Here is a 70,002-nt window from a genome sequence, read left to right as displayed (position 1 = left end):
TCGGGTCAAAATTTTCGATTTCAAAAACCGGTTTAAACCGGTTTGGAGGTTCGGTAGGAGGCAGAAACCGGTCAGAACCGGTTTGAAACTGGAATATTCCCGCGAAAACCCACCGAAAACCGGATTTTTCTTCGATTTTTCGACCCCCAAAAATCGAAAAAACGGAAAGGCTTTCGCCTTAGGGTTTTTTCAAAAATCGGGTCAAAATTTTCGATTTCAAAAACCGGTTTAAACCGGTTTGGAGGTTCGGTAGGAGGCAGAAACCGGTCAGAACCGGTTTGAAACTGGAATATTCCCGCGAAAACCAACCGAAAACCGGATTTTTCTTCGATTTTTTGACCCCCAAAAATCGAAAAAACGGAAAGGCTATAGCCTTAGGGTTTTTTCAAAAATCGGGTCAAAATTTTCGATTTCAAAAACCGGTTTAAACCGGTTTGGAGGTTCGGTAGGAGGCAGAAACCGGTCAGAACCGGTTTGAAACTGGAATATTCCCGCGAAAACCCACCGAAAACCGGATTTTTCTTCGATTTTTCGACCCCCAAAAATCGAAAAAACGGAAAGGCTATAGCCTTAGGGTTTTTTCAAAAATCGGGTCAAAATTTTCGATTTCAATAACCGGTTTAAACCGGTTTGGAGGTTCGGTAGGAGGCAGAAACCGGTCAGAACCGGTTTGAAACTGGAATATTCCCGCGAAAACGCACCGAAAACCGGATTTTTCTTCGATTTTTTGACCCCCAAAAATCGAAAAAACGGAAAGGCTATAGCCTTAGGGTTTTTTCAAAAATCGGGTCCAAATTTTCGATTTCAAAAACCGGTTTAAACCGGTTTGGAGGTTCGGTAGGAGGCAGAAACCGGTCAGAACCGGTTTGAAACTGGAATATTCCCGCGAAAACCCACCGAAAACCGGATTTTTCTTCGATTTTTTGACCCCCAAAAATCGAAAAAACGGAAAGGCTATAGCCTTAGGGTTTTTTCAAAAATCGGGTCAAAATTTTCGATTTCAAAAACCGGTTTGGAGGTTCGGTAGGAGGCAGAAACCGGTCAGAACCGGTTTGAAACTGGAATATTCCCGCGAAAACCCACCGAAAACCGGATTTTTCTTCGATTTTTTGACCCCCAAAAATCGAAAAAACGGAAAGGCTATAGCCTTAGGGTTTTTTCAAAAATCGGGTCAAAATTTTCGATTTCAATAACCGGTTTAAACCGGTTTGGAGGTTCGGTAGGAGGCAGAAACCGGTCAGAACCGGTTTGAAACTGGAATATTCCCGCGAAAACGCACCGAAAACCGGATTTTTCTTCGATTTTTTGACCCCCAAAAATAGAAAAAACGGAAAGGCTATAGCCTTAGGGTTTTTTCAAAAATCGGGTCAAAATTTTCGATTTCAAAAACCGGTTTAAACCGGTTTGGAGGTTCGGTAGGAGGCAGAAACCGGTCAGAACCGGTTTGAAACTGGAATATTCCCGCGAAAACGCACCGAAAACCGGATTTTTCTTCGATTTTTCGACCCCCAAAAATCGAAAAAACGGAAAGGCTATAGCCTTAGGGTTTTTTCAAAAATCGGGTCAAAATTTTCGATTTCAAAATCCGGTTTAAACCGGTTTGGAGGTTCGGTAGCAGGCAGAAACCGGTCAGAACCGGTTTGAAACTGGAATATTCCCGCCAAAACCCACCGAAAACCGGATTTTTCTTCGATTTTTCGACCCCCAAAAATCGAAAAAACGGAAAGGCTATAGCCTTAGGGTTTTTTCAAAAATCGGGTCCAAATTTTCGATTTCAAAAACCGGTTTAAACCGGTTTGGAGGTTCGGTAGGAGGCAGAAACCGGTCAGAACCGGTTTGAAACTGGAATATTCCCGCGAAAACCCACCGAAAACCGGATTTTTCTTCGATTTTTCGACCCCCAAAAATCGAAAAAACGGAAAGGCTATAGCCTTAGGGTTTTTTCAAAAATCGGGTCAAAATTTTCGATTTCAAAAACCGGTTTAAACCGGTTTGGAGGTTCGGTAGGAGGCAGAAACCGGTCAGAACCGGTTTGAAACTGGAATATTCCCGCGAAAACGCACCGAAAACCGGATTTTTCTTCGATTTTTCGACCCCCAAAAATCGAAAAAATGGAAAGGCTATAGCCTTAGGGTTTTTTCAAAAATCGGGTCAAAATTTTCGATTTCAAAAACCGGTTTAAACCGGTTTGGAGGTTCGGTAGGAGGCAGAAACCGGTCAGAACCGGTTTGAAACTGGAATATTCCCGCCAAAACCCACCGAAAACCGGATTTTTCTTCGATTTTTCGACCCCCAAAAATCGAAAAAACGGAAAGGCTATAGCCTTAGGGTTTTTTCAAAAATCGGGTCAAAATTTTCGATTTCAAAAACCGGTTTAAACCGGTTTGGAGGTTCGGTAGGAGGCAGAAACCGGTCAGAACCGGTTTGAAACTGGAATATTCCCGCGAAAACGCACCGAAAACCGGATTTTTCTTCGATTTTTCGACCCCCAAAAATCGAAAAAACGGAAAGGCTATAGCCTTAGGGTTTTTTCAAAAATCGGGTCAAAATTTTCGATTTCAAAAACCGGTTTAAACCGGTTTGGAGGTTCGGTAGGAGGCAGAAACCGGTCAGAACCGGTTTGAAACTAGAATATTCCCGCGAAAACCCACCGAAAACCGGATTTTTCTTCGATTTTTTGACCCCCAAAAATCGAAAAAACGGAAAGGCTATAGCCTTAGGGTTTTTTCAAAAATCGGGTCAAAATTTTCGATTTCAAAATCCGGTTTAAACCGGTTTGAAGGTTCGGTAGGAGGCAGAAACCGGTCAGAACCGGTTTGAAACTGGAATATTCCCGCGAAAACCCACCGAAAACCGGATTTTTCTTCGATTTTTCGACCCCCAAAAATCGAAAAAACGGAAAGGCTATAGCCTTAGGGTTTTTTCAAAAATCGGGTCAAAATTTTCGATTTCAAAAACCGGTTTAAACCGGTTTGGAGGTTCGGTAGCAGGCAGAAACCGGTCAGAACCGGTTTGAAACTGGAATATTCCCGCCAAAACCCACCGAAAACCGGATTTTTCTTCGATTTTCTGACCCCCAAAAATCGAAAAAACGGAAAGGCTATAGCCTTAGGGTTTTTTCAAAAATCGGGTCCAAATTTTCGATTTCAAAAACCGGTTTAAACCGGTTTGGATGTTCGGTAGGAGGCAGAAACCGGTCAGAACCGGTTTGAAACTGGAATATTCCCGCGAAAACCCACCGAAAACCGGATTTTTCTTCGATTTTTTGACCCCCAAAAATCGAAAAAACGGAAAGGCTATAGCCTTAGGGTTTTTTCAAAAATCGGGTCCAAATTTTCGATTTCAAAAACCGGTTTGAACCGGTTTGGAGGTTCGGTAGGAGGCAGAAACCGGTCAGAACCGGTTTGAAACTGGAATATTCCCGCGAAAACCCACCGAAAACCGGATTTTTCTTCGATTTTTTGACCCCCAAAAATCGAAAAAACGGAAAGGCTATAGCCTTAGGGTTTTTTCAAAAATCGGGTCCAAATTTTCGATTTCAAAAACCGGTTTAAACCGGTTTGGAGGTTCGGTAGGAGGCAGAAACCGGTCAGAACCGGTTTGAAACTGGAATATTCCCGCGAAAACCCACCGAAAACCGGATTTTTCTTCGATTTTTTGACCCCCAAAAATCGAAAAAACGGAAAGGCTATAGCCTTAGGGTTTTTTCAAAAATCGGGTCCAAATTTTCGATTTCAAAAACCGGTTTAAACCGGTTTGGAGGTTCGGTAGGAGGCAGAAACCGGTCAGAACCGGTTTGAAACTGGAATATTCCCGCGAAAACCCACCGAAAACCGGATTTTTCTTCGATTTTTCGACCCCCAAAAATCGAAAAAACGGAAAGGCTATAGCCTTAGGGTTTTTTCAAAAATCGGGTCAAAATTTTCGATTTCAAAAACCGGTTTAAACCGGTTTGGAGGTTCGGTAGGAGGCAGAAACCGGTCAGAACCGGTTTGAAACTGGAATATTCCCGCGAAAACCCACCGAAAACCGGATTTTTCTTCGATTTTTCGACCCCCAAAAATCGAAAAAACGGAAAGGCTATAGCCTTAGGGTTTTTTCAAAAATCGGGTCCAAATTTTCGATTTCAAAAACCGGTTTAAACCGGTTTGGAGGTTCGGTAGGAGGCAGAAACCGGTCAGAACCGGTTTGAAACTGGAATATTCCCGCGAAAACCCACCGAAAACCGGATTTTTCTTCGATTTTTCGACCCCCAAAAATCGAAAAAACGGAAAGGCTATAGCCTTAGGGTTTTTTCAAAAATCGGGTCAAAATTTTCGATTTCAAAAACCGGTTTAAACCGGTTTGGAGGTTCGGTAGGAGGCAGAAACCGGTCAGAACCGGTTTGAAACTGGAATATTCCCGCGAAAACCCACCGAAAACCGGATTTTTCTTCGATTTTTCGACCCCCAAAAATCGAAAAAACGGAAAGGCTATAGCCTTAGGGTTTTTTCAAAAATCGGGTCCAAATTTTCGATTTCAAAAACCGGTTTAAACCGGTTTGGAGGTTCGGTAGGAGGCAGAAACCGGTCAGAACCGGTTTGAAACTGGAATATTCCCGCGAAAACCCACCGAAAACCGGATTTTTCTTCGATTTTTCGACCCCCAAAAATCGAAAAAACGGAAAGGCTATAGCCTTAGGTTTTTTTCAAAAATCGGGTTCAAATTTTCGATTTCAAAAACCGGTTTAAACCGGTTTGGAGGTTCGGTAGGAGGCAGAAACCGGTCAGAACCGGTTTGAAACTGGAATATTCCCGCGAAAACCCACCGAAAACCGGATTTTTCTTCGATTTTTCGACCCCCAAAAATCGAAAAAACGGAAAGGCTATAGCCTTAGGGTTTTTTCAAAAATCGGGTCCAAATTTTCGATTTCAAAAACCGGTTTAAACCGGTTTGGAGGTTCGGTAGGAGGCAGAAACCGGTCAGAACCGGTTTGAAACTGGAATATTCCCGCGAAAACCCACCGAAAACCGGATTTTTCTTCGATTTTTCGACCCCCAAAAATCGAAAAAACGGAAAGGCTATAGCCTTAGGTTTTTTTCAAAAATCGGGTTCAAATTTTCGATTTCAAAAACCGGTTTAAACCGGTTTGGAGGTTCGGTAGGAGGCAGAAACCGGTCAGAACCGGTTTGAAACTGGAATATTCCCGCGAAAACCCACCGAAAACCGGATTTTTCTTCGATTTTTCCACCCCCAAAAATCGAAAAAACGGAAAGGCTATAGCCTTAGGGTTTTTTCAAAAATCGGGTCAAAATTTTCGATTTCAAAAACCGGTTTAAACCGGTTTGGAGGTTCGGTAGGAGGCAGAAACCGGTCAGAACCGGTTTGAAACTGGAATATTCCCGCGAAAACCCACCGAAAACCGGATTTTACTTCGATTTTTTGACCCCCAAAAATCGAAAAAACGGAAAGGCTATAGCCTTAGGGTTTTTTCAAAAATCGGGTCAAAATTTTCGATTTCAAAATCCGGTTTAAACCGGTTTGAAGGTTCGGTAGGAGGCAGAAACCGGTCAGAACCGGTTTGAAACTGGAATATTCCCGCGAAAACCCACCGAAAACCGGATTTTTCTTCGATTTTTCGACCCCCAAAAATCGAAAAAACGGAAAGGCTATAGCCTTAGGGTTTTTTCAAAAATCGGGTCAAAATTTTCGATTTCAAAAACCGGTTTAAACCGGTTTGGAGGTTCGGTAGGAGGCAGAAACCGGTCAGAACCGGTTTGAAACTGGAATATTCCCGCGAAAACCCACCGAAAACCGGATTTTTCTTCGATTTTTCGACCCCCAAAAATCGAAAAAACGGAAAGGCTATAGCCTTAGGGTTTTTTCAAAAATCGGGTCAAAATTTTCGATTTCAAAAACCGGTTTAAACCGGTTTGGAGGTTCGGTAGGAGGCAGAAACCGGTCAGAACCGGTTTGAAACTGGAATATTCCCGCGAAAACCCACCGAAAACCGGATTTTTCTTCGATTTTTTGACCCCCAAAAATCGAAAAAACGGAAAGGCTATAGCCTTAGGGTTTTTTCAAAAATCGGGTCAAAATTTTCGATTTCAAAATCCGGTTTAAACCGGTTTGAAGGTTCGGTAGGAGGCAGAAACCGGTCAGAACCGGTTTGAAACTGGAATATTCCCGCGAAAACCCACCGAAAACCGGATTTTTCTTCGATTTTTCGACCCCCAAAAATCGAAAAAACGGAAAGGCTATAGCCTTAGGGTTTTTTCAAAAATCGGGTCCAAATTTTCGATTTCAAAAACCGGTTTAAACCGGTTTGGAGGTTCGGTAGGAGGCAGAAACCGGTCAGAACCGGTTTGAAACTGGAATATTCCCGCGAAAACCCACCGAAAACCGGATTTTTCTTCGATTTTTCGACCCTCAAAAATCGAAAAAACGGAAAGGCTATAGCCTTAGGGTTTTTTCAAAAATCGGGTCCAAATTTTCGATTTCAAAAACCGGTTTAAACCGGTTTGGAGGTTCGGTAGGAGGCAGAAACCGGTCAGAACCGGTTTGAAACTGGAATATTCCCGCGAAAACCCACCGAAAACCGGATTTTTCTTCGATTTTTCGACCCCCAAAAATCATAAAAACGGAAAGGCTATAGCCTTAGGTTTTTTTCAAAAATCGGGTTCAAATTTTCGATTTCAAAAACCGGTTTAAACCGGTTTGGAGGTTCGGTAGGAGGCAGAAACCGGTCAGAACCGGTTTGAAACTGGAATATTCCCGCGAAAACCCACCGAAAACCGGATTTTTCTTCGATTTTTCGACCCCCAAAAATCGAAAAAACGGAAAGGCTATAGCCTTAGGTTTTTTTCAAAAATCGGGTTCAAATTTTCGATTTCAAAAACCGGTTTAAACCGGTTTGGAGGTTCGGTAGGAGGCAGAAACCGGTCAGAACCGGTTTGAAACTGGAATATTCCCGCGAAAACCCACCGAAAACCGGATTTTTCTTCGATTTTTCGACCCCCAAAAATCGAAAAAACGGAAAGGCTATAGCCTTAGGGTTTTTTCAAAAATCGGGTCCAAATTTTCGATTTCAAAAACCGGTTTAAACCGGTTTGGAGGTTCGGTAGGAGGCAGAAACCGGTCAGAACCGGTTTGAAACTGGAATATTCCCGCGAAAACCCACCGAAAACCGGATTTTTCTTCGATTTTTCGACCCCCAAAAATCGAAAAAACGGAAAGGCTATAGCCTTAGGTTTTTTTCAAAAATCGGGTTCAAATTTTCGATTTCAAAAACCGGTTTAAACCGGTTTGGAGGTTCGGTAGGAGGCAGAAACCGGTCAGAACCGGTTTGAAACTGGAATATTCCCGCGAAAACCCACCGAAAACCGGATTTTTCTTCGATTTTTCCACCCCCAAAAATCGAAAAAACGGAAAGGCTATAGCCTTAGGGTTTTTTCAAAAATCGGGTCAAAATTTTCGATTTCAAAAACCGGTTTAAACCGGTTTGGAGGTTCGGTAGGAGGCAGAAACCGGTCAGAACCGGTTTGAAACTGGAATATTCCCGCGAAAACCCACCGAAAACCGGATTTTTCTTCGATTTTTTGACCCCCAAAAATCGAAAAAACGGAAAGGCTATAGCCTTAGGGTTTTTTCAAAAATCGGGTCAAAATTTTCGATTTCAAAAACCGGTTTAAACCGGTTTGGAGGTTCGGTAGGAGGCAGAAACCGGTCAGAACCGGTTTGAAACTGGAATATTCCCGCGAAAACCCACCGAAAACCGGATTTTTCTTCGATTTTTTGACCCCCAAAAATCGAAAAAACGGAAAGGCTATAGCCTTAGGGTTTTTTCAAAAATCGGGTCAAAATTTTCGATTTCAAAATCCGGTTTAAACCGGTTTGAAGGTTCGGTAGGAGGCAGAAACCGGTCAGAACCGGTTTGAAACTGGAATATTCCCGCGAAAACCCACCGAAAACCGGATTTTTCTTCGATTTTTCGACCCCCAAAAATCGAAAAAACGGAAAGGCTATAGCCTTAGGGTTTTTTCAAAAATCGGGTCAAAATTTTCGATTTCAAAAACCGGTTTAAACCGGTTTGGAGGTTCGGTAGGAGGCAGAAACCGGTCAGAACCGGTTTGAAACTGGAATATTCCCGCGAAAACGCACCGAAAACCGGATTTTTCTTCGATTTTTTGACCCCCAAAAATCGAAAAAACGGAAAGGCTATAGCCTTAGGGTTTTTTCAAAAATCGGGTCAAAATTTTCGATTTCAAAAACCGGTTTAAACCGGTTTGGAGGTTCGGTAGGAGGCAGAAACCGGTCAGAACCGGTTTGAAACTGGAATATTCCCGCGAAAACGCACCGAAAACCGGATTTTTCTTCGATTTTTCGACCCCCAAAAATCGAAAAAACGGAAAGGCTATAGCCTTAGGGTTTTTTCAAAAATCGGGTCAAAATTTTCGATTTCAAAATCCGGTTTAAACCGGTTTGGAGGTTCGGTAGCAGGCAGAAACCGGTCAGAACCGGTTTGAAACTGGAATATTCCCGCCAAAACCCACCGAAAACCGGATTTTTCTTCGATTTTTCGACCCCCAAAAATCGAAAAAACGGAAAGGCTATAGCCTTAGGGTTTTTTCAAAAATCGGGTCCAAATTTTCGATTTCAAAAACCGGTTTAAACCGGTTTGGAGGTTCGGTAGGAGGCAGAAACCGGTCAGAACCGGTTTGAAACTGGAATATTCCCGCGAAAACCCACCGAAAACCGGATTTTTCTTCGATTTTTCGACCCCCAAAAATCGAAAAAACGGAAAGGCTATAGCCTTAGGGTTTTTTCAAAAATCGGGTCAAAATTTTCGATTTCAAAAACCGGTTTAAACCGGTTTGGAGGTTCGGTAGGAGGCAGAAACCGGTCAGAACCGGTTTGAAACTGGAATATTCCCGCGAAAACGCACCGAAAACCGGATTTTTCTTCGATTTTTCGACCCCCAAAAATCGAAAAAATGGAAAGGCTATAGCCTTAGGGTTTTTTCAAAAATCGGGTCAAAATTTTCGATTTCAAAAACCGGTTTAAACCGGTTTGGAGGTTCGGTAGGAGGCAGAAACCGGTCAGAACCGGTTTGAAACTGGAATATTCCCGCCAAAACCCACCGAAAACCGGATTTTTCTTCGATTTTTCGACCCCCAAAAATCGAAAAAACGGAAAGGCTATAGCCTTAGGGTTTTTTCAAAAATCGGGTCAAAATTTTCGATTTCAAAAACCGGTTTAAACCGGTTTGGAGGTTCGGTAGGAGGCAGAAACCGGTCAGAACCGGTTTGAAACTGGAATATTCCCGCGAAAACGCACCGAAAACCGGATTTTTCTTCGATTTTTCGACCCCCAAAAATCGAAAAAACGGAAAGGCTATAGCCTTAGGGTTTTTTCAAAAATCGGGTCAAAATTTTCGATTTCAAAAACCGGTTTAAACCGGTTTGGAGGTTCGGTAGGAGGCAGAAACCGGTCAGAACCGGTTTGAAACTAGAATATTCCCGCGAAAACCCACCGAAAACCGGATTTTTCTTCGATTTTTTGACCCCCAAAAATCGAAAAAACGGAAAGGCTATAGCCTTAGGGTTTTTTCAAAAATCGGGTCAAAATTTTCGATTTCAAAATCCGGTTTAAACCGGTTTGAAGGTTCGGTAGGAGGCAGAAACCGGTCAGAACCGGTTTGAAACTGGAATATTCCCGCGAAAACCCACCGAAAACCGGATTTTTCTTCGATTTTTCGACCCCCAAAAATCGAAAAAACGGAAAGGCTATAGCCTTAGGGTTTTTTCAAAAATCGGGTCAAAATTTTCGATTTCAAAAACCGGTTTAAACCGGTTTGGAGGTTCGGTAGCAGGCAGAAACCGGTCAGAACCGGTTTGAAACTGGAATATTCCCGCCAAAACCCACCGAAAACCGGATTTTTCTTCGATTTTCTGACCCCCAAAAATCGAAAAAACGGAAAGGCTATAGCCTTAGGGTTTTTTCAAAAATCGGGTCCAAATTTTCGATTTCAAAAACCGGTTTAAACCGGTTTGGATGTTCGGTAGGAGGCAGAAACCGGTCAGAACCGGTTTGAAACTGGAATATTCCCGCGAAAACCCACCGAAAACCGGATTTTTCTTCGATTTTTTGACCCCCAAAAATCGAAAAAACGGAAAGGCTATAAGCCTTAGGGTTTTTTCAAAAATCGGGTCCAAATTTTCGATTTCAAAAACCGGTTTGAACCGGTTTGGAGGTTCGGTAGGAGGCAGAAACCGGTCAGAACCGGTTTGAAACTGGAATATTCCCGCGAAAACCCACCGAAAACCGGATTTTTCTTCGATTTTTTGACCCCCAAAAATCGAAAAAACGGAAAGGCTATAGCCTTAGGGTTTTTTCAAAAATCGGGTCCAAATTTTCGATTTCAAAAACCGGTTTAAACCGGTTTGGAGGTTCGGTAGGAGGCAGAAACCGGTCAGAACCGGTTTGAAACTGGAATATTCCCGCGAAAACCCACCGAAAACCGGATTTTTCTTCGATTTTTTGACCCCCAAAAATCGAAAAAACGGAAAGGCTATAGCCTTAGGGTTTTTTCAAAAATCGGGTCCAAATTTTCGATTTCAAAAACCGGTTTAAACCGGTTTGGAGGTTCGGTAGGAGGCAGAAACCGGTCAGAACCGGTTTGAAACTGGAATATTCCCGCGAAAACCCACCGAAAACCGGATTTTTCTTCGATTTTTCGACCCCCAAAAATCGAAAAAACGGAAAGGCTATAGCCTTAGGGTTTTTTCAAAAATCGGGTCAAAATTTTCGATTTCAAAAACCGGTTTAAACCGGTTTGGAGGTTCGGTAGGAGGCAGAAACCGGTCAGAACCGGTTTGAAACTGGAATATTCCCGCGAAAACCCACCGAAAACCGGATTTTTCTTCGATTTTTCGACCCCCAAAAATCGAAAAAACGGAAAGGCTATAGCCTTAGGGTTTTTTCAAAAATCGGGTCCAAATTTTCGATTTCAAAAACCGGTTTAAACCGGTTTGGAGGTTCGGTAGGAGGCAGAAACCGGTCAGAACCGGTTTGAAACTGGAATATTCCCGCGAAAACCCACCGAAAACCGGATTTTTCTTCGATTTTTCGACCCCCAAAAATCGAAAAAACGGAAAGGCTATAGCCTTAGGGTTTTTTCAAAAATCGGGTCAAAATTTTCGATTTCAAAAACCGGTTTAAACCGGTTTGGAGGTTCGGTAGGAGGCAGAAACCGGTCAGAACCGGTTTGAAACTGGAATATTCCCGCGAAAACCCACCGAAAACCGGATTTTTCTTCGATTTTTCGACCCCCAAAAATCGAAAAAACGGAAAGGCTATAGCCTTAGGGTTTTTTCAAAAATCGGGTCCAAATTTTCGATTTCAAAAACCGGTTTAAACCGGTTTGGAGGTTCGGTAGGAGGCAGAAACCGGTCAGAACCGGTTTGAAACTGGAATATTCCCGCGAAAACCCACCGAAAACCGGATTTTTCTTCGATTTTTCGACCCCCAAAAATCGAAAAAACGGAAAGGCTATAGCCTTAGGTTTTTTTCAAAAATCGGGTTCAAATTTTCGATTTCAAAAACCGGTTTAAACCGGTTTGGAGGTTCGGTAGGAGGCAGAAACCGGTCAGAACCGGTTTGAAACTGGAATATTCCCGCGAAAACCCACCGAAAACCGGATTTTTCTTCGATTTTTCGACCCCCAAAAATCGAAAAAACGGAAAGGCTATAGCCTTAGGGTTTTTTCAAAAATCGGGTCCAAATTTTCGATTTCAAAAACCGGTTTAAACCGGTTTGGAGGTTCGGTAGGAGGCAGAAACCGGTCAGAACCGGTTTGAAACTGGAATATTCCCGCGAAAACCCACCGAAAACCGGATTTTTCTTCGATTTTTCGACCCCCAAAAATCGAAAAAACGGAAAGGCTATAGCCTTAGGTTTTTTTCAAAAATCGGGTTCAAATTTTCGATTTCAAAAACCGGTTTAAACCGGTTTGGAGGTTCGGTAGGAGGCAGAAACCGGTCAGAACCGGTTTGAAACTGGAATATTCCCGCGAAAACCCACCGAAAACCGGATTTTTCTTCGATTTTTCCACCCCCAAAAATCGAAAAAACGGAAAGGCTATAGCCTTAGGGTTTTTTCAAAAATCGGGTCCAAATTTTCGATTTCAAAAACCGGTTTAAACCGGTTTGGAGGTTCGGTAGGAGGCAGAAACCGGTCAGAACCGGTTTGAAACTGGAATATTCCCGCGAAAACCCACCGAAAACCGGATTTTACTTCGATTTTTTGACCCCCAAAAATCGAAAAAACGGAAAGGCTATAGCCTTAGGGTTTTTTCAAAAATCGGGTCAAAATTTTCGATTTCAAAATCCGGTTTAAACCGGTTTGAAGGTTCGGTAGGAGGCAGAAACCGGTCAGAACCGGTTTGAAACTGGAATATTCCCGCGAAAACCCACCGAAAACCGGATTTTTCTTCGATTTTTCGACCCCCAAAAATCGAAAAAACGGAAAGGCTATAGCCTTAGGGTTTTTTCAAAAATCGGGTCAAAATTTTCGATTTCAAAAACCGGTTTAAACCGGTTTGGAGGTTCGGTAGGAGGCAGAAACCGGTCAGAACCGGTTTGAAACTGGAATATTCCCGCGAAAACCCACCGAAAACCGGATTTTTCTTCGATTTTTCGACCCCCAAAAATCGAAAAAACGGAAAGGCTATAGCCTTAGGGTTTTTTCAAAAATCGGGTCAAAATTTTCGATTTCAAAAACCGGTTTAAACCGGTTTGGAGGTTCGGTAGGAGGCAGAAACCGGTCAGAACCGGTTTGAAACTGGAATATTCCCGCGAAAACCCACCGAAAACCGGATTTTTCTTCGATTTTTTGACCCCCAAAAATCGAAAAAACGGAAAGGCTATAGCCTTAGGGTTTTTTCAAAAATCGGGTCAAAATTTTCGATTTCAAAATCCGGTTTAAACCGGTTTGAAGGTTCGGTAGGAGGCAGAAACCGGTCAGAACCGGTTTGAAACTGGAATATTCCCGCGAAAACCCACCGAAAACCGGATTTTTCTTCGATTTTTCGACCCCCAAAAATCGAAAAAACGGAAAGGCTATAGCCTTAGGGTTTTTTCAAAAATCGGGTCCAAATTTTCGATTTCAAAAACCGGTTTAAACCGGTTTGGAGGTTCGGTAGGAGGCAGAAACCGGTCAGAACCGGTTTGAAACTGGAATATTCCCGCGAAAACCCACCGAAAACCGGATTTTTCTTCGATTTTTCGACCCTCAAAAATCGAAAAAACGGAAAGGCTATAGCCTTAGGGTTTTTTCAAAAATCGGGTCCAAATTTTCGATTTCAAAAACCGGTTTAAACCGGTTTGGAGGTTCGGTAGGAGGCAGAAACCGGTCAGAACCGGTTTGAAACTGGAATATTCCCGCGAAAACCCACCGAAAACCGGATTTTTCTTCGATTTTTCGACCCCCAAAAATCGAAAAAACGGAAAGGCTATAGCCTTAGGTTTTTTTCAAAAATCGGGTTCAAATTTTCGATTTCAAAAACCGGTTTAAACCGGTTTGGAGGTTCGGTAGGAGGCAGAAACCGGTCAGAACCGGTTTGAAACTGGAATATTCCCGCGAAAACCCACCGAAAACCGGATTTTTCTTCGATTTTTCGACCCCCAAAAATCGAAAAAACGGAAAGGCTATAGCCTTAGGTTTTTTTCAAAAATCGGGTTCAAATTTTCGATTTCAAAAACCGGTTTAAACCGGTTTGGAGGTTCGGTAGGAGGCAGAAACCGGTCAGAACCGGTTTGAAACTGGAATATTCCCGCGAAAACCCACCGAAAACCGGATTTTTCTTCGATTTTTCGACCCCCAAAAATCGAAAAAACGGAAAGGCTATAGCCTTAGGGTTTTTTCAAAAATCGGGTCCAAATTTTCGATTTCAAAAACCGGTTTAAACCGGTTTGGAGGTTCGGTAGGAGGCAGAAACCGGTCAGAACCGGTTTGAAACTGGAATATTCCCGCGAAAACCCACCGAAAACCGGATTTTTCTTCGATTTTTCGACCCCCAAAAATCGAAAAAACGGAAAGGCTATAGCCTTAGGTTTTTTTCAAAAATCGGGTTCAAATTTTCGATTTCAAAAACCGGTTTAAACCGGTTTGGAGGTTCGGTAGGAGGCAGAAACCGGTCAGAACCGGTTTGAAACTGGAATATTCCCGCGAAAACCCACCGAAAACCGGATTTTTCTTCGATTTTTCCACCCCCAAAAATCGAAAAAACGGAAAGGCTATAGCCTTAGGGTTTTTTCAAAAATCGGGTCAAAATTTTCGATTTCAAAAACCGGTTTAAACCGGTTTGGAGGTTCGGTAGGAGGCAGAAACCGGTCAGAACCGGTTTGAAACTGGAATATTCCCGCGAAAACCCACCGAAAACCGGATTTTTCTTCGATTTTTTGACCCCCAAAAATCGAAAAAACGGAAAGGCTATAGCCTTAGGGTTTTTTCAAAAATCGGGTCAAAATTTTCGATTTCAAAATCCGGTTTAAACCGGTTTGAAGGTTCGGTAGGAGGCAGAAACCGGTCAGAACCGGTTTGAAACTGGAATATTCCCGCGAAAACCCACCGAAAACCGGATTTTTCTTCGATTTTTCGACCCCCAAAAATCGAAAAAACGGAAAGGCTATAGCCTTAGGGTTTTTTCAAAAATCGGGTCAAAATTTTCGATTTCAAAAACCGGTTTAAACCGGTTTGGAGGTTCGGTAGGAGGCAGAAACCGGTCAGAACCGGTTTGAAACTGGAATATTCCCGCGAAAACCCACCGAAAACCGGATTTTTCTTCGATTTTTCGACCCCCAAAAATCGAAAAAACGGAAAGGCTATAGCCTTAGGGTTTTTTCAAAAATCGGGTCAAAATTTTCGATTTCAAAAACCGGTTTAAACCGGTTTGGAGGTTCGGTAGGAGGCAGAAACCGGTCAGAACCGGTTTGAAACTGGAATATTCCCGCGAAAACCCACCGAAAACCGGATTTTTCTTCGATTTTTTGACCCCCAAAAATCGAAAAAACGGAAAGGCTATAGCCTTAGGGTTTTTTCAAAAATCGGGTCAAAATTTTCGATTTCAAAATCCGGTTTAAACCGGTTTGAAGGTTCGGTAGGAGGCAGAAACCGGTCAGAACCGGTTTGAAACTGGAATATTCCCGCGAAAACCCACCGAAAACCGGATTTTTCTTCGATTTTTCGACCCCCAAAAATCGAAAAAACGGAAAGGCTATAGCCTTAGGGTTTTTTCAAAAATCGGGTCAAAATTTTCGATTTCAAAAACCGGTTTAAACCGGTTTGGAGGTTCGGTAGGAGGCAGAAACCGGTCAGAACCGGTTTGAAACTGGAATATTCCCGCGAAAACCCACCGAAAACCGGATTTTTCTTCGATTTTTCGACCCTCAAAAATCGAAAAAACGGAAAGGCTATAGCCTTAGGGTTTTTTCAAAAATCGGGTCAAAATTTTCGATTTCAAAAACCGGTTTAAACCGGTTTGGAGGTTCGGTAGGAGGCAGAAACCGGTCAGAACCGGTTTGAAACTGGAATATTCCCGCGAAAACCCACCGAAAACCGGATTTTTCTTCGATTTTTCGACCCCCAAAAATCGAAAAAACGGAAAGGCTATAGCCTTAGGGTTTTTTCAAAAATCGGGTCAAAATTTTCGATTTCAAAAACCGGTTTAAACCGGTTTGGAGGTTCGGTAGGAGGCAGAAACCGGTCAGAACCGGTTTGAAACTGGAATATTCCCGCGAAAACCCACCGAAAACCGGATTTTTCTTCGATTTTTCGACCCCCAAAAATCGAAAAAACGGAAAGGCTATAGCCTTAGGGTTTTTTCAAAAATCGGGTCAAAATTTTCGATTTCAAAAACCGGTTTAAACCGGTTTGGAGGTTCGGTAGGAGGCAGAAACCGGTCAGAACCGGTTTGAAACTGGAATATTCCCGCGAAAACCCACCGAAAACCGGATTTTTCTTCGATTTTTTGACCCCCAAAAATCGAAAAAACGGAAAGGCTATAGCCTTAGGGTTTTTTCAAAAATCGGGTCAAAATTTTCGATTTCAAAAACCGGTTTAAACCGGTTTGGAGGTTCGGTAGGAGGCAGAAACCGGTCAGAACCGGTTTGAAACTGAAATATTCCCGCGAAAACCCACCGAAAACCGGATTTTTCTTCGATTTTTCGACCCCCAAAAATCGAAAAAACGGAAAGGCTATAGCCTTAGGGTTTTTTCAAAAATCGGGTCAAAATTTTCGATTTCAAAAACCAGTTTACACCGGTTTGGAGGTTCGGTAGGAGGCAGAAACCGGTCAGAACCGGTTTGAAACTGGAATATTCCCGCCAAAACCCACCGAAAACCGGATTTTTCTTCGATTTTTTGACCCCCAAAAATCGAAAAAACGGAAAGGCTATAGCCTTAGGGTTTTTTCAAAAATCGGGTCAAAATTTTCGATTTCAAAAACCGGTTTGGAGGTTCGGTAGGAGGCAGAAACCGGTCAGAACCGGTTTGAAACTGGAATATTCCCGCGAAAACCCACCGAAAACCGGATTTTTCTTCGATTTTTTGACCCCCAAAAATCGAAAAAACGGAAAGGCTATAGCCTTAGGGTTTTTTCAAAAATCGGGTCAAAATTTTCGATTTCAAAAACCGGTTTAAACCGGTTTGGAGGTTCGGTAGGAGGCAGAAACCGGTCAGAACCGGTTTGAAACTGGAATATTCCCGCGAAAACGCACCGAAAACCGGATTTTTCTTCGATTTTTCGACCCCCAAAAATCGAAAAAACGGAAAGGCTATAGCCTTAGGGTTTTTTCAAAAATCGGGTCAAAATTTTCGATTTCAAAAACCGGTTTAAACCGGTTTGGAGGTTCGGTAGGAGGCAGAAACCGGTCAGAACCGGTTTGAAACTGGAATATTCCCGCGAAAACCCACCGAAAACCGGATTTTTCTTCGATTTTTTGACCCCCAAAAATCGAAAAAACGGAAAGGCTATAGCCTTAGGGTTTTTTCAAAAATCGGGTCAAAATTTTCGATTTCAAAAACCGGTTTAAACCGGTTTGGAGGTTCGGTAGGAGGCAGAAACCGGTCAGAACCGGTTTGAAACTGGAATATTCCCGCCAAAACCCACCGAAAACCGGATTTTTCTTCGATTTTTTGACCCCCAAAAATCGAAAAAACGGAAAGGCTATAGCCTTAGGGTTTTTTCAAAAATCGGGTCAAAATTTTCGATTTCAATAACCGGTTTAAACCGGTTTGGAGGTTCGGTAGGAGGCAGAAACCGGTCAGAACCGGTTTGAAACTGGAATATTCCCGCGAAAACGCACCGAAAACCGGATTTTTCTTCGATTTTTTGACCCCCAAAAATCGAAAAAACGGAAAGGCTATAGCCTTAGGGTTTTTTCAAAAATCGGGTCAAAATTTTCGATTTCAAAAACCGGTTTAAACCGGTTTGGAGGTTCGGTAGGAGGCAGAAACCGGTCAGAACCGGTTTGAAACTGGAATATTCCCGCGAAAACGCACCGAAAACCGGATTTTTCTTCGATTTTTTGACCCCCAAAAATCGAAAAAACGGAAAGGCTATAGCCTTAGGGTTTTTTCAAAAATCGGGTCAAAATTTTCGATTTCAAAAACCGGTTTAAACCGGTTTGGAGGTTCGGTAGGAGGCAGAAACCGGTCAGAACCGGTTTGAAACTGGAATATTCCCGCGAAAACCCACCGAAAACCGGATTTTTCTTCGATTTTTTGCCCCCGAAAAATCGAAAAAACGGAAAGGCTATAGCCTTAGGGTTTTTTCAAAAATCGGGTCAAAATTTTCGATTTCAAAAACCGGTTTAAACCGGTTTGGAGGTTCGGTAGGAGGCAGAAACCGGTCAGAACCGGTTTGAAACTGGAATATTTCCGCGAAAACCCACCGAAAACCGGATTTTTCTTCGATTTTTCGACCCCCAAAAATCGAAAAAACGGAAAGGCTATAGCCTTAGGGTTTTTTCAAAAATCGGGTCAAAATTTTCGATTTCAAAAACCGGTTTAAACCGGTTTGGAGGTTCGGTAGGAGGCAGAAACCGGTCAGAACCGGTTTGAAACTGGAATATTCCCGCGAAAACCCACCGAAAACCGGATTTTTCTTCGATTTTTCGACCCCCAAAAATCGAAAAAACGGAAAGGCTATAGCCTTAGGGTTTTTTCAAAAATCGGGTCAAAATTTTCGATTTCAATAACCGGTTTAAACCGGTTTGGAGGTTCGGTAGGAGGCAGAAACCGGTCAGAACCGGTTTGAAACTGGAATATTCCCGCCAAAACCCACCGAAAACCGGATTTTTCTTCGATTTTTTGCCCCCGAAAAATCGAAAAAACGGAAAGGCTATAGCCTTAGGGTTTTTTCAAAAATCGGGTCAAAATTTTCGATTTCAAAAACCGGTTTAAACCGGTTTGGAGGTTCGGTAGGAGGCAGAAACCGGTCAGAACCGGTTTGAAACTGGAATATTCCCGCGAAAACCCACCGAAAACCGGATTTTTCTTCGATTTTTCGACCCCCAAAAATCGAAAAAACGGAAAGGCTATAGCCTTAGGGTTTTTTCAAAAATCGGGTCAAAATTTTCGATTTCAAAAACCGGTTTAAACCGGTTTGGAGGTTCGGTAGGAGGCAGAAACCGGTCAGAACCGGTTTGAAACTGGAATATTCCCGCGAAAACCCACCGAAAACCGGATTTTTCTTCGATTTTTCGACCCCCAAAAATCGAAAAAACGGAAAGGCTATAGCCTTAGGGTTTTTTCAAAAATCGGGTCAAAATTTTCGATTTCAATAACCGGTTTAAACCGGTTTGGAGGTTCGGTAGGAGGCAGAAACCGGTCAGAACCGGTTTGAAACTGGAATATTCCCGCCAAAACCCACCGAAAACCGGATTTTTCTTCGATTTTTCGACCCCCAAAAATCGAAAAAACGGAAAGGCTATAAGCCTTAGGGTTTTTTCAAAAATCGGGTCAAAATTTTCGATTTCAAAATCCGGTTTAAACCGGTTTGGAGGTTCGGTAGCAGGCAGAAACCGGTCAGAACCGGTTTGAAACTGGAATATTCCCGCCAAAACCCACCGAAAACCGGATTTTTCTTCGATTTTTCGACCCCCAAAAATCGAAAAAACGGAAAGGCTATAGCCTTAGGGTTTTTTCAAAAATCGGGTCCAAATTTTCGATTTCAAAAACCGGTTTAAACCGGTTTGGAGGTTCGGTAGGAGGCAGAAACCGGTCAGAACCGGTTTGAAACTGGAATATTCCCGCGAAAACCCACCGAAAACCGGATTTTTCTTCGATTTTTCGACCCCCAAAAATCGAAAAAACGGAAAGGCTATAGCCTTAGGGTTTTTTCAAAAATCGGGTCAAAATTTTCGATTTCAAAAACCGGTTTAAACCGGTTTGGAGGTTCGGTAGGAGGCAGAAACCGGTCAGAACCGGTTTGAAACTGGAATATTCCCGCGAAAACGCACCGAAAACCGGATTTTTCTTCGATTTTTTGACCCCCAAAAATCGAAAAAACGGAAAGGCTATAGCCTTAGGGTTTTTTCAAAAATCGGGTCAAAATTTTCGATTTCAAAAACCGGTTTAAACCGGTTTGGAGGTTCGGTAGGAGGCAGAAACCGGTCAGAACCGGTTTGAAACTGGAATATTCCCGCGAAAACCCACCGAAAACCGGATTTTTCTTCGATTTTTCGACCCCCAAAAATCGAAAAAACGGAAAGGCTATAGCCTTAGGGTTTTTTCAAAAATCGGGTCAAAATTTTCGATTTCAAAAACCGGTTTAAACCGGTTTGGAGGTTCGGTAGGAGGCAGAAACCGGTCAGAACCGGTTTGAAACTGGAATATTCCCGCGAAAACGCACCGAAAACCGGATTTTTCTTCGATTTTTCGACCCCCAAAAATCGAAAAAACGGAAAGGCTATAGCCTTAGGGTTTTTTCAAAAATCGGGTCAAAATTTTCGATTTCAAAAACCGGTTTAAACCGGTTTGGAGGTTCGGTAGGAGGCAGAAACCGGTCAGAACCGGTTTGAAACTGGAATATTCCCGCGAAAACCCACCGAAAACCGGATTTTTCTTCGATTTTTCGACCCCCAAAAATCGAAAAAACGGAAAGGCTATAGCCTTAGGGTTTTTTCAAAAATCGGGTCAAAATTTTCGATTTCAAAAACCGGTTTAAACCGGTTTGGAGGTTCGGTAGGAGGCAGAAACCGGTCAGAACCGGTTTGAAACTGGAATATTCCCGCGAAAACGCACCGAAAACCGGATTTTTCTTCGATTTTTTGACCCCCAAAAATCGAAAAAACGGAAAGGCTATAGCCTTAGGGTTTTTTCAAAAATCGGGTCAAAATTTTCGATTTCAAAAACCGGTTTAAACCGGTTTGGAGGTTCGGTAGGAGGCAGAAACCGGTCAGAACCGGTTTGAAACTGGAATATTCCCGCGAAAACCCACCGAAAACCGGATTTTTCTTCGATTTTTCGACCCCCAAAAATCGAAAAAACGGAAAGGCTATAGCCTTAGGGTTTTTTCAAAAATCGGGTCAAAATTTTCGATTTCAAAAACCGGTTTAAACCGGTTTGGAGGTTCGGTAGGAGGCAGAAACCGGTCAGAACCGGTTTGAAACTGGAATATTCCCGCGAAAACGCACCGAAAACCGGATTTTTCTTCGATTTTTCGACCCCCAAAAATCGAAAAAACGGAAAGGCTATAGCCTTAGGGTTTTTTCAAAAATCGGGTCAAAATTTTCGATTTCAAAAACCGGTTTAAACCGGTTTGGAGGTTCGGTAGGAGGCAGAAACCGGTCAGAACCGGTTTGAAACTAGAATATTCCCGCGAAAACCCACCGAAAACCGGATTTTTCTTCGATTTTTTGACCCCCAAAAATCGAAAAAACGGAAAGGCTATAGCCTTAGGGTTTTTTCAAAAATCGGGTCAAAATTTTCGATTTCAAAATCCGGTTTAAACCGGTTTGAAGGTTCGGTAGGAGGCAGAAACCGGTCAGAACCGGTTTGAAACTGGAATATTCCCGCGAAAACCCACCGAAAACCGGATTTTTCTTCGATTTTTCGACCCCCAAAAATCGAAAAAACGGAAAGGCTATAGCCTTAGGGTTTTTTCAAAAATCGGGTCAAAATTTTCGATTTCAAAAACCGGTTTAAACCGGTTTGGAGGTTCGGTAGCAGGCAGAAACCGGTCAGAACCGGTTTGAAACTGGAATATTCCCGCCAAAACCCACCGAAAACCGGATTTTTCTTCGATTTTCTGACCCCCAAAAATCGAAAAAACGGAAAGGCTATAGCCTTAGGGTTTTTTCAAAAATCGGGTCCAAATTTTCGATTTCAAAAACCGGTTTAAACCGGTTTGGATGTTCGGTAGGAGGCAGAAACCGGTCAGAACCGGTTTGAAACTGGAATATTCCCGCGAAAACCCACCGAAAACCGGATTTTTCTTCGATTTTTTGACCCCCAAAAATCGAAAAAACGGAAAGGCTATAGCCTTAGGGTTTTTTCAAAAATCGGGTCAAAATTTTCGATTTCAAAAACCGGTTTGAACCGGTTTGGAGGTTCGGTAGGAGGCAGAAACCGGTCAGAACCGGTTTGAAACTGGAATATTCCCGCGAAAACCCACCGAAAACCGGATTTTTCTTCGATTTTTTGACCCCCAAAAATCGAAAAAACGGAAAGGCTATAGCCTTAGGGTTTTTTCAAAAATCGGGTCCAAATTTTCGATTTCAAAAACCGGTTTAAACCGGTTTGGAGGTTCGGTAGGAGGCAGAAACCGGTCAGAACCGGTTTGAAACTGGAATATTCCCGCGAAAACCCACCGAAAACCGGATTTTTCTTCGATTTTTCGACCCCCAAAAATCGAAAAAACGGAAAGGCTATAGCCTTAGGGTTTTTTCAAAAATCGGGTCCAAATTTTCGATTTCAAAAACCGGTTTAAACCGGTTTGGAGGTTCGGTAGGAGGCAGAAACCGGTCAGAACCGGTTTGAAACTGGAATATTCCCGCGAAAACCCACCGAAAACCGGATTTTTCTTCGATTTTTCGACCCCCAAAAATCGAAAAAACGGAAAGGCTATAGCCTTAGGGTTTTTTCAAAAATCGGGTCAAAATTTTCGATTTCAAAAACCGGTTTAAACCGGTTTGGAGGTTCGGTAGGAGGCAGAAACCGGTCAGAACCGGTTTGAAACTGGAATATTCCCGCGAAAACCCACCGAAAACCGGATTTTTCTTCGATTTTTCGACCCCCAAAAATCGAAAAAACGGAAAGGCTATAGCCTTAGGGTTTTTTCAAAAATCGGGTCCAAATTTTCGATTTCAAAAACCGGTTTAAACCGGTTTGGAGGTTCGGTAGGAGGCAGAAACCGGTCAGAACCGGTTTGAAACTGGAATATTCCCGCGAAAACCCACCGAAAACCGGATTTTTCTTCGATTTTTCGACCCCCAAAAATCGAAAAAACGGAAAGGCTATAGCCTTAGGGTTTTTTCAAAAATCGGGTCCAAATTTTCGATTTCAAAAACCGGTTTAAACCGGTTTGGAGGTTCGGTAGGAGGCAGAAACCGGTCAGAACCGGTTTGAAACTGGAATATTCCCGCGAAAACCCACCGAAAACCGGATTTTTCTTCGATTTTTCGACCCCCAAAAATCGAAAAAACGGAAAGGCTATATTTGCCTTAGGTTTTTTTCAAAAATCGGGTTCAAAATTTTCGATTTCAAAAACCGGTTTAAACCGGTTTGGAGGTTCGGTAGGAGGCAGAAACCGGTCAGAACCGGTTTGAAACTGGAATATTCCCGCGAAAACCCACCGAAAACCGGATTTTTCTTCGATTTTTCGACCCCCAAAAATCGAAAAAACTCTGCGTTGAAACATGCTATAGCCTTGATCGCAGGGTTTTTTCAAAAATCGGGTCAAAATTTTCGATTTCAAAAACCGGTTTAAACCGGTTTGGAGGTTCGGTAGGAGGCAGAAACCGGTCAGAACCGGTTTGAAACTGGAATATTCCCGCGAAAACCCACCGAAAACCGGATTTTTCTTCGATTTTTCGACCCCCAAAAATCGAAACCTTAGGGTTTTTTCAAAATCGGGTCAAAATTTTCGATTTCAAAATCCGGTTTAAACCGGTTTGAAGGTTCGGTAGGAGGCAGAAACCGGTCAGAACCGGTTTGAAACTGGAATATTCCCGCGAAAACCCACCGAAAACCGGATTTTTCTTCGATTTTTCGACCCCCAAAAATCGAAAAAACGGAAAGGCTATAGCCTTAGGGTTTTTTCAAAAATCGGGTCAAAATTTTCGATTTCAAAAACCGGTTTAAACCGGTTTGGAGGTTCGGTAGGAGGCAGAAACCGGTCAGAACCGGTTTGAAACTGGAATATTCCCGCGAAAACCCACCGAAAACCGGATTTTTCTTCGATTTTTCGACCCCCAAAAATCGAAAAAACGGAAAGGCTATAGCCTTAGGGTTTTTTCAAAAATCGGGTCAAAATTTTCGATTTCAAAAACCGGTTTAAACCGGTTTGGAGGTTCGGTAGGAGGCAGAAACCGGTCAGAACCGGTTTGAAACTGGAATATTCCCGCGAAAACCCACCGAAAACCGGATTTTTCTTCGATTTTTCGACCCCCAAAAATCGAAAAAACGGAAAGGCTATAGCCTTAGGGTTTTTTCAAAAATCGGGTCAAAATTTTCGATTTCAAAAACCGGTTTAAACCGGTTTGGAGGTTCGGTAGGAGGCAGAAACCGGTCAGAACCGGTTTGAAACTGGAATATTCCCGCGAAAACCCACCGAAAACCGGATTTTTCTTCGATTTTTCGACCCCCAAAAATCGAAAAAACGGAAAGGCTATAGCCTTAGGGTTTTTTCAAAAATCGGGTCAAAATTTTCGATTTCAAAAACCGGTTTAAACCGGTTTGGAGGTTCGGTAGGAGGCAGAAACCGGTCAGAACCGGTTTGAAACTGGAATATTCCCGCGAAAACCCACCGAAAACCGGATTTTTCTTCGATTTTTCGACCCCCAAAAATCGAAAAAACGGAAAGGCTATAGCCTTAGGGTTTTTTCAAAAATCGGGTCAAAATTTTCGATTTCAAAAACCGGTTTAAACCGGTTTGGAGGTTCGGTAGGAGGCAGAAACCGGTCAGAACCGGTTTGAAACTGGAATATTCCCGCGAAAACCCACCGAAAACCGGATTTTTCTTCGAGTACTTGCGTTGATCCCTGCTTATACTCGTGATCGAAAACGGAAAGCAAAATCGGGTCAAAATTTTCGATTTCAAAAACCGGTTTAACCGGTTTGGAGGTTCGGTAGGAGGCAGAAACCGGTCAGAACCGGTTTGAAACTGGAATATTCCCGCGAAAACCCACCGAAAACCGATTTTTCTTCGGGATTTTTCTTCGATTTTTCGACCCCCAAAAATCGAAAAAACGGAAAGGCTATAGCCTTAGGGTTTTTTCAAAAATCGGGTCAAAATTTTCGCTTTTAAAAACCGGTTTAAACCGGTTTGGAGGTTCGGTAGGAGGCAGAAACCGGTCAGAACCGGTTTGAAACTGGAATATTCCCGCGAAAACCCACCGAAAACCGGATATTTCTTCGATTTTTTGACCCCCAAAAATCGAAAAAAACGGAAAGGCTATGGCCTTAGGTTTCTTTCAAAAATCGGGTAAAAATTTTCGATTTCAAAAACCGGTTTGAACCGGTTTGGAGGTTCGGTAGGAGGCAGAAACCGGTCAGAACCGGTTTGAAACTGGAATATTCCCGCGAAATCCCACCGAACCCGGATTTTTCTTCGATTTTTCGACCCCCAAAAATCGAAAAAACGGAAAGGCTATAGCTTCCCTTGCAAGTGCCAGCCGATTTCCGAGTGTGACGCTGGAAACTTGCCGAGGTTTGGAAGTCGTTGCGCTCGGGGGGAAACTCTCCCATCACTTGCACCTCCATTGATGCAGGGACTCGGGTCAGTTCCGCTAGAAAGACTTCCTTTTCTTCAGGAATAAAAGACTGGTTCAGCAACGGCACTCTTGCTTTCCCGGCGGTCATTAGTGCGGCTGGCACGTTTTCGGGCACAATCTCAATAAACCGAGGTAACACTTGCTTCGGGCGCACGGTCCGATAGTCGGGGAGTCGTTCGCTAGTCATCATCGTTTTTGTAGGGACCACTCTAGAGGTTGATTTAAGGGTCGGGAATGGCGCGTATCGGAACGGTGTTGAGCCGACGCCAGTGTCCGAACCTGTTGCTGTAAATTTTCGCACTGGGCTTGCAAATTAGCAACAGTGCTTGTTAAATGCTCTGTGTTTTTGTGTAAACCCTGCTTCAGCTCATTCAGGGTTGTAATTACAGTATTGTCAAAATTGCGTTTGTCTTTTGAAAATGAGGATGGCCCCCTAGTTGCTAATCTTATGTTGTTACAACGTTAAAAGTTACATGTTTATTCCCCGGAGAAATGTATTTAATATTTCACCCATTCTTTTTCTGCTCCAACAAGCACACACATCTTTTAGTTCTCATTTTGACTTGTATTAAAACGAAGAAAATGTAAATAAGTAAAAAGCCAAGCAGTACAGAAATAACTGTAGAGACATCACACTAACTATCCACTACAACGCATGAGCCACTGGTTAACGGTTAGTCGCTACAGCGGCAAAGATTGAATAACATTTATTACGTTAGCGAAACATTAATGTTCCTTGGTCAAGAAGAATAAGAAAAAGCAGACACACATCACACAAAAGTTACAAGTACGAAACTTTCATATCAAAAGAACAGACACAAACAATAACTGAACAGAATATGACCCATTCAAACCTAATTGTAATGATAACTAATGGTTACACTGTGTAAAACTACGTTGTGCGGACGAAACAACAAGCATTTGCATTCAAACTCTTACAGGAAGTGTAGTTTATTATAAATTAAAACAGTGTGTTTGTTACAAATAACAATGAATGAAAAAATAGTTTTCTATAGAACATTGAATCATAAATTAAAAATATCTAACTTCAACAGTCTTTCGGAACGCATAGTTACAAAGTTGGGTGTCTCCCTACTAAAGAAATATAACTCGATTTACTTCATATGTAAACGTTGTGCGAAGGTAATCACCAAGCAGCACCTTTAGGTACTTTCCCTATCCCATTCTTACAAAACCAACGACCAATACCAGAAATAAAAAAATAACCTAGAGTGCACAACTTGCCGTCGCATGCCAAGTGCAACGCATTGATATAGTATTGTTAGGTTTGTGAAGACTTTTACGCCGATCATTTTATGCAATGAATTTTCCTAAAGGCTTACAAATTCAAAAGCATTAAAATTGGCAAATGATTTGGCGTCGGAGGGGTAAAATAAATATTTGATGTTCGTCTATCAAAGTCTAACAAACTCCTTTTACTTTGTGGTTAACCAAGAGTGAGCAAATTAGGTTACGCAGGACAAATTCAACGCGTTGATTTAGTATTGTTCAGTATGCGAAGACTATGTTACATTTCAAATCAAATGTGGCTTGCCAAAATATTTTAGCTATAAAGCTATTTAAACGTTTTGCTTTGGAGCAGATTAAATGCGCTCTGTGCTTTTTTCGGCAACCTAACAATGCGGCTAGAACCACCATCTACAATACAATAGTGTTTGTTACGCAACAAAGTCGAAGTGTGTTACATAAACTTCGGTCCTCGGTATATGTATTTGACCCATCAATGACAAAGGTTGCACACCGCTGGTGTAAACCATGCTTAGATCGAATCACCTTTCAGCACCGACAGGTACTTCCCCTAAAGCAGTGGTTCTTAACCGGTGGGAAATTTCCCACTCGCGGGAAATTTAATGTTTTCAGAGGGAATTTATCTAAGTCAGGTAACCAAACTCGGGGCCGAAGGTCGAACCCGGCTTTGAATTAATCGTTGAAAGTTACTTTACTAATATGTTTCCGCAAAAAGATGTAAGATTTCAGCAAGGCTTACAAGACACATATGAATCAAAAGGCTGTTTGTTACATCACAGACAAGACTAAAAGTATCAATGACTTTGCTATTGTGCATCACAGACAAGACTAAAGTATCAAATGACTTTACTTTGCTATACCAACTAACGGAACCAAATAAATTTTAAGATAATACAGAAAACCACAAGACTTTCTTTTCGCAACAGACGTAACAGTAAAGACGTAAGAGAACATAGAAAGTAACAAAAACATTCCTTAAGAATGAAAAGCAGCAATTTTCTTTATAATTGACAGGTACAAAATTTCATTTCCAGAAAAACAGTAATAAGATTGGAACAGAATAATAGGAGTCAGCACAAAATAGTAACTAGTGCAGATATACTGTACGGGCTTAAAAATGTAAGTTGTTATAGAAAGCCACAATACACTTAAAAAGTTGCATAGAAAATGATTCTTGAACAACATGTGTAAATACACAGAAAGGGATGCACTTTATCACGGCTTCCCAATATGGGTCGCGACCCCAAGCGCATTATTCAGTACAAAGTCAATTGTATCGATAATAATTATAAATTCGAAATTTTGTTCTTGCAATAACGTTAATTCCAAATCAAATACTCAAAACCAGTTTCACTATACTGTACACATATAGATTGTTTTTCAAACGTGGGTGTACCATAACAGGATAACTAGACGTGATACAGATAAACCGTTGGCATTTTTGAAATCAGGGCACTAGAATTAGTTAAAACATTACAGACACCAGTAAAAAATATTTTTGTTGTTGCCCAGTGTAATTAATGCTTGTATGTGTAAATTGATGAAACAAACAAAGTTTTGCTGAACAAATCATTAAACTATAGGATAAAAATAGAGACCACAAGATCAAGTTTCAATTAGACACAAAATTATTGTAATAAAATGCAGTTTATCTATTTCAACGCGCCGTGCTACATTTCGTTTATAGAAAGAGTCGAGAGCGGAAAGTTTGTAAAACCTCTACGACGTATCACACAAAACCGAGAAATTGGTTCGGAAGGGAAACTGAGTTTAACAAACTCAACTAGTGTGTTAATTCCTTGTTTTAATAACTTGTTATTTTTGCAGACGTTTCGCCCACCAGAAAGGTAGGGCTTCTTCAGAACAATGAATGATGTATACACAAGTGAAAACGCACAAGAGCATAGGGATACGATAAAAAATTATACAAGAACAAGGCTTTCTGTGAAAAGAACAGTTGTGTGCGCCACAGTACAACAGTGCATAACTAATGTCCGATAGTTGCTGGGAAGAAGGAAAAATAAATGTCAGTTTGGAAGTAAATTGTTGGCATGAGGTTTTATATGCATATTTGTGACGCAAGCGTAGTTCGTTTTTTTTCACGGGGTTCGAACCCAAGACACTCCCGGGTACGAATCCCAAACAGTTTTTTTTAAAGTCTGTATATGGGTCAGGCGCGCCTGGCCTTTCGGCCAAGTTCCTGCCCATGCGTATGTCATTTGTATCACATTTGTCGCCGCTTTCTCAACAGTGTCCCTTATGTCCTGACCCATCGATAGCTCGGGAGGAAGTAATGCTAGTTTAAGCGTGATGTGTGGCGCGAAGCAACAGACTGCAGACCACATAATATCACGGTGTCCGATATCCCGTTCACCAAGTGGGAAGAACGTGCTGGAGGCCTTGGATGGCGAAACTGTCCAGCAGCTGCTCGACCACTGCCCGGACATTTGAACGGTGGCATCATTGTCCAGAAAAGCAGCAAGCTCGGGGGAAACTGCTGTTTTAGTTCACAGCATGATTTTCGACCTTTTTTCTTTCCCTGTTCGACGTGCTTGCGTGACAGGATTCAGTCGTGGGAAATGATCTTTAATTTTTCTTTGTGGGTTGAAGTTTCTTCTTCAGACTAACAGTTCTTTTGTCGCAGGATCTAAACAAATAAAACATGGTAATAACGTACAGAATATTTTTACAAAAAAATCATTAAGTAATCAGTTTGCGACTAAATATTCAATGCAGTAAACGCAAAACTAAACACCCTGGAGCATTTTAAGGTGCACAGTACTAAATTACTGAAAATAAATTTGATATTTGAAGAATAATATACACTATAACTGAAGTATTGCTCAGCAACAGATATGACGAAGCTTATAATTATTACATTAAATGATAAAAATGCTATCTTTCTTAACTATAAATCTACAGTTACAAGTTTGTAATAAATTGCACTGACATAAGGCCACAGTGTATTGCTTAGGAAAACGTACATCGAAATATGCCACGGAGACGAAAACTCAATACTAACTGGTTTGGTGCAAACCGACTCACCTTGTAACTGATATAAACGTGGCTGATCGATGTAGTTGGGGTGAATGGAGGCGACTTAGCAGCGTCTAAACAACAAGGAAATATATTAAACAAGCTAATACTTTGAAATAAGGCCAAACCACTATTATCAATACGATACAAAAGAGCAAAAAATAAATCCAACTATATATCATAAACGTATATAAACGGGTGTAACTGATGTGGCCTTCATATCACTGATGATGGCATGAGCATTTTCCGAAACGTTTGAAATATAATGCTTGTCGCTTTTTACGTTCATTTAGGCCGTTATTTTTACCATTAAAGCTAACTATACGTTAAGCAGTAGTGGAACCATTCAAAGTTAAGTGGAAACCACAATATAACGTCTGTAAAGGTGTAAGATGGAAAACACGATTACAATTAAGGGCAAAATGTATAAAATTTACTATACGTTACAAGGTAGTACAAAATTTTAAAGCTTAATGAAAACCTTAATATATCAATACCACACCAAGCCAACAAAACATTTGTGTCACCTTGCAATGGTTGTTTCCAGCTCGAGTGTTTACTTCACGTATCTGCTGCTTGGGAGGGAAGTTGACATGTTGCAACATCTGAAACAAAATATGGGACGTTATTCAATTACGTCATAAACTATCAAAGCCCCAACCAGCAAGATGACAACATTTGTACGATTACCTGCAGTATTACGTCACAATGCCCAATGCGTTCCATGGCTGTCGGCGTCCGAGTCTGAAGTGACGATCATTGGTGATCTGCAAAATACAAAAAGATTAAAAGCAAGAACACAAACACTTAAATCTTTACACGAGTGGGTGGTTTAATGCTATCGAACTGTGTTTGTTAGTTTATTTCTTTTTGTCCGAAATTGAAATTTATTTACCTGTTGCATCAAGTCGTGAAGTCCAATATCACTGCATGAAAAGTGCCCAGTCTAAAGACGTGGCGATCAGTGGTGATCTGCAAATAAAGAACAGATTAAACAAAATCAAGCGTAATAGAGGTAACACACAAGTTTTACACATCACAACCGCACTAGATTAAAGTCTGCTAGAACTTTACTTTATGTGTGATGATTATTTGCTAGAATCGTGTGTATTGAACGCATGTATGAATTTCTACAAATGTTCTACCTATTACGGCTTTATTACTGCTTTCGGCAATGACGCTTTTCTGAGGGATTCTGAGGTCAATGACTAATGTACAAAAAAACATAAATACCGAAATTCATTGAAGCGTATCATCCAACCTCGGTTGCCAGGGGTGATCGTTGATGACGTTTCAATGGAGGTAGAAAACATGTGACGTCATCGGTTTGGAAATCAAAACATGTGACGTCATCGGCTGTGGGGGGTCGGTTCTAGATTCTAAAAAACTAGAAAAAGGTTTGACGCAAAAAAACAAATGCAAAAATAACCCAACCATTGTAAATCGCGTCTAGTTTGCCACTGGCTTTAATTGAAAAGTTTTTGCTATTGCTGCTTTTAGTTTGCATTTAAAATAAATGTAAAAACATTGTCACTTTTCTACAGGGACAAATTGGTTTGAACAAGGGGTATACTTTACCTATACCTAAAATTTTACAGCAATTTGTCAAAACCTAAACCTGTGGAAAACGTGTTAAATCTGAAACGGACATCCCAAATTTTTGTTTTTCCTATACCTGAAAGTCCTATACCTGTTAAAACACATTGATTATATTCCTATTTCCTGCAAAACAAGAACAAAATTAAAATAATTTAAAAAATAACTTTCAGTTTAGCCTGTAAAAAAGTTTTACCTAATTAAATATAGTTTTAGACACATTTTCCTAAAACCTGTGGAAACATAAAACAATGGTAAACCTGAAAAAAAGGATTAGTATTAAAACAATTAAAATAACCCCTAAACCTGCAACAAATAACAAATTATAAACTAGACAGTTCTGTAAAACATAAAATGGGTTAAACCTGCAACAAACAATGATTTTAAAAAAGTAAAAAACATCTGTAAAAAGAGAAATGAGGTTAATATCTGCAAAAAACAGACTTGTAATTATGTAAAACATTCAAAATACCTCCAATGCAAGGTTTGGCTCCAACAAAATCAATGCGATTGCTTCCAAATGTAAAATACAAGATAAATATCAAACATTTTTTTGTAGAGGATTCTGAAATAGAAAACAAACATGATTAGTTTTATTACTAGGAAGCTGAATTACAAAAGAAAACTTACATGGGAATGTTTTGGATCGACAGAAAAACATAAGAAAATCCAAACTTTAAACTGACTGATGTAAATTCATGTCACTCAAATCTAACGATGGCGGTTCGCATGGTTAGTGCGACGAGGAATAAACAAACATACAATACTAACGTAAAGAGCCTGTCGGCTGATGTAAAAAGGCACAACACCCCCCAAGAACTGGTCTAACTAATGGAAAATAAAAGGATAGAAAAAGTGGACTCTGCACACAATTTTTGTTGATGAAAGAGAGAAAACGAAAGCAAAAACACAAATGCCCTTTAATATTTCCCATTAAGTGTTTTACTTTTTATTAAGTGCGCCATGTCTGTTAATAGATTCGTCCCAAATTTAATAAAGTTTATGTTGCTATTACTTTGCGTTAATGTTGAATTTTAATGTGTATATCGCCCACGAGAACAGGTTTTTCGTCTGCTTCGGAATTCTCGAGCAGTTTCTGAAAAAACGTTGGAACCGCCATCGTCCCTGCGCCGCCGACGTAAAAGTACACAAGCTTGCCTCAGCTAACTGCCCTGCTGCATACAACCGTCGCAAATTAGCCTAGAAAAGTAGAAGGTGAGTCTGTCGTGTTTTACAACCATCCAAATAGTCACTGCCCCATAATGACTGAATGGCCGGGTCAAGCAGGAAAACGAAACTGAAATTAATAGTAACTTAGCCTAAATCCACGAAAAAAATGGGCTTGACCAGCAAACAGGGGAATTGGGGCGAAAATTAGCGCCATTTTATGTAATACTGAATTTTCCGCGAAAATCAAGGCCATTAACATCACATGCTTGATATCCAATTCGCAGTCTCTTCTTAGTGAAGAAAACTTAGAAACGGATGCACAGGCATTGATCACACAAGCTGGTCAAAACCCGAAAAAAAATCCACAACGTCCCTAATTTTACAGTTAGTACAGGCGCAGAGGTCTGGTTTAAAAAGGAACAGTGACATTTACAGCGTATAAATCAACAGTATCGCGTCACTGCCCTTGCCCTCAGAGTCCCCCCGCAAGGACCCATGTGTTTTACGCAACCGCTGGGCTGGAAAAAAATTAACAACAGTTTGCGCCCTACGGGGTGGCTCACGGGATTTTTCGGGCAAAATGCTATGCCGGCCCCCTCAGGTCCACGAGCCTGGACCTTCATTGGGAGTAGCTGTGTCCCTACTCTGACCCCGCCTACACCGCGGCCAGCGCGTGCGGTGGAGGCCATGCCAAGACCGTGTTTCTATACGCACCTTATTTTAGCTAAAGCCATTTAGCAACGCGCCACACCTATCTAGAAATCGTTCTAAGCTAAGTTTCTACGTGGCGCGCGAATCCCAAACGTACCCCACCTATGTTACCTAGCCTAACCTTAGTTAACGAGTGCCACTCGTAGTTCTAGCCCTAGCGCCAACTTGCTGACATAGTAGCACTCCTGTAGACTTGGGCCATTCTTTGACCACCGAGGAAGACTTCCTTTACGAGTCAACCTCGGCAAAGAATAGGTCACTCACCCTAGCGCCAGTTAACCTAAGTTAGGCCTAACAGTTTCGCAATCCCGGTTGACCCACGACAGACTCCTATGTTTACATACAAATAAATATATGAAGTTGAGGAATGTTGGATGATTGACGAAGAAAGATGTGACGAAGATCGTTGAGGTGAATAAGACGAAGTAAATCTGTAAACAAATATACATTATATTACTTTAAATACCAATATATTTTGAGTTAAAAAAACAGAGTAACTGTTAATGCAAAAAGGCGTTGTTTAGTTGCAAACTAAGGCCTCGTTTCTGCAGGCAAGAATTGTGTGCGAGCAAGCTTTCTACAATCAGTGCTGATTGAAAAAAACGCCGTTTGTTACGTCACAGTAAAGCACAAATCACACGTTCTTATATCTTGCCTGTGTATAAAACAGGAGCAGTATTTTAAGCGCAGTTAATTTAGTTTACCAATCTTAACTGGTTATAACTTACTACTTAAGATTAGTAAAACTTAATTTACCTGAACTTGGCGGCGAAGGAATGCTTGATAACTTCTGGCGGTTTCGTTTTGCATTTTGTGCAAACTGTAAAAAATACAAAACATTTAGACAAAGTTCTTGGCTATATAGCTTTACTAGTTGTAGCTGGATTAAAACATAGTCATATCAAACATAAACATGGGTGCCAATACACTACACAAGTTGTATAATATAATATTACTGGTTTCAATACTAACAATTACATATTGGTCAAGATTGCCATAGTAAGTTATCTATGATATCACACTAATACAGAATATAGTGTACAACAATAAGATATTTATATTGTATGAATACAAGCGTAAAGAATCAATAAAATCAAATCAAAAATCTATGATATTACCATAATAAAGGAATAAAGTGGGCAGCCATAATTATGTTCTACAGATAAACGTGAAAAAACAAATGCAATTTACCTTATAGCACCGCCAGCCTTCCACCTCCGCACGCCATCAACTCAACTAAGCAAATGATTTCGCAAGAGAAGGGTTGACTTTGGCGCGGGCGAAACTCGAAAGCTGATTGGCTGTGATGTCACCAAACTAATCAAGCGTATCGGAATGTAATGTAGCATTTGGAAACATTCGAAACCTTGTTGTTTTGGGGTATAAAATTATGTGTCTTTTTATCAATTAGTATAAACTCGGGAAATAATTGAATGTGTTAATGAATTTAAATGATTAATTTTAAAATATTGTAAACATGTTTTCAGTTCAGAGATTCGATTTTATAAACTAAATACATACACTTTTAAAAGTGCGTTTGTGCCTCGGGTTGTAATATGCTTCAATCAACGATGAAATATGGTTAGAAAGTAATGGTATTGGCTATTTATAGAATTAATGTGTTTTTATTTAGATATTTCAATGATAAAAAAGGCATTTATGTTTTTACAATTAAGTTTACATGAATCCCCTATTAATTATGGAAATGTGTTAATCATGCAAATTATAAGTAGATCAGTGTCTAGTGTTGTTAAGTAGAACACACAAGCACATGCTTAAACCTAATACAATTAAGGAATGATAAACTATGATTTACAACTAAATATGCCGTGATCGCTGGTGTGCACGAAGGGTTGATTTTAATATAAATGCATGTTCATCGTAGCTAATATAATTATACACTTTCCTTTAAGCACGTGTACTTATGTGATGTTATCGCTTTTCCATCAACGTCTATGGAGTCTGTTATTTCTCGAAACAGCGACAAACAAACACGAGATGATGAAGCCAACATCAGGTGACGTTTACAACGCAGGGCCAAGCGGGAAATTCGTGCCAAACAATCAGACTCGTTTGTTAAACTTATACACAACTTAAGAACCACAGGCACATGATGCTTTACAAAGTTGTTTATCGTTTGCCGAGCCTCGGTTGGTTTGTGGGTAAAAATTTTACACACAGAGTAATTAGAATGCGCGTGTATGCTTGTAGTGTCAACATTTTGAAGATTTTTCTTCTCAATGCCTAGTTATAGACTGGTTTATAAACTGAGACTCAATGTATACGTATACATAATTTTTCCATTTAATAATTTTTGGATTAAAAGCCCTTGTGGTGTATACCAATAAAACCTACTTTAAATCATAATTACAACCAAAAGCGTTTCAAAACTAATAGTTTGCAATTACCATTTGGAAATAGCTGCTACTCATGAGTACTGATTTGAACAAAGTTACAACAACTTTTTCACTAGGATTTGAACCCAGGAATCTCGAGCTTAAACATCGATCTGTTTTTGTTCTTTTGCGTTAAGTCAAGCGGATTAGACCATTCGGCAAAGTACTGCTGTTAAATGCCTCAAGCATAATCGAATGTAACTTCGGTAGAGTTATAGCGCACTCACCCGGAAGAATGTTTTGTTTGAAACAGTTGCATAAACGCTGACAAGTGAATTTAATTGGATTGATTCCACGCTATTAAAGCTTTAAGTCCAGATCGTTTTGAAACTCTACACATACATATTTAGGTTTGTTTTAATTTATTTAAATTGATTAGACGCACTATGCTTCAGTTAAATTCGAACACCAGACCTAATTGTTTGGCGTTCTAACATGACAGGCACATCGTTTAAATTTGTAAGGGTTAAAATACGCAAAAGGCTTTCCCTAAGCTTGTAATAAGTTATGATACGTAAATGTCTATAAATGTTAATCTAAATATCTAGTTGAATACATTATAATAAAAGTGCCCTAAAAACCAATTGAAATGCTTTGTCTAAATTACGGGGTTAGCGGGTTAATTTGGTCATGATCGTTACACCGCATCAAAAACACAGCAATCTGAACCCGACCATCATCATTGTGTCAAATTCTTCTGCCAGTAATGATGGCGAAATTTGATAACCCCGAAACCGTCTGCTGTTTATTTTTACATCTCGTCATATCGGCAACTATAGTTCCAACCCTTGCCTAAGCTGATGCAGCCGCAAGACCACAACGTACAGATGAGGGGCATTTAAGGTTTAGAAACAGCTGTTTCAGGTAAAACAGAAAGTAAAAACTTCATTTTAGAACGATGTGTTGGTAGAATCCCACCTAATTAAAAAAACAAACATATTTATTATTCTGATTGGATGAAAGACAGTATAGACAAAAAAGTAGGGTATGTATTTTAAACTATTCGGCTATCCAAGGAAACTTTTAAACCACGTTTTGTTGATCTTGGTAATTCATACTAAAGATGACTTACACCTACATCTTCAGTATGAATTGTTGACTGTGGTAACTTCACATACGTCTATTTATAATTTGTTTACTCTTTGACAAAGATTTGAAATTGTTTAGAGACAATTTATTGTTATCTTGAGCCGTAATTACACGTGGAATTATTCCTAAGGGTATTGCAAGCGACTCACAAAACCCAAATTGCAAGGTCTCTGGCGTGAAACTAGACAATCGTAAAATATATACTTCCACATAGTTGTCAGTGTAATGTTTATGACGATTAACTTGGGAACAACTTGAAACGTTTGCAGGATGTAACATCACCAAACTCTATATTCGGCTCGCAGAATCATTTTTGAATGTTCAGTATCAGTGTCGTGTGTTGCTGTAAGCGTATGATTAGAATACAGTTATCAGGTTAAAAAAGAGTTATAGGTTTTTGAATCAGGAGCTGCATTTGGGCCAACAAAGGGTACAATTTACCAACCATTAATCAGAAATTTGATCTGCTTTTATTCTTGAGTACATTGATTTTATAGTTTTTGAGTACTTTAATTGTACAGTTTTGAATGCTTTAATTTGGCAGTTTTAGAGTTCTTTTTAACAAATTTATCGAGCTCTTCTGGCAATTGTATTTTTATATCGAAGTGTTGACGTCCTACACAGGTCGCCATCATAAGAGTAAATAATACTAAATGCGCGTAGTACAATAGAGTTCTTTAATTGTACAGATTTTGAGCTTTAATCTCAGTTACACGTTAAATTAAAAAGAAGTTCTAAGCTGGCTCGTGAATGAGCGTAGGAACATATCACAACAGATCTATTAACCCTAAATGGTGAAATCACTATCAAATTACACAGCAGCATCAAAACCCTTCGGTTCTCGTGCGCCTTGGGCTGTGGCCGATTACCAGCAGTTGCAGTGAGCAGGTCACGTGCTCAGGTTGCCATGGCAGCGCGCCAGGCAGCGAGCAGTTGGTTGCGAAGTCTGAGATGTCGGCTGAAGCCTTATCGATTTGCATTGCTGTTTGCAAATGCGCTCGTCCTGGCCGTTTGCCTACGAGGGTTGCTGCAGGCTTCGAGCGATTTCAGACAGAAACGCGCCGTCGAAGTGTCAACAGGAATCACAAGGAGAGCACGTTGTGAGAACTTGTTACATCCGCGCAATGGACAATTCTCTTTCTGCACTGATGGAAGAAACTACGGCTCGATCTGTGTGTTCGAGTGCAATGAGGGATTTTCAATACGCGGCTCGTTTTGCAGGTTTGTTTCTCTTCTAAGTTAAAGTTATGCGTTTAATGTTCTTGAATAAACCAAAAATCTTAAATAAAACCGTAACAAAGATAAAACTATGAAGCCTTGATTTTTGCCTGACCTTTAAGCGCTTGATTTGCCAAATTACATTACAAAATGCTGACTTTTACAAAGCAGCAACATTCATACTTAATACAGCAGTTCCCAACCGTGGGTTGAATTGACATTAAAGTTTGAATATGGTTTGTAAATAGACATTTAGCTCTGGGAATACAACCTGTAAAGTTGACAAAATAACCACTTTTCAAAGACTTTTGTGTGGTTTACCATCTACCAAGTATTCTATTCGGGGTAATGAGAATGTTTTGAAATGTTAAGGGGGGAATTTGTCGAAAAAGGTTGGGATCCACTGCCTTAATATGTTTTCAATTTTTGCAATTTGTGGTTTTTAGTAACACTTGACATTTTAAAGCAGTGTTGTTAAACAAAAAAAAATGAAATTCATTTGTTGAACAGACGCTGTCAATCAACGGGGAAGTGGTCAGGTTACCCGACAGCTTGTGCAGCGAACGACGCCTGTCTGTTCAGATCAACAAAAAGACAAGTAAAAAAGATCGGAAGCAAACGTGAATCTGTGTTTAAACCAGCTTGTTGTCCAGCAGGTTACGACGGTGTAAGTAATCGAATGTGTGAGAGTTTTAAATCTATTTTTAAGTCACGTCCCTTACGTGTTTCGGTTCCAGAAAACATTGCAGTTATTGTATAACATTCGTAACCGTGACAAAACAACGCGGAAATGGCGATTTTTGTGGCATTATTTGTCCAAAATTAATCAATAAGGTCAAGTAAGAACTTACCACGAAATGATTTTTCTTCATTAGCTAGCGTATGCTGTCGCTGCCATTTACTTGTTGGTTTAACGAAATTCTATCTAAAATTTTCTGTAGTTTTCTATCATACTTAAAACTAACTTTGGTAGATTTTTTTCGAACTAGCGTACAACAAAATAATGAACGTAATCTACACATTAGTTGGCGTAAAAAACATGTTTTCTTCCCAGCGCCGTTTCGACCCTGGACGTCGTGAATGTTGTCACGCCGGTCGTCTCCACTGGAAGACGCCCCTGAGCACATCGGCATCACGTGACTGTGACTGCTGTGCTAATCACGTGACTCAGTGTTGGACTTGCTGTGACGAACCGCTTCGGATAAACGACGGCGAAAGAAAGAAGTCGATTTCGGAGAACTTTACAGCGGGACCAGATTTAGGTAAATAACATTTGCTTGTTTGTAAATAGGTCAATCCTAATTAATATTGTATCATATTGTATTTTGTTCACGTGCACTTGAAAGCGACAAGCATAGTAACACATGATGGTAAAGTGGCACAAAAACACAGGACACAGCTGCAAAAACATAGCGGTTGAAAATACGCTAGAATATTATTTAGAGAGGCAAAGCAAAGGTACAAAACGCAGCAGCAGCAGCTGTACCTGGTAAAGAGAAAGGGGCCTAAGAGGTTTAAATCTCGTTGGATAAACGAGTGGCGCCAAAGACTGGGTTTGATAACACCTGCAATTTTAGAAACCTTTTTCATTTGTTTTCAACAGAACTCGCACAAGATGACTTTTCTGATGGCTTTACTGTTGATTTCAAGGTGAAATTTATTGGCAAACATATGTATCAGGTTTAGTAATATTTTCAGTGTAGTAAGTCTTAAATACCAATTTACATTACTTCAACTAAACTTCCGGGTAATATAGATTGCCCAAAAGAAACTAATGTAGTACGAATAAAAAGTGCTACTATTAACGATGACCTTGTGGTTTTATCACAACTTTGTTTTACTTTTAACAGTTGTTTTTTTGTTTTGTTTTTCTTTGTCAGATTGTTGGTGGAAGTCAGGCATCGGAAGAATTACGGAAAACCAACGCTTACATCACATATGAGAACAGCTTGTGGGTGAAGAAGCCGATAGAGGGGTTTCCCCCTGTTTGCGGAGGTGTTCTCATTCACAAAAGATGGGTCCTCACCGCGAGACACTGCATAATGGATGTGCGTGGAGTGATAACAGTTTTATTCTTTTCAGGTTTAGCTCTACTTTATGCACACAAAAGAAGAAAACGAACTTTGTAAGCTGCAAGGCAATACGGATGTACTTCATCTATTCGGCATTAATAAATCCTTATTAAAATATAATCTCTACTGCAATATACCACTGTTACCGAAATATTTCGGCAGCCTGATAAATCGGTCTTATACACCAAGCCTGCTTACTTAATTCGCAACCGGTCCAGAAACCTGCAATAACGGCTCACCACTGAAGCCAATAACTACCGCACACTGGTGTAGCTCATGGGCGCGGACTTATATTTAAAACAAAGTAAAAGCACAACGTTACACCATGCGGAACAGGACCTTGTATGCACATTGCGGCGCAATCAACGCTTTACAAACCAATCACCCCTAAGGGGAAGCAGCGAGGGTGCCATACCACAAAAACGTAACTAAGGTGCCACAATGAAAAAGAAATAAAACAATAAGTGACGGTGACAAAAACCAACAAGCAAACTAAATTTCGCTACACCACACTGACAGTATTTTCAATTCCTGTAACACACATATGCTTTATTAGTAGGACCGGTATTGCAATGGCGTTATAATATCATTTTTAAACTTGCTAGTAAAGTAATAGCATGTGGACAAGCATTGAAACTTGTACTTTTGTATAAATGTTACAGCGTCTATGCAAGGAAGTCTTTATGTCTGGGGATTTCCTGCGTGTGGTGATTGGCAAGAAACACAACAACTACACAAAGAAAGAAGACGGACAAACGAGGAAAGCTGATATTGTAGTGTGTCACCCGCATTACTGTAATAACAGGTTCGTATATTACTGACGTTGGTATAATTTTGATCTTATTTTTTTGGGCATCTATCGAGAGTTCCATTGCTTTAAACAAAGTACATAAGTAAGCATGTGTTTTGCATTTGACCTGTTGCCTACAGTGCGAAACCTGAGAAATATGGTAATCAACATTAAACATTTATATAGAGATGTGCTACCTGACGAAACGTTTCGTTAGAGGTCAAATAACCAAAGTAGTTTTTCGCTCAATTCCTGTGTTCATTTTGTGTCCAATAAAAGATGTAACGATGCGTTATGTGTGTTTTGCATGCTCGCAAAAAATCATACAAATGATTATTTTGTCTTTGACAAAAATCAAAATGGCAATTGTGGCATTAATCTATGTAACAAGCATTTAAAACTGTTTCTTTAGGAAGAAACCCGATCTAAACGACATCGCTCTGATCAGACTGGCGAGTGACGTCAATACTGAAGACGACAGCGTTGCCATAGCAACTCTACCCGAGCAGGGCGAAGAGGCAAATAACTGGAGAAGTTGCAAGCTCATCGGGTGGGGAATCACTCAGAAAATCGGGGTATTTCCCTATCCCGATTACCAACTTTGGCTGGAGGTAAGTTTGTTTATGTTGCAGTTAAATAGTAATGTGAAAAATGCGTGAGAGATTTACACAAACCAAGTGTTGTGCATATGCACTTTTGTTCTGGTTATTTTCAATGCAGATATTTGCTGAAGGTTAGAGACAAACTTAGAATTAATATACTTGAGTTAAGTGATCGTTAACCTTTAACCCAACGTACGAAAGTGTTTGTACAATTAACGATTAAGCATTAAGGAAAGTTTGTAATGGTCTGCTGTTTATTAGTAAGGTTTGGTTACATTTTTGCATGTTAACCTTTAAAAGCCCTCTCTTTAATGTCTCATACGAAGAACGTCGTAAAAAAAGTATACGATTTTAATGCATTGAATAGCCGCATCTGTACCACCTGTCTAACATAACCTCGACTTATTATCCCACACAGACATACCGCAACGCCACCCCGCCCGTTCTGCAGGAGGTCAGCGTTCCAATAGTAGCCAACCGACGTTGCAGGGGCCGCATCCGTCCGTGTCATCTATGCGCGGGATCACTTGACAGAGACGGTTGCAATTCGGATAGCGGCGGTCCATTGTTCTGTCAAACCAAAGACGAACGCGGTCTTGTAAAATCGCGGCAGTTGGTCGTACACGGCGTGTTCAGCTCTGGAACTTGTGGAACAAACAAAAACGTTCCATCGGTTTACGCGCGCGTTTCATATTACCGCGATTGGATTGATGACGTCATAGACGAATACACGTGACTTGTGACGTCATAGACGAATACACGTGAATTGTGACGTCATAGACGAACACTCGTGACTTGGGTAGAGCACGTGATTTTTTGTTACGTTGTTTTATTTATTGATTTATATTTTTCGTGTCAAGGTTTTCTGGTGTGCGTTATTCTTTTAAACTGCGTTAAAATATGTAAATATGAGAATAAAAACGTATTTTTTATATCTGCACGTTTAATCAGATCGGAAAGCAACAAATTGTACGGGTAATGGATTAATTATGTATGTTTGTTATTGTTTAAATAATTAAAATCTTCGAAAATAATTAAAATCTTCACGTGGAATATTTACTAAAAATGCACATTACCTTAAATAATATTGGTATGTCAAGTGACATGTTGCCATGATTAATTAAAAGAGTCAAAGGTTCTTCGGACCATTTTTTCTTTCTCTGAGAACAAATTACGATCAAAAAAGCAAGTGAGCGTTTGATCGCCTTTTGTTGTAATTTGATGCCACATTCGTTCGTACATTAATCAACGGTGTCACCCCATTGTATATTCGAAGTTAATCTAATTCTCGTATCAGACATGTATGCCGCCCAAGTTGAAAGGGTCATAAACCTGTTTGTCCCCAAAACAAAGAGGTCAGTACGATCTTGACGTCATTACTAAGAAAGCAGTGCCTGAACCATTTTCGACAAATTCCTCCCTCAACAATTCAGAACATTTTATTCCACCCTACCAGACGACATAGTAGAAGCTTAGTCATAGAAAGATCATTGAATTTTGTTTATCATCTTTACAGGTTATTTTCAAAAAGCTTAAATGTGTATTTGCCAACCGCATGTCGAAATTGAAGTAAATTTCACCTATTAATCTTGAGAATTTTTCCTTGGTTGGACACCACTGGTTGAAACTATGCGCTATGTTGACCTATATTGCCAATAATCTCAAAAATGCGCTGCAGAACATGCATGAACCCTTTTCGACAATCTCTCTTCTCCCACACAGTAAACGCAAGTTTTACACGCAATCTGATTTTAAAACAACTTTGGCATTATGTGATGTTATTTTTTCTCGACATTCTTCATGATGGATGTCGGCTATTGAAAGCGGTGTTGGCGACAGACTGATGGAGACCAACAAACAACAGAGGAAGAGAAATGGGTGAAAATTGATAGGCGTCCTTTTTACACGCACCAATTTGAGCGTGGCGTACCACGAACCAACAATAGCATCTCGAATATGGAAGGGTGGTGTTAAGAGTCGCGCTGAAATATAGTTTTTGCTTCGATAGTGTATGTTGTGGTTTGCATATTTTACAGGCAGATACAGATACAATTATCGTTGATAATTTTAAACAGTAAGTTTTGCCACATCCTGTTTCTCACCCAAAATTAAGTTTTAGTCCAAGAAACTTTTTACTTCGATAACAGTGTCTGATATGGTTTACATATGTTACAGGCAGATATCGCGCTCTTTGACGTGGCTAAATAATACATGTTGCAACATTCTGTATCAAAAAGCGTTTTTGATAAAACCTACAAAGAATGATGTTAAGTGTTATCACAGGTAGAAAGTTTCTGAAATAGTTAAAATGTTATTTCTAAAACGAAAAAGTCTAAAACGAACTTCCTAATGAAGCCAACCGAAAACAACCGAAAAAATGATGCCAAGTTTTGTTCCATGGTGGAAAGTTGAGGTTTAACCTATTTTGTATTATAGTTAGTCTTGCAGAGTCTAAAGCTTCAAGCAACTTTAGATAAGATAGCATCAGATACGATTGTAATAATAATAACACGCGAAGGCGAATTCCATTTGTCCTACCGCTGTTGTTCGGTAAAAAGCTTGGATCATTATTATATGGAGCCGTTTTGTTCGGTTCAAACCGTACGGAGGCAAATGTTTTGGTAATGGTGCGTGAAGGGAGGGATAATTGTTTCGAGACCAACCCAGGAGATTCACAAATGAACGCATTTAAGTTGGCAGTTGTCTGACCTTTACAATTTAGCACAAAAGAAAATATCAACAATAAGTATTACCAAGAGTTAGTTTATAACCCAGGTTTAATATAACATGATCTGTATATAAACCAGGTAAATCGCAATTGGAATAAACACATGGAAAGAGCAACATGGTTTATTCGTAACAGTTTTTTTAAGTGGTATTATATAGACAATTCGAAAACTGAAAATTGCTATTTGTCGTGTCATTTTGCAACAAGACGAAACGTACTAATGGAAAATAGGTTCATCGGTAATAAAACCAAAGTAGTGGCAAAAAGCAAACAAATGCATTTAGCAAAATATATACAGAACAAGCTGCAGACAGTGCACACTGTTTCGACCAATATGGCCTCATCAGTGCAGCTGGTGACAAGAGATCGGCCGTATGAGCTAGAGTAGACACCTTACAGCCCTTCAGTTTGTTAGCAGTAACAGGCTAAAAAGCCATGTCTCACCTATTCTGTTCGATGCCACAATTGGGTATTAAGCCATAGAATTTCGGCAAATGCTGAATCCATCATCAAAGTTTGTTTAAAAATAGATTTATTAGAAGGCTTAAAAAATTAATATATTTGTTGCAATTTTCAGCGTTTAAACCAAAATACCCCAAGTGCATAATTAAAGCAACTCTGAGTTGAGTTAGATTAAGTGGTGAAGACAACATGAAATGTGACAATTGTGGAAACAACCTTGCATCGGATGATGAAGACGGAGAAGATTTTGAAACTTGGGGAGTTGAAAAGGAGTTTGTTACTGAAACATCCTGTCATGGTATTTCGTTCTGGTACAAAAGCCGAAATATGGCGCAAAGAATTTTCTGGGTCTTGTTAGTTGTCGGTAAGAAAATTTTGTTGCATAATAAACTTGTTTATAACTATATGTAACTGGTTCAGAGGGAAAAAGTGACTTTAAAAAGTTTGCTATAGATTTTATGTAACATAGTCTGTCATAGATCTTATAGATTAAAAAGTCATGTAAATTTAGCAGTTTGACAGTAAAAAGAAAAACGGTTTTTGTTGACTTTTACACCTTTTTATTGTTATGTTACTAAACTCTCGCTTTTTTCAAATCTCTGGGTGCTAAAGTAATTCAGGTTTTTTATCACATGGTTTTACATGTTTGCAAAAACTGTCTGATTTGCAGGCATGACGTGTGGAGTGGTGCAACAAATAACCGAAAGAATCATCAACTACTACGAATATAAAACTACGACCAGTGTTTCTCGTGAGTTTGTGGGAAGTATTGAGTTCCCAGCTGTCACAATCTGCAACTTTAACAGGTGAGGGAAGGCCAAAGAATTTGTCAACCACTTTACAAATATTTTCTTTGTTGAAATGGTGGATGCAGCGGCGTTGGTGCCTTATAACTTTTTCATAAGCGTGTTTATTTGTTCAGTAAGTAACCGCTATCAGAACACTTTACAGGGATCTGTTCATAAGTTTAGTGACGAATATATTGGTCAAAAGATTGTAAATCATCAGTAGCATTTACCATGTTCCAGATAATTCGTGGTGCTATAAAAGCATTACGCAACTGATCTTCAAATGATCGGAGTATGTTATCCACTGTAAAATTTCATGCAAAGGTCAAACACGCAAATGATAAGCTACTTCCATTGTGACTCATTACAAAACATCACACAGCAAGATTGATGACTAAGCGACCATTATACGTTCAGTCAAGCATAACCCAACCCTACTATATGTCCAGGCCACGTTATACAAATACTTGTTCGAGCTTGGCAGTGTTTGGAAATACATTGATCCTTTCGTATTTAAATTTATTAAATAGACATATTAAATTCCATTTAAATGAAAATATAATAATGCAAAACCTCGATGGCAAAAACATAAATTTCATTAGCGGTTGATGTTTTGCTTAAAGTTTTGATTTTTTACATCTATTTTGGATTAAATACAACGGCGATAAGTAAGCTGCAGATAGAAGACCCAATGGATGCAGTTTAACGTCTTGCCCAGGATGGCGTTAACCTTTATCCAGTACAACTGTTTTATAAGAACTCTATACTTCAAAGATCAAGTTTTATTTTTGTAACATTTTAGAAATCGCTAAAAGTGTTTCCATGCTTAAGGTTCAAAGGCGGCAATCAAGTTTCGACACATAACATATATACCGTAAAATAGTGTAGCCATCATTGACTTGATGCCTTTATACAAAAAAAAACTGTTTTTTATTGTAACGCAGGTTGTTCCGTCCCAGTTCAGACACAGAAAAGGCGGCAATGCAGGTTTTGAACAAGATTTCAACACCAAGTGATTTGGGTTACGCCAGGGCTATCAACTTTCCCATCAATGAAAGTTTGCTTGACATTTACAACAGCAGTAACTTTTCAGTGAGCGGGTATTACGATGAGAAAGGATACAACTTCACTGACGGTCATCAACTTCTGATCTGTGTGTAAGATGCGTTGTTGTTGGTTATAACAGTAACAAATGTCGTTTTACTTTTGCTATAAAATAAGTAGACCAGAAGTGACCCTGGACATGTCACTGTCAAGTAAAAGGATTGAAAATGTTTTTGCAGGTCCTACATTATTTTGTAATAGATATCTATGGCAATCAAACTCGCAATACCGAAACATGTTATTCACCGTGGTTTTGAGTAACATATCTGGTGCAAACCTTTTTAAGTAGACCAAATTATGACGGGTTCGCATTACCAGTTTAATCATCTTTGTCTAACGCGGGTGGTCAGTTTGATGGGCCCGTTGGACTGGTCTCACCAACAATTCCTTCGTAACTTTTGTTGACCTCATTCAATTTTTGTATACCAATTGCGCAATCAATGACATTTCAACGTTGCGCAGCTATTTTCGGTTCGGTGTTTGTTTTAGTACACTGCTTGCCAAGTTATTTTGGGATTGCTAACCTTGCTGGTTTCAGAAAAATGCTGGCATTTTAGTCCAAAAAAATAGACCGGTCTCTTGGTACCTATTCAAACAGAGTTTAGGTCGTACGTAATTAGAGAAAATGTCGCCTGTTTATACACGATCAGTATAGGATTGGAATCCATTGTTTTAGTGCAACGTTTTTCTTACAAAACCCAACTAAAATAAGTATATGTGTAGGTTTGCTTCGCAATTGTGTACTGTATCCAACTTTACACCAATAATCACGAGTAATGGAAAGTGCTACACGTTCAACGTTAACCAATCAGTTCAACACAATCAGACGGTGGCAGGGTTGGGAAATGGATTAATGTTTATGATCAACGTTCAACACTGGGAGTATACGGAGGAACCAAACTACGGAAGGCAAGAAGCCGGGATTTTGTTCCAAGTAAGTTTGTTCATTTTCCAGTTCCATGATATAGTGACATACGTTTGCAACGGCACATGCATTCAAATTTTATGAACGAAATTATACCTTTGTCAGTTGTCAGAATGTATCAAATAAACCCAATAAGTATAAGATCCATGTATCATAATAAAATTGGACCCGACAAAGCGAAGCTATAGTAGTCTTAAGTCAACTTGAATAACAAAATAGATTTAGGTTTGTTTTTACGTTTTGAGGCACCGTTTCATTTGTTTGGGGGGAATTTTAAATTAACAAAAATGACGCTACTTGCAAAACATAAGAGACGTGCGATCCATCCTGTGCAGGTTCATCGCAAAGATGTGACACCAAACCTCAACAGATTTGGAATAGCTGTTCCTGTTGGCAGAAAGGGATACGCAATACTCTCCCAAGTTGACTCGGAAGTTATGTACAAACCATGGGGAAAATGCGACCCTGATAGCGAGAAGGATCTCCGGTTTTTCGACAAATACACACTTAACTCGTGCCTGCTTGGTAAGTGACATTTAGTTGTGACTGGATTTGTCATGACTTTAAACCTTTGTTATCAATTCAGCAAGCTCTGTCGACTAGAAATGACATAGGCCCGTATGTACAACATTGTGCTTTTCTAGATCGCGATTAATAACACCATAAAATTGTACACCATAAGCAGTTTTAAAGCAAGTGCTAGAGTCGTAGAAAGAACCTTCTTGAAACACACATGTAATACAGCCAAAACTTATGTTTAGCTCAAATTAAATTTAGTTTTTTTAGCAGAACGTAATAATCAACTAATAAAATCTTTAAACATGAAATCTTGCTGGACTTGGGTGTTGGAACCTTTAAATGTGTCTAAAACAAAAAAACCTACTTTTCAGAATGTTACACAGAGCAAGTTATTGCAACTTGTGGTTGCCGACATTTTGACCAACATTGGGCAGAAGGGTTTGCCCCTGAATGCTCAATAAACCAAATGCTCAACTGTAGTTCACCGCTACTTGCCAGAATAGAAAGCGAAGTAAGGAAAAATTGTAGTTTAATAAAAAGTGTTTCCGTACGTTCTTTTGGTTTCTGCAATAATGAAACCTTTTTCTTTATAACTTAAGATATCCTAAAGCAAAAATCTGCATCTTAAAGTTTGTAGAAAGCTGAGAAAGCACAATTAATACGTTTAGAGTAAATACACGGGATATATGAGTTAATGTAACTTTTACCTATGATTGATTTTTACAACATTCTGCTATTGCTCCTCTTAGCTTTCTCCTGAAACCTGCAACTGCACAATTCCGTGTTCTTTCACTGAGTATCCGGTCAGAATGTCCTACTCATATGTTCCTATACGGGAAACCAGCTTATATTACCAGGTATCATTTTTTACATTCAGTTGTTTCAACTTCATCTATAAAGACAGTCACAGACCAAATTTTAATCTTCCATGCCAACTAGTGTATTACTTCCACAAGAAATGAACTTATTCATCCGACTGGAGGAAAATGAGACAAAAAAGAACTAAAAAAAAACAATGTCTTTTAATTCTGCACAAAGTCAAGCTAATGTGCCCTTCCAAATCATGTAATGAACAGATCAAACCAGAAGTAGATATAATAAAAGCATTTGGACTGTTTAAGAAACATATATTGCCCAACAACTTAGGTGGGATATGCATGGCATGAAAAACTGGTGGTAAACGACTTTTAGTCTTTGTTAAAGTTTACAGTCCATTGGAACATAAAATCACATTTTAAAGCAACACCTGGATGAGTATAATTGTAAAACAATCAACTTCGGGAAACCGTGTTGAAAATTCTATGGGTACTAGTTTTACTTTAAAGTTTTGCAAAGGTGATGAAAAGATGTATATTTATTTAATATCACGATAATCGTTTTCCAGACCACAATTGGTTTGCCTCCCGACTACATCGGTGAAAACGTTCTGGGACTTGAAGTTACGTTCGAGGAAATCGGATACACCAAAGAAGTTCAGTCGAAACAAGTTGACGAAAGCGGGTTGCTTAGTGATATGGGTAAGAAAACAGGGACTTTCCAAATTAACAAAAATTCTTTGCTCAGTGGTGGCATCGAACAGATTTGACGAGGCATGACTTTTCAGCCTGTTACAAAAAAATTAGACTGCCGTCGCTATCTTGTGTCTTATCACCAGCTGCACTAAAAAGAGCATAGTGCTCAAGACTGTCTGTTATAGCATAGAAATTCCTGGTAAATTGTTAACTGTGTTGCATAAAAGTAGTGGCAAGAAAAAACTTGGAACTTTACGGGTAAGCACGGTTTTGACCAGGGCTCTACCACGACGTTCCCGGGTACTGCATGACTTTTCCTGTATCTTTAAATGTAAGAACAACTAACTGACCTTGCCAAAAAGAATATTGTGTGCTAGAATGGCCGATTTGCTTATATTTTGGCTCCTCAAATCTAACAAAGATCTGTCTTCAGATATGCTAGGTAAAATGTGATTTGAATTATTCAGGTGGACAGCTCGGTTTGTGGATTGGAATGAGTTTCATCACCATATGCGAGTTTATTCAGTATTTCATCATGAGGATCGTGTTCTGTTTCAAGAAGCCAAAACTCAAGAGGAAAAGGAGTGAAAAGAAAAGTAACCATAGCAACGGTTACAAGGGCCACCCTGACATTGTCAGAGGGGCATGGGATGGAAAAATCAACAATGGATTTAAGCTTTAATATTGGATTCTAAACGTCACAATTTTCCTTTTTGCCCAAAATTTGAAACAAAACTCGTGTGAAAATAAAGTGAACTCCAGGTGTTCAATTATTTACGCTTATTTTGATCAAAAGCAAAATTGCTGCACAATTCATAAACACTATAAGGTCCAACTTTTCAGTGCTTCGTATGTTTAATGATATTGTATACTAAATGTTTATGTACAACATATTCATCTCTTATACCCTAAAACACAAAATCTCGAAGGAAAATCATTTTAAAGTATTGTAAATGTGTTCTATCTATTTTCATTGCCAAACTTCGAGCCAAAGACTAGATTGTTTCTGCTTTTATGTGCTTCATTAAAACTAGCTCAAACTCAGGAAAAATATTATCCAAATCAAGAAAAACAGCTTTTTTTGTTAGTTCGCATTCTATTACGAAGACGTTGGTTTTGATATTTTCGTTTTTTCGTACTACGTTTTCCACTCGTTTCATGGCAATTTTATCGTTAAATCTTGCTTTGAAATTTTAAGCTGTCTTAAATTATTCATGGAGATCGTCTTTGTTTGATCAACATTTATCTTTGGATTGAGCCAAAATGTTTTCCAAAAATAAACCGACCCTTGCCATGTCTTAAAAAAAAACGAAGAAAATAAACTATATAATCGTATCCTACCTACTCATTAAATGCATTACAAAGATAACGTAAAATAAAATCGATGCATAATTTTGTGTTTGGAGCTATAAGAATTATATTGCAGCACGTAAATGTGAGACCTACGAACAAGAAAGCATGTTCTACAGATTTAATCAACTGGTACAAACTAAAGCCAAAAATTCTTCAAAAAATCACACAAAATAGAAATGACCGTTACTGCAGTAATTTTATTTTATTTCAACATAAATAGTGGTACTTTGAACATGGAATCAAATCTTATTCAATACAATCTGCTTGGGAAAGTTGCCTGATCAGTTTGCTCGAAAATTATTTACTGCTGAAAAACTTTTAGGGATTTTATCGTGCCCAGGAAGGAAAACATGACTGCAAGACACTATCTGGGCCGATAACGGACGAACACTTGTTATTTCTAGACGTGCTCTCATTTTCTTCAGAAAATATAGAGCCAAATGGTACACTCGTTTTCAACCGGCTTCTGTGGTGTATAGAATAGGCTGCACCTCTCGCGAGGCTTTCGTCGGTAGACAGGAAATAGGTGATACGGTTTGGTGCAAATGCACATAAATGCCATCCTCACATGTCAGTTATCGCATAAACCGTTGTAGCTACTTTAAGGTTTGCCACACTCTATCTAACAAAATAAGTTTCTTCGTTCGGCATCAGTCGTACCGTTTTACAAAAGTGATACCTTTTTTAGAAGTAGTTTTAAAAATACAGACAACAAACTCACAATGGCAAATGCAGGACAATAGGAAAAGGTTGTGTTATGCGGAAAGGTCACGCAGTATAGCAACGTTGCTAAGTTGACTGACCGGTTCGAAAACCACAAAAACACAAATTATAAATTATCCCTTGTTGTCGTGTGACCTGGGACAATTGAAAATATGATCACGTGAGCCAGCTGTGTAGAGAAAGTGTTGCCGTCTTTTGTTGTGTTGCTATTGTGAGCAGATTATCGTAAGCTGCGTAAGCTCAAAGATATTTTTGTCGCTATTTTAGCTTCTCTATCACGTCAGAGCTTTCCTGGGGTGGGCTCACATTTCTAGAAGCAAAACAAACTTCAAAAAACTCTGCTGAGTGTAGGTTGTAGGTATACTGGATGGAAGTGTAGGGTAGTGTGTGCAGCAAGTGCAGCAACGGACCAATGTTTTTAATCATGTTAATCTGCGCTTCGATCAAAAATGTACATAGCAATTCGACGAAACATTTTAGTACATGGATTGTGTTACAACAAGGAAGGAGTCTTAGGTTTCGCAAAGTCTATGAACATGTTAGCAACTATTAACATGCATTATTAAGTAGGTAAACCCAGAAACGTTTAAGAAGGCCAGAAATGAGGACACACTCATATACATATCATAGTAGCCTATCCGGGTCAGATGTTCTATCAATTCTATCAAGCCAGTATAGTATGTCTCATACCGACAGCATTCCTAATGGACCAAATTTATTTTAGTTCCTTTAACTATATGTACTAGGTAACTTATAAAAACCATGGGTTGTTTATTGTGTGGAAATTCTAGAGGTGGTGATAACAGTGACAGCACGGAGAAGGAAGAGTTGGGAGGGGCAGCTACCTGCATCATAGAGAATGAGTTTGCACAAAACACAACCTGCCACGGGATGGCGTTCTGGTGCTCTTCGCGCTACACGATCCAGAGGATATTCTGGATCTGTCTCGTTTTAGGTACGTGTGATAGAAACTATGATAAAACAGTAATTCTACAGTAGCATTATTAAACAATATAAAGAGTGTTACTTAATAACGACAAGTTCTCCCAAGAAGCGACAGTAAAACCAAACGAGACATTAGGGAAGAAATATTAAATGTAGCAAATTTGTTTCTTAATCGTATGTGGTCGAAATAATGTACTTGTGTTAGTTTCTCAATATATGCGTAGCAAAAGTGTACTTGTGCTTTACTGACTGTTCTTAACTTGGTAAAAAAGCTACACATTTTCCTTGTGAAAATGCTGCGTAATAAATTGGCCGTGGTTGGTTTTTATTGTTTTGATTTGTTATCAGGAATGACTGGTGCGATGACTCAGCAAGTAGCATCAAGAATTATCGCTTATTACGAATTTAAATCAAGCACTGACATCTCATCAGAGTTTGTTACGTCTATGCCCTTTCCAGCCGTTACCATTTGCAATTTCAACAGGTAAACTGTCATCCCCTGATGCTAGGATTTTAATACTAAATTGAAAAAGTTTTTAAACCTATGAAAGGTATTAGCTATCCAAAAACAGATAACTTGCTTAAAGTTTGAATAGGTCGTTGTGTGAAATCGGATTTAAATTCTGCTGATGTAGAGAGCTAAAAAACTGGTTTAAACTAAACGCCACCAACTTCGAGAGTGCGGTTGAACCCCAAAACTCCTGTCTCATTTAAAAAATGTTACAACGTTTACCCGCACATGTGTGCTGATGACAGCTTATGCTTAATGCAATTGAGCTGTTTTCAATTGCAAAATCAATAATTATTATCGAACTGAAAAGAGCTATATAATTTGAAAGGTACTTTGATCCCGGTAGTGATGCAGAGGAGACATCAATGCGAGCTTTGAATAGAGTCGCATCCCCAGCTTATCTGAGATTTGCAGAGTCACAAGGCATTGGACTTGATATAGCCGATCTGGCATTCTTTAACTCACTCAATACCAACATTAGCACTTACATGGCGGCGAAGGGATACCCACTACGAGATAGAATGGAACTTAGAAGTTGCAGGTAAGTTTGACGGAATAGAAAATTTACATAAACAGTAGTGTGGGTGAAGATAAAACAAATATAATGCGTTTCACAACCACTGTTTTCACTTTGGAAACCGTTTTTGATACTTTTTTCTAAATTACAAAAAAAATGATTTTTCAGTAAAAATGTACACAAGTTCGGAAAATTATGATATTTTACCGGTTTCGTTTTTAAATGCAATTTTGTAATCTGTTCCAGAAGCGCAAAAAACGCGGCGTAAATATATTTAGTAACTTTGTTTGTCATTTGTAAACTTTATTGCTTTGTGCAGGTTCGCAGGCAGGATGTGTCAAAGTACAGACTTTACACCTGTGGTGACCAACTCAGGGAAGTGTTACACGTTCAATAGTAATGTAAGCGAGGAGAAATTGCAATGGGTGGAAGGGTGGGGGGCAGGGTTGTCCATTACACTAGATGTTCTACATGACAAGTACACAGAGGAACCGTTTTCTGGTAATCAAGAAGCAGGAATTCGATTCCAGGTGCAGTGACAAAAAACATTTTGGTAGTAGTTCTTATTCCCGGCTTTAAAGCTTTATTACCCTAAAATACTGGAAGACAATTAAACAAAATGCAACTACACTAAATCTCGGTTAATTCAGATCCGTTTGGACCAAAAAATTTGTCCAGATTAGGCAAAGATCCGGATTAGCTGATGCCGATTAGTTGCCTTAACAAATTACAAATAATTTGTCGTCACGTGTTCTCCGAATTAGGCGAAGATCCGGATTACCCGAATCCGGCTTAACCGTGGTATAGTGTGATTCTTAGCTTATTTGTTAAATGTCTTATTTTCATAGTATCAAGCTTCAAAGTCGGAAAATAAAACATAAGTATGATAAACCAGTAGCCCTGTTTACAATTTAAAATGTGCCTGTAAAGCAGAAAGTTGTAAAACACATCCCAAAGTTTACATTGAAAATTCTACAGGCAGTTCATTAATAGTAAGGTTTTTTTTAGGTCCACGACAAACACATTCCACCAAACGTCGAAAAATACGGGATCGGTGTTCCAATAGGACGCAAAGGTTACGCCTTGATGTCTCGCAAAGACACACAAGTAATGTATCAACCATGGGGAAGATGCGATCCGGAAAACGAAAAGACTCTTTCCTACTTCAGCAACTACTCGCTCCACGCATGTGTACAAGGCAGGGTTGTGATTCAAATCGACAGTTTCAGTAATGGATCAAAACCATGAACAGCAAGGCTTAAAGAGACGATCACTGTTTGCCTTTTTCTACTGTATATAAGTGTAAAAACCAATAGACGATAAAATCTGTTGGTGTGCAAAGTAGAGTCTCAATTCAATATGTCGAAAAGCCCAAAATCTGCTTACGATCTTTCGGTATAGATTCACCTAAGAAGTGGGGTTCGAACCTACAAAGGCTGACTTGTACAAGCTCCATCAACCAAACTATTCACACTGTACCGAATCAGCCGGTCACCAAGCATCTACCAAACAAGGCGTAGGCTAGAAAAATCTAGCCTGCGGTGGGATTCGAACCCACGGCACGAGTCTTTCCGGGACTCGGCCTGGCGTACTGTAATTTATATGTGAGTGTGCCGTTATCGCTGGTCTGCATCGGCGCTTCAGGGCTAATACCTGTTTTGGATTTATGTTCATCTCAATCAAGCTATCCATTTATTAGGCAAATGTCAGCTATGGTTAGGAAAGGAGATGATGTTGAAAAATATTAATAAATAAAAATTGAAAATATATTGTACATTTTCTATTTTTCTTTAAATATATTCTTTAACTTGTCTTTCACGAAATCAAACCCTACGAAGTTCTATGTTACATATTCAAGTAGATATTATATGTTTCAGAATGTTACACGTTCGAGGTGGTTCAAAATTGTAGTTGCCGTACATTCGATCAATACTGGGTGACCGACGTGCCCGAATGTACACCGCAACAAATGGCAGAATGTACTTCACCTCTCCTCGCCAGACTCGAACAAGAGGTAGGATTGCTTTGTTTTTTTGTGTGTGATGCTGTTGCATTTCTGCTTAGAATAAGGTTACACCAGTGAAAGAAAATTACCGGCCTTTAATAATTTAACCATCAAAAGTAATGCAGCTCAGTCACCATCCTCACAAAATTATAGTGTGTTTTTAGTTTTTTTTTCAGAAAATAGAGAATTAAATTGTAATGTTGCAAATTGTTTTTGCTTGTTAAGTGACATTAAGATCTATAAAGAAGCAATAATATTCTGAGGGTTAGAAACAATTACACTATTTGTTGCAGTTGACTCCGGAAAGCTGCTTTTGTTCTGTGCCATGCAACTTTAAAACTTATCCAGTGACAATGTCGTACGCACATATACCCAACATAAATGCAGAGGCGTATTTCCAGGTAAGAGATAAACCAACAGCAAAAACTTAAACCAAAACCAAACACAGACAACAAAGTGTTCGATGTTTCGCAGTCAAATTTCAATGATACGGATTCGTACCTGGCAGAAAACATTCTAGCCTTGGATATTTCGTTTGAGCAACTTGCTTACATTAAGGAGACGCAAAGCAAGTTGATTGACGAAAGTTCGTTGCTCAGCGACTTGGGTGAGTAGAATTATTCAAACATTACCTCAATAACTCCTCCACCGAAAACGAAACAACATAAATTATACGGAAAAATGTAAAGCTAAACCGGAATTAACCAACTTAAAGTAAAGTAGAAAACTTATATACATCACACTATTCTCTTTGAAAAGCATTTTCAACGTGTTAAAGCGAAATAAACTTGCCTTTAAACATGTATGACTTCAAAATGTATTAAGTAAGTTTAATAAGTGTGCCACCATGCAAACGTTGTAGCTACAGTAAAGTGTAAACCCCTTTGCAAAAACCGAAGTTAAAACAACAAACCAAGCGAGCTCTTGTGTTGGTGAATGACTTCAGAATGTATTATGTCACTTTTCTAGGTCCCCATTTGAGTAAGTAAGCAGTTAAAATTCAGTTTTATTTGTGTTTTCCAGGAGGGCAACTAGGCTTATGGGTTGGAATGAGTCTTATTACTATATTCGAGTTTATCCAGTACATCGTGATGAGGCTGGGAGCTTGCGTGGTAATCGCAGGGAAGAAGATTAAGAAAAGAAGAATCGGATCCAGTAGAAGGATGACCAACACGAACGGTCACGTGGTAAACACTGGCGCTTTCGAGAGGTGATTCTCGACCAATCAGAAACGCGTGACGCTCTTATGACACAACAAACGAGGAGCAAAATTTAGTACATCGTGGCATGATGCTATTAGTGGTTCGGCGAAAAGAGACCGGGTATTTTATTTTTACTGTTTATTTTTATAATTCGTATTCCGTTGTTTACCTCTTAATATATTGTTCATGATGTGAAACTTGTTTTAACTAATTTTCCTATTTCAAACCTCATTTAGCGTTTTTCACTGTAGTAACGTTTCTTGCCAGTATTTGTTTCATAAATTATCCTATGTAAGGCGCGCCACCGGTACGGCTGTTATATTGTCTTGCATAACTGTTTTTTGCCAATGTAACAAATTTTTTTTATATAATAATATGTTATTGATTCGTAAATTCGATTCCACAGCCTTTAAACAGTCTGTGAAGGGTGTTTGTGAAACCAGGTACAATAAATAAGACATTTTCGTGTCGTGTCATGCGTAATCTGACGTAACTTCCCCACAGACGATTATTTAAGCGTGACCATTGTTTGTGCGGTTGGACCGAGAGGCCTAAGGCCAAGCAGAAAAAAACGCTATTGTGCACACGAGTCGCCGGTTGATTAAGCCTTCGATTTCACTGCTTTGGACAAATACGGGTTTGTGTTGTTGAGCCAGTACAGGCATGATTCAGTTAGTCTATTACCAAAAACTGGTTGCATAGTTGATGCATTATCTAGTTAATACAGAAAAAAAGCGTTCTAAGTTACGAAAAAAGTGAAAGATTTACTTTATGAAGAGTTTTCCGTGTGTACTGTGGTTGCGAGCATAAAGTTGTTTTCAGAACCCACGTTCAGTAATATTTACATCAGTTACTGCGCAATGGCAAAACAATAACGGCTAATAAAGTTACTGGAAGTGTTGCAAAGCTAAACCGTATACGGTAGTAAATAGCCTTCACGTGTTTTGTTTTGTTGTTGCCTACGTACGGCTGCAAAGTGCTTTTAATTAACGGTGAGTTTAACATCATCTATATCGCAGTGAATTTGTTTGTAGTGCAAAGCAGTAAGGTGTAGAATTTTACTTTGAAGTAAAATAAATAAATCATGAAATGCGACAATGACGAAAACAGCTGTGTTCCGGAGAAGGAGTTTGCCAATACAACAAGTTTACATGGGGTGGCGTTTTGGTGGAACTCAAAATCAACCTTACAACGTCTTTTCTGGATTGTCCTTGTGCTGGGTGAGCTATTAAGAAGAGTTTTAATTGTAGGAATAAAGGTTCAATGAAGCCTCATTAAAAACAGTTTTTTCCTGTAGAATTCTCGTGTAGTATAACAGACCTATTGCCTTGTGTTAGAAGAGGCAATTGAACAAGTAGAATAAGGTGATACAAACTAGTTCCTTAAATCAGGTACAGTGCAGTAACATATCACTTTCCTTTTCTCAAAGATACGATTCTAAGCAGCACGTGATGTGATGCGGTCTGCTGCACACGCACAAAAGGATTGTGACATCCCGTGACGGGTTTTGTTTATGTTCCCAGGCATGTTTTGTGGTCTGATTGAGCAAGTGTTCGAACGAATATCTGCCTACTACAAATTCGACACAATTACTGAAGTTTCACGACAGTTTCGACCACAACTTGAGTTTCCCGCTGTAACGATTTGCAACTTTAACAGGTCAGCAGGTTTAGCTACTCAGATTTTTTGATTTGTTTCCAATTTCTAATCGCCCTAAAGCCAAAACATTCGTAGGTTCAGTGAGAATTACACACTATTTGGGGTTATTCGGGTAACATCACGCTTGTTTGGAGAAATTCAATCGAAATTATTGTTTGCCATTGAGTATACACTATTTGCTTTTCGTTTTGTGAATTTTGACCGACCACTTTTACAAGTTAAACATGCATATTATTCAACATTCTTGTCATTTTAAGCATGAAAACATTGTATTTCTAATATTTCCTAAAAAATAAATTTGCCACTAGGCATAACACACTCACGCGATACTCGCAGCGTATAAGGTATTATAATGACGGCGCAGTACTACCTCTCACATGTTAAAATAAAACCAACAAAACTTAAACATAAAGTTTTTTTTTTAGGAAACTATTCGCTTGCAAAAGAGAAAACAATTCCTTAAACTTCTATATAATCAATATAATCAACACAGAATGCCTATATCGCTTCTGGGCGTTTCGTAAATGAGATTAACTGTACAAGTTTAAGTCACAGTTTGCTTTTGTGGGTGAAACGGCTTCTTTTTTGTCGATGTTGATCACGTTCTAACCGCGTACCCCTGGGTTATGTTTTCAATAAGTTAACCACATCAGTGCCAGTATTTTCTGAAAGATTCGTTCAGAGCCCGAACCCAAGATACAAGCCCAACTTTAACACGATTTTGTTTCCAAAACAAAACCCAGATCCGGAAGTTGGTGAAATTGTGGCACAAATGATGCCTAGTGTAAAGTTAGGCCCGAATCAAACCCGGTTTGTTTAAAATTAAGCTCGAACCCAGCAATTCAATCCGACTTACAATTCTCTGGGTTTGTCATGTGGCGAAAATAATTGAACACGAATATCATTCCAGACTTTTCTACCAGGAATCACGTGAAGAACTGGCTGCGATGAGACTTTTAAACAGAGTGACGTATCCGGGTTTGTTAGGAAATATTTCAGCGATCAACCTTACAGCACTACAATATTACGAAACGCAACCAAACTTTAGTATCCGGGATTATTACACCAGAAAAGGTTTTCCTTTCTCACAATACGAACTTATCAACTGCAGGTGGGTCAACCCTTGTCAGTAAAAGTTGTTGTAGGATGTAAACGTTTCCCTTTCATGTGATTTTAAAGTGCCAGCCGTCCTGATACCTTTGTTATCGAGCTTTCAAATTTACATCGTGGATAAAGTAGAGTAAGAAATTTTGAAACCAAATAACGGATTTGCAATTTGAGACTCTCACAATTCATTAAGTTCTTCGCGCAAATTCCAAAGTATTATCTACATTTTAAACCCTTATCCTATTCAAAACCGGCAGACCTTTAGGTGTACAGAAGTTTTACTGAGATATACGTACAGATTCGGATCACATTATTGCACTTCAGCCGACTTTAAACCGGTTCTCACGGAGCTGGGATTATGCTACACGTTCAACGGAGATCCTGAAAATATTCGAAACCAAACATCAGCTGGAACATATGCCGGGTTATCCATTACTCTTAATGCTTCCCACTGGCGCTACACCGAAGATCCGATATACGGATACCAGGAAGCTGGGATCCGGTTCCAGGTAAAAAAATAAACCAATTTAAGCTAATACAGAGTAAGATTCTATTTGGATCCGGTTCCAGGTAAAAGAATAAACCAATTTAAGCAAATACAGTGGTGGATTCTGTTCGAAATCGGTTCCAGAATTTGGATTTCCCTGCGTAGGAGTTTTTGAAAGTGATAGTGAAATAATGTTGGGTGCTAGTTTCCACCATAAAAAATATTTAATCTCGAGCTAGATCTTACGTCAGAGGTTTTGAATTTTCCAACTTCTTTGACATGTAGGCTACATGGAAATTCTGAAAGCCTGCTGGTCCCGTGTTGGGCTCCACGTTTTACATTGTCGAAGATTAAACTATACTTGAAATTTCTTTCCAGGTTCACAGCCCACACGAGTTTCCTGATGTAGACGGACTTGGTTTTGCTGTTGGGGTCGGTTCCAGAGCTTACGCCCTAATGTCCCGTAAAGATGTGCACAACATTAAATTTCCGTGGGGCGATTGTTACACATGGTTGGAATCATCGCTGAAGACGCAAGCGGAATACTCGTACGACACTTGTCTTGCAGGTGAGGTCAAAATTGAGACTGTGCTGTTTCTGGGTAGGACTCGCCAAAAGTTAAGCATATTTTATTAGTTTTTAATCATATTATTGCTTAGTGCAGACACAAACTTTAAAACAAGCTCGATTAAAAACACTGAAAAGTGACTGAAACGTAACATGATTACAACAGCAGTTGTTTTCTAAGTCATGAATTCTCTTTATACTGGCAATTTGTTTGAGATAAAATTATTGTTTATGTTGAGTTGAATTGGTTTCGCAGGGTAAAACAAATAGGTAGTAGCACAGTTATGTGGCAGAGACTCACATTAGAGGGTGAGTATTGAGTTTTTTTTCTTATATTAAAATTCAGTACAGTGGATCATCAATAATATTATCACTAATTAGTAACTGTTTTCACAATTAGAATGCTTCGCACAAAAAATTATCGACAGCTGTGGATGTAAACATTTCAATCTTCCTGATTTCACATCCCACCCGGAATGCAGCATCCAACAGATGATCCACTGTAGCACTCCTACTTTACTAAGAATCGCAGAGCAGGTTTGAAGTGTATTCGTGTTCATAAAAGTTTAGATCCATAGACCATAGTGCAGATAAAGTATAAAGTAAAACCAGCGGTTTACATTCCTTTTCGACAGACTTGTGAACAAATTATTTAAAATTTGGTTGACTGTCTACCTATTTACAATTCGGGTGTTGTATTATAGCACCGAGGCCGGGTAAAAGGGCCAATAACAAAGCAGAAAGTTCAATAAACCATAATCAACAGAATTGCTTTTCAACGAGGTAAAACTTACTGGGACATGTTTATGGGGTAAAATATTCACAGAATGTGTTTGGAAATGAGAATTTATTGTACATGGCCTAACGTTGTATTTCTATACGCCAAGTGGTAAACGACATAACTTGTTGGAAAATCCCTGACTAAAGTACCCTTTGTGTTTAGCTTTGCGTTTTAGGATGATATTTCTTCATCGGTAAAAAAAACTGTAGGCGTATCGAGTCTTAGAAGTTTAGTGGTATGCATAGTAGTTTATGCGTTTGGTTTAATCTGTATTTGTTGGTTTCAGCCCGATTCGTGTCCCTGCCCCATCCCGTGTCAATTTACCGAATTCCAAATCCAACTCTCCTACGCTTCTCTGCCCAATATTCGAATGCAGCAAGAACTTGAGGTAAGAATTCTGGTCGTAATTTGCTTATTTCTCCAGGTTTAAACGCAACTTTTTGACATGGCTTCACTGATAATTACAATAATTTTTTTCAAACGGTCGAAATATTACATAACTACGTTTTATCTAATTCAATACAAATTCGTTCCTAGTTTATTGGATAAACATTATTATTAGCTCTAAACTGTTTATGAGTTTCGTGGCTACACTTGCTTTACATATTTTGTATTAATATTTTATGTGGCGTTTGTAAATGCTTGTAACTGATGTAGCCTCATATTACTAATGATGGAATGAGCATTTGCCGAAACATTTAAATAATAAAGCATGTCGCATTTTACGTCTATTTGGGCCGTTATAATCGTCAGTAAATGTGACAAACTATCAGAGCAAATTGTTGAAAAGTTATAAACACACTTTAGAACGATGAAGTCACACAAGTTGGGAGTGGTATAAATTTGACCTCAAATTTTTATCAGAGCCCGAGTTTTCCTGGATATATTCGCGAGAACTACGTGGCACTAGATGTCGCCTTCGGTCAAATGAGCATCATAAAAGAAGTACAGAGCAAAAAGATTGAAGAATCGGCCCTGCTCAGTGACATTGGTACGTATAACTGTTTTAAACAGCCATGCAGTTAAAAATGTGAAAAGGCACAACGTTTCTAGCTCAGTTACACCTATATTATAAGGAATTTGATGACGATAATAACGGCATAAATAGAAGTAAAAAGCGACATTAAACCATCAAACAAATCCGTGTATCGTGGTTCAAAATACATTCGGATTTTTTAACAAGCCTAATTCGCTTCAATGCTGCTTCAAATCGTGGTGTGACGGAACAAGTGATTAACACAAGCGGCCAAAAATACTGTAGGCCTAATCGCCCACTCATTTGCATTGTAATGATCACGTGAGTTGCTCAACCGCAAAACTGCGTGGGACAAAAATGCATCGTTACAGTTAGGAGAAAAGAAAAAAAATTCCAAGCTTAAAGTTTTTCCTTATGTAGCAATTGAACATAATGATATAAAAAGTGCGTTAAAAAGGACGAAATCTAAAATATATGAAATATAATCTTAAAACATAGTAGTATGGGTGATGATTTGTTTGCTCTGCGCTTTTATCTCAGTATTGCCCATACATAAGCAGTTGAATATGTGCTTATAACAAAATAATCTTGTTTCATGGTAATGGCGAACTGGGCATACCAGTAAAGGGTAAACCATAGGCAAATAAGTGAAGTGCATGATGTTTTTAAAGACTTTATTACCGTGTAGAGTAGAGCATGAACTTGTGTACTTGTGGTCCTAAATGCCAGACGAAATGCAATGTAGCTTAAATTGCTATATTATTTGCAGGTGGGCAGCTCGGTCTATGGGTTGGAATGAGTCTCATCACAATAGTTGAGTTTTTACAATATCTCGCCATCAGGGGGTGGAAATCATGTTGGACGAATAAGAAAAAAGAAACAAAAGAAAATACGGAAGACAATTACGTAGAAACAAACGGGCTGTGACTCAACATATCTATGCTAAGTTGCATAACCTGCGCAAGGTGTAACGAGAGAATGCTGGGCGTACTCAAAGAGGTTATGAGGACTTTACAACCCGATGCAGAACCAACGTACATGCACTTTTACTTACACGTAATATGAAATCTAATGTGCAAATGATACAGCTGACATGACAACAATAGAAAAAATAAAAGTACAGGATGAGTAGTAGCAACGTTTCAAATACTTTTTGTGTCCTTGGTAATGGCATGTCTTGTTATTTACTGCCACAAATTTGTGGACAACATTACAAATAATCGGTGGTCCCAACAACACTGTAACACAATTAGCTTGTTCAAAAAAGCGCAAAGCAGAATTGGCTAAACACTGACTAAAGATATGTTTGTTTCATCCGCAGTAACTAGGTAATTACAACGTAGCACTTTTTTGATACTTTTATTTGTTTTTGTTTTTTGTTTTTTTGAACTATGTGTAGCAAATACAAAACTTATGCAACTCGATGGTGTGTGATTTGTTGACAGGGCGGGTTCAGTTAAATTGTCTTCATAACTCATGGGGTACTGATGCCATATGCCTTGTTTAACGTTAAATACCTTCTTGTATTTTTCGATAATTTAAAACTTTGGTAAGCAGCACTTGATACCAGGGTTTTGTTCGGGACAACCATTCAAATACACGATCTATTAATAAGCAGCAATAGATTTGCATTGTTGCGTAGCGTCAAGCTTCCGGCCTTAACTTCCGTTGTAGATGCGCTTGTTCAGGATATACCATTTTAAGGTCATCTAGCATCTAGAAACTAAAGTTAGGAACTGTTTCCTGACGTTTGGCAGCACTGGCGTACTTTAGGCACCTTATCAATTTTCTGGGCTCGAGTTTATAAAGTGAATGGTAATCTTAAATGCATATGGAGGAAGAAGGAAAGTCAAATCGTTGTAGCGAAGAAGAGGAGTTTGCAACCAGCACAACATGTCATGGCATGTCTTTCTGGTGGACGAGCAGGAATACAGTTCAACGCGTATTTTGGATACTGCTTGTAATAGGTCGGATACACTTAAGTCTTAAGTCTCAGACAAGGTCACAACTTCGTCGGTTAATGGTCTAAAAAGAAGTAAATTTACCTTAAAAACACATCCAAGAAAATAACTTAAAATAATATTTTCACATTCAAAACTGATGGTTAAATTGATAAATGATCCCAAATAACTAAACATTTGTTGGACATAACGCTGTTTTTTGGTCACAAAACGGTGGTCTGATATATAAGTTATAATTTCGTGGCAGTACAGAATGTATAACTGTTTACAAGGTATGTTCTGTGGAATGGTACAACAAGTAACAACACGGATTCTTATATACTACCAATACCAAACCAGCACCGAAGTTTCAAGGGAATTTAGAAGTTCAATCGAATTTCCAGCTGTCACTATTTGCAACTTTAACCGGTAAAAATTCAAATTAGAGAACATTCAATTTACACTCAACTTAAATACGGCAATGATCGCCAATAGGTTTTTCCTTCTATGTAAAGTTTAATACCAATAAAGGTCCGGTGTTACTCACTATTATAAGACAACCATTTGCTACATCAGTGCAAAAAAATATTATAGCGGGCAAATGTAGCATCAATAACTATATTTACTACTAGTGCAATGGTATATGTGATTATAACGAAACAAACGTAAGATAAGAGTGGGTATTGTAAGGTTTAAGGTAACCTTACGCACCAATGGAACCAAAGAAGCACTACTGTTCTAACTCCACAATGCAAATGTGAACGTCGTTGGACCTTTACGTTTTCTAGCTCAATAGCAGTGGTTTAAATCTTCAATAGGCTTGTGGTAAAGGGTAGATTAAGTTTAAACAATGCCCTTTTTCGTTAGGGACACTGCCAGCTAAAACATGATAACAAACAATTTGCAAGTCTTATGTTATGGACGACACGCCTTAAACATGAAATAAATGTAAATAAGGTTGTGTTGCGATGCACACTCACATTAAACCGCTAAAAACTTTTGAGAATCACCAGCAGTAAATATCAAATGAAGCTTGTTCTTAGGCTCTTCTTTCCGGAGTCGCAGCAGGAGCTATTAGCGATGCAGGCCTTAAACAAAGTAACATCTCCGGCATCGGTGGAATTTGCATTTAGCATCAACGCTTCAGTGAACAGTCTCAGTTCCTTGACGTACTACAACAACGTCACTAATTTCACAACGAGTGAGTACTACGCAAGGAAGGGGTTCCCTCTAGTGGATGGACAGCAATTGTTTTATTGCAGGTAATGTGAAACTAGTAATTGCTTACGAAACACTTTGTGGTACGCTACTTCATTTAATTTTTTTCTTGCGACCAAGTGTGGTCTCGTGTGTACTGCTTGGTCCACCGGTTTAATATCCGCTTAATACAGTTTCAAGAACCTGATCCCGAGAAATAGCTATACTACCAGTTTTTTTTCAAATATTCAGATATACAACAGGTTTTATTGGTGCAAGTATGTTCTATTACAAATCTTGGTGAGCATTTCATTAACAACGAAAATACGAAGAAGGCATTTTGCTGTAAATGTTGGTTTACCTAGATCTGTCATACGTTTTGGAGTAACAAATTTTATGATCTTTCTGTATGTAATATAAACAGTGTGTAGTCTATTCTTAAGCGACTCAGTACGAGAGATGGAGACAACAGTCACGTATAATAACAGACTAAAAACTTTGACAAACCTAAAGTCATCTACAAGTATAATATTGTTATTTCTACAGATTTGGAGCTCGTTCTTGCACGGCTTCCGAGTTCAAACCCGTTGTTACAGACATGGGTAAGTGTTATACATTTAACGCTGATAGCAAGACACAACTGTGGCAAACAGCTGGTGGATCATACAACGGTCTATCCTTCATACTCAACTCAATGCACTGGAACTATACAGAGGAAGCAATATATGGAAAAGCGGAAGCTGGGATCAGGTTTCAAGTATGAACATTTTGCTTGGGTGTTTTAAATCACTTTTGCTGAAGATGTACTAGTTGTGGTTTGGGCATGTTAGAGAAAAGCAACATTAAAAACTAGAACATTCAACAAGCCACACATATCTGTGCCAAAATTAGAAAGCGCTACAATGGGGACATTACATGTAAATGTAGTTAAATGCGTTGCAGCTGCGCTGTTATAACAATGCGTGCGAAGCGAATCACCAGTAAAGACGTGCGCCAAAGCTTCTGTAATAGGGAGGCCATGTTAGTAGGGTAAACAAATGTTGCTGCAAATTTTGAAGTTGAAATCTGCACAATTTTGTCTTGAATCCGTTTTGTCGTTTCATGTCTAAGTCATGGGCATTTGGACAAAACTGATTGTTGTCCAACACGAGTTCTGAACAAACCAACACATTTTTGTACTGAACAGGTCCATAGCAAGCACGTGGCTCCCGATGTAGAGAAGTTTGGATACGCAATCCCCGTGGGAAGAAAAGCGTATGCGGTGGTGGGTCGTAAAGATGTGAGCAACATGTACAAGCCGTGGGGAGTTTGTGACCCAGGAAAGGAAAAGACTTTGAAATTTTTCGCAAATTACTCGCTTGAGTCATGCATGAGGGGTACGTACTGCTGTTTACTTTAGAAAAGCTCTGTTTAGAAAATCAAAACTATCATTTCAAATGTGAAAATGTGCTTTGAGCTCAATGACAAATTATAACCTTGAGGAACTATCGATTATATTTGTAGTTTTATCCACAAAAAAGATTAAAAGATTTTTTTTCAGAATGTTACACAACAGTTCTGATAGAAAGATGTGGTTGTTACCAATTTGATCAGACCTGGGCAAAATCGTACGCACCCGAATGCACCATCGAACAGATGATCAACTGCAGCAGTCCATTGCTGGCTACATTGATACGACAGGTTAACTTTGAGCACCAAATTAAATAAAAAACATCAGAATTATAAAAAGCATACAAGAAATTAGAGAGATTTATCAACTTAAAGACGATTTTTGTTTAATTGAGATCTAAGCATTTAGCCTTGTACTGAAGGCGATGAAGTGTTGATTTAAGTTTATGAAAAGCATTAAGTCAAACCCTAAGATTTTAAGTTTTTAATTTTACCCTTAATTTGTATTTTGCCATAACAGCTTTATCTATATCTATATCTGTAAGCAAGCAGCATGTTAGAAACAGTCTAAAAGAAACCTTTGCTTTGTAGCTCACCCCTCAAAGTTGTTCATGTACAACACCTTGCAGTTTCACGCAACACACAGTAAGGATTTCATACGCATATCTCCCCAACATTCCAACGCGGAAAGCTTTTGAGGTACTAGCAACTCAACACTGTAAGGTTTATTTAAGCAACAATGTGTTTCTATTTCAGGCGGTTTCGTCGGTCTCCGGACAATATGTGAAGGAAAATTTACTCGCACTAGATGTCGCCTATGAGCAAATGAGCATCGTCAAAGAATTCCAGTCGAAGAAAATTGAAGAGTCGGCGTTGCTAAGCGACATTGGTAAGATAATCAACACAGAATGAAATTAGACAAACCCATATTCCTAAACTTTTACCCTAGAAACCTAACTAAAATTGTAGCAAAGACATTTGTCTCTGTTATAATCATTTTGAAGATTACATTGGCGCTAAGGATAAACGATTGCAACGATCAACACACAATCCAAGTTATTTATGCTTTGTTCCTCTGAACTTTTCCTCTGAAACTTAGCTGCCAGAGAACCTTACATGTAGCGAATAATTTGTGTAAACGAAAACATTTGTCAACAATATCTGTTGTCTTCTTCGAGTGGGCATTAAGGAGAAAGGGGCTTTCAAGATCTCAAAAACTTTATACTTTAGGTGGACAACTTGGTCTGTGGATCGGTATGAGTCTAATCACGGTAATAGAAGTCCTGCAATATCTAATGATCCGGGTTAAAACCTTTCTGTCATCCGTCTTCGCTCGCTGGAAACCACTCAACAGCCCGAAATATTAATGTTAAGAAGGTAGCACCGACAAGCAGGAGAGACACCAAAAGAATATCTTCTGTTGATCAAAGATACTCTATATAGAGGAGGGGTCGCAAATACCCATGTTATGTGAACCCAATTTGTTTCCTTTATGCGTTCATGTGATAACACTTGTCGAAAAGTTTCAGGAATAAAATAGACACTGACTAGAAGAGTAGTCTCAACTGCCTTGTACATAGAAAATACAATTTTCTGTGTGTGTTCTAGGTAATCCAAATTTAAGAAGTTAGAAATGTTAAATTCGGGTGCATTTTTTTCAAAAACTGTTGATACCAACAACAAACACTGTGGTCGAATTGACAACACAACAAGTTTAAACACGTCACTCATGACGTAGCAACCGTCACCGCAGCATGAAGAACTTTTCAATCGATTTGCGACAACAATTCAACTCGCAAACCTCATTTACAACTCCACATCAACTTGTTTACCACTGTCAATAGCTGACCACAAAGCGCCATTACGCAAAATAACACTTCCTATAGGAGAGCACACTTTAAATATGAAGCCCCATTATTAAATACAAGCCGTAACCGTAGTATAATACCAAGCCGATGACACTTGTCAAATTATGTGGTGATATCGCCATAACGTTTTTGACGCTTGGTTAATGACTGGAAAATACGTTTGGAAAACCCCATAAGATAATGTTTAACTTACAGGAGGCCGTTATTTGGCGCTAAGTTTACAACCCGTATGGCTTGTTCGTTGGGAAAAGGCAGTGTTGTGGATGTTTACAGTGTCGAAATTTTTACGATGCCGAAAATAGTAGTAGGAGTGAAGATGTAGGATGTTGTGGTTTTGTTTTCTAGCGACTGTTCTGCAGCTCTAGTTGCTAACACCAGTTTTATACCAAATTCGGAGTATAAAAGAACATTCCGGACCAAAGTGGTTAAAATTTTGCCGCTGTAGATTTGTGGAACAAACTTGGTGTGTTATTTTTGCGCTTTCAATGGTTACTTGTACTTTCCTGAGTTACTTGTACTTTCCTGCGCCGCTCGTTCGTAAAAACTAGAAATCCTTTCTTGATTCCGTAACGCCTTTACTAAGCCTGACATACTCTGATATGAGTAGTAGGGCATCGTTGTCATTGGTCAGAATTAACACTTTAGAGTTGATTCTAGTAGACACTTATTCTTTCGTCCTTAAACAACGTAAAGTCCGAAATGCGTTGGTTATCTCGATTGTCTGAATGCAAGAACGTATCATTACCCTGATGAAGGTGTCTCGTGTGAGACGAAAAAACTTGGACTTGTTGTAATAAGACTGCACGATGAGCTACATATTTGTTGATGCAAGAGCAGCGGATTGTTTACTTGCTTGTACAACTTGGAAAATGTTGCCCAAGCGCAACATAAGAAGGAAGCACTTGTGGGCAATTACGTTGTTGTGCACTGAACGCTCGAGTGCTTGCGATTGTAGTACAAGAAAGGCGCCTCCCAGCAGCACATAGTGGAAGCCAAGTTAAACATTGAACTGTTAAAACCTTACAGTGAAAGAAAGCCCTTTTCTGATTCTGTTACGCTTTGAACATTTACCTCAATTCGCGGTCACTTACGGCTTTGAACGCTCGCTTTGTTCCAAAACCGTCGAGTATCCCACTTAGCTGTTACTCTGCACCACGAACGGGCAACATATTAATACGGGGTAGGAAGGTCCAGTGTTGGAGTCGAGAGGCACTTCGCCCATTGTTTCGAGATTGCCAGATGTGGTCGGTAAGATTCCACAGTAGCTCGGCGTTGTGTGAACGAAATTTGGTCAATTTTTGAGGTAATATTGACAGAATACGGACAAGTTTGGCTAGCGTAGTTTAAAAGTTTCAATGCTAAGCAGAATATTGTTTATTTGTGTTGAGTTTATTTCGCTCTGAAAACGATAACCAAGTCTGAAAGCAGCTGCGCAACGTTGATTAAAACGCAGACAACTTTTTAAAGTTATTTAAATAGAGTTTGGCAGTGGTTGTAAACCTCATTGACAAAATGTCAAACTTCGGAAAAAATTCCACAACAGCTTACTGAGGTGATTTTAATAGATATGAACGGGTTGATCTAGAGAAGTTTAAAGCTCCGCAGAATTTTATATAAGTAAGTTGAGTTGAGTTATTTGATGCGGTGAAAGAAAACGCAGCGGAACAATTGCTCTAAAAACAATCACCAAGCCTGAAAGTAACCGCGCAATGTAAAAACATTACAGCACACAACGAATTTGATAACATTTTGTTTTGCTTAATAGTTAACGAGGTCTTTGTTTAGCAGTTGTTGCAAACACCATAAAATGTCAAA

The 70,002-nt window shown here is 39.4% G+C and overlaps 5 protein-coding genes and 1 long non-coding RNA gene across 6 annotated transcripts; 5 read left to right on the top strand and 1 right to left on the bottom strand.

Annotated features, from left to right (window-relative positions):
• Positions 1–27,127: 27,127 nt before the first annotated feature.
• Positions 27,128–33,993, bottom strand: LOC145205342 (uncharacterized). The gene is made up of 8 exons (XR_013853638.1): positions 33,948–33,993; positions 33,513–33,576; positions 30,513–33,187; positions 30,175–30,251; positions 29,970–30,046; positions 29,807–29,884; positions 29,289–29,353; positions 27,128–28,890 (listed from the first exon to the last, which is right to left on the bottom strand). It is a non-coding gene; the product is annotated as an uncharacterized LOC145205342 (long non-coding RNA).
• Positions 33,994–36,774: 2,781 nt separating this feature from the next.
• LOC145205392 (uncharacterized) lies at positions 36,775–42,043 on the top strand. Its single transcript, XM_080078110.1, has 8 exons — positions 36,775–37,462; positions 37,970–38,126; positions 38,514–38,721; positions 39,063–39,109; positions 39,340–39,507; positions 40,194–40,336; positions 40,734–40,932; positions 41,342–42,043. The coding sequence occupies exons 1-8, from the start codon at positions 37,149–37,151 to the stop codon at positions 41,657–41,659; spliced, it is 1,554 nt and encodes a 517-aa protein (XP_079934236.1). The 5' UTR covers positions 36,775–37,148; the 3' UTR covers positions 41,660–42,043.
• Positions 42,044–44,275: 2,232 nt separating this feature from the next.
• On the top strand, positions 44,276–50,179 carry LOC145204983 (bile acid-sensitive ion channel-like). Its single transcript, XM_080077606.1, has 9 exons — positions 44,276–44,477; positions 44,784–44,919; positions 45,846–46,058; positions 46,729–46,939; positions 47,266–47,455; positions 47,821–47,960; positions 48,199–48,306; positions 48,834–48,966; positions 49,428–50,179. Exons 1-9 carry the CDS (start codon positions 44,303–44,305, stop codon positions 49,640–49,642), a joined length of 1,521 nt encoding a protein of 506 aa, XP_079933732.1. The 5' UTR covers positions 44,276–44,302; the 3' UTR covers positions 49,643–50,179.
• Positions 50,180–51,661: 1,482 nt separating this feature from the next.
• Positions 51,662–56,476, top strand: LOC145205443 (acid-sensing ion channel 1-like). Its single transcript, XM_080078169.1, has 9 exons — positions 51,662–51,991; positions 52,330–52,465; positions 52,821–53,033; positions 53,329–53,539; positions 54,018–54,207; positions 54,887–55,023; positions 55,308–55,415; positions 55,489–55,621; positions 56,038–56,476. Exons 1-9 carry the CDS (start codon positions 51,799–51,801, stop codon positions 56,226–56,228), a joined length of 1,512 nt encoding a protein of 503 aa, XP_079934295.1. The 5' UTR covers positions 51,662–51,798; the 3' UTR covers positions 56,229–56,476.
• A 772-nt stretch (positions 56,477–57,248) lies between these two features.
• Positions 57,249–63,187, top strand: LOC145205442 (bile acid-sensitive ion channel-like). Its single transcript, XM_080078168.1, has 9 exons — positions 57,249–57,436; positions 57,740–57,875; positions 58,786–58,986; positions 59,281–59,491; positions 59,848–60,037; positions 60,437–60,573; positions 61,104–61,205; positions 61,682–61,808; positions 62,563–63,187. Exons 1-9 carry the CDS (start codon positions 57,301–57,303, stop codon positions 62,718–62,720), a joined length of 1,398 nt encoding a protein of 465 aa, XP_079934294.1. The 5' UTR covers positions 57,249–57,300; the 3' UTR covers positions 62,721–63,187.
• An 853-nt stretch (positions 63,188–64,040) lies between these two features.
• On the top strand, positions 64,041–67,689 carry LOC145204580 (acid-sensing ion channel 2-like). The gene is made up of 8 exons (XM_080077173.1): positions 64,041–64,162; positions 64,777–64,995; positions 65,477–65,687; positions 66,117–66,306; positions 66,471–66,610; positions 66,911–67,018; positions 67,076–67,208; positions 67,550–67,689. Exons 1-8 carry the CDS (start codon positions 64,041–64,043, stop codon positions 67,684–67,686), a joined length of 1,260 nt encoding a protein of 419 aa, XP_079933299.1. The 3' UTR covers positions 67,687–67,689.
• Positions 67,690–70,002: the final 2,313 nt, after the last annotated feature.

Source organism: Phallusia mammillata, chromosome 8, assembly GCF_965637545.1.
Source record: "Phallusia mammillata chromosome 8, kaPhaMamm4.hap1.1, whole genome shotgun sequence".
NCBI lineage: Eukaryota > Metazoa > Chordata > Ascidiacea > Phlebobranchia > Ascidiidae > Phallusia > Phallusia mammillata.
This window is presented reverse-complemented; position numbering and strand designations above follow the sequence as displayed.

What these genes read in the sequence shown, in the direction of transcription:
- LOC145205392 (XM_080078110.1), top strand. Translation starts at nt 37,149, where the DNA reads ATGGCAGCGCGCCAGGCAGCGAGCAGTTGGTTGCGAAGTCTGAGATGT. An exon ending in ATACGCGGCTCGTTTTGCAG is followed by an intron (nt 37,463 to 37,969) that starts GTTTGTTTCTCT and finishes TTTGTTGAACAG; the next exon opens with ACGCTGTCAATCAACGGGGA. An exon ending in ATTACCAACTTTGGCTGGAG is followed by an intron (nt 40,933 to 41,341) that starts GTAAGTTTGTTT and finishes TATCCCACACAG; the next exon opens with ACATACCGCAACGCCACCCC.
- LOC145204580 (XM_080077173.1), top strand. Translation starts at nt 64,041, where the DNA reads ATGGTACAACAAGTAACAACACGGATTCTTATATACTACCAATACCAA. An exon ending in TGGCTACATTGATACGACAG is followed by an intron (nt 66,611 to 66,910) that starts GTTAACTTTGAG and finishes TTTGCTTTGTAG; the next exon opens with CTCACCCCTCAAAGTTGTTC. An exon ending in GGCGTTGCTAAGCGACATTG is followed by an intron (nt 67,209 to 67,549) that starts GTAAGATAATCA and finishes TTTATACTTTAG; the next exon opens with GTGGACAACTTGGTCTGTGG.
- LOC145205442 (XM_080078168.1), top strand. Translation starts at nt 57,301, where the DNA reads ATGAAATGCGACAATGACGAAAACAGCTGTGTTCCGGAGAAGGAGTTT. An exon ending in AAGCTGGGATCCGGTTCCAG is followed by an intron (nt 59,492 to 59,847) that starts GTAAAAAAATAA and finishes ATTTCTTTCCAG; the next exon opens with GTTCACAGCCCACACGAGTT. An exon ending in GGCCCTGCTCAGTGACATTG is followed by an intron (nt 61,809 to 62,562) that starts GTACGTATAACT and finishes TATTATTTGCAG; the next exon opens with GTGGGCAGCTCGGTCTATGG.
- LOC145205443 (XM_080078169.1), top strand. Translation starts at nt 51,799, where the DNA reads ATGGGTTGTTTATTGTGTGGAAATTCTAGAGGTGGTGATAACAGTGAC. An exon ending in CTGGATCTGTCTCGTTTTAG is followed by an intron (nt 51,992 to 52,329) that starts GTACGTGTGATA and finishes ATTTGTTATCAG; the next exon opens with GAATGACTGGTGCGATGACT. An exon ending in GCTCCACGCATGTGTACAAG is followed by an intron (nt 54,208 to 54,886) that starts GCAGGGTTGTGA and finishes TATATGTTTCAG; the next exon opens with AATGTTACACGTTCGAGGTG.
- LOC145204983 (XM_080077606.1), top strand. Translation starts at nt 44,303, where the DNA reads ATGAAATGTGACAATTGTGGAAACAACCTTGCATCGGATGATGAAGAC. An exon ending in ACAATCTGCAACTTTAACAG is followed by an intron (nt 44,920 to 45,845) that starts GTGAGGGAAGGC and finishes ATTGTAACGCAG; the next exon opens with GTTGTTCCGTCCCAGTTCAG. An exon ending in AAGCCGGGATTTTGTTCCAA is followed by an intron (nt 46,940 to 47,265) that starts GTAAGTTTGTTC and finishes CATCCTGTGCAG; the next exon opens with GTTCATCGCAAAGATGTGAC.